The sequence below is a fragment of the Leopardus geoffroyi genome, chromosome B2, assembly GCF_018350155.1.
Source record: "Leopardus geoffroyi isolate Oge1 chromosome B2, O.geoffroyi_Oge1_pat1.0, whole genome shotgun sequence".
Lineage (NCBI taxonomy): Eukaryota > Metazoa > Chordata > Mammalia > Carnivora > Felidae > Leopardus > Leopardus geoffroyi.
This window is the reverse complement of record NC_059332.1, coordinates 2,492,952-2,563,307: the sequence shown is the minus strand read 5'-3', so window position 1 is coordinate 2,563,307 and position 70,356 is coordinate 2,492,952. Positions and strand designations below refer to the sequence as shown.

General features: G+C 40.7%; 5 protein-coding genes across 6 annotated transcripts; 1 reads left to right on the top strand and 4 right to left on the bottom strand.

The window, feature by feature from the left end:
- Positions 1-7,040: 7,040 nt before the first annotated feature.
- LOC123609440 (putative olfactory receptor 2B8) lies at positions 7,041-7,986 on the bottom strand. Its single transcript, XM_045500508.1, has one exon. It carries the CDS (start codon positions 7,977-7,979, stop codon positions 7,041-7,043), a length of 939 nt encoding a protein of 312 aa, XP_045356464.1. The 5' UTR covers positions 7,980-7,986.
- Positions 7,987-16,516: 8,530 nt separating this feature from the next.
- LOC123609432 (putative olfactory receptor 2B8) lies at positions 16,517-18,755 on the bottom strand. Of its 2 annotated transcripts, XM_045500495.1 has the most exons (2): positions 17,847-18,755; positions 16,517-16,921 (listed from the first exon to the last, which is right to left on the bottom strand). In XM_045500495.1, the coding sequence occupies exons 1-2, from the start codon at positions 18,753-18,755 to the stop codon at positions 16,841-16,843; spliced, it is 990 nt and encodes a 329-aa protein (XP_045356451.1). In that variant the 3' UTR covers positions 16,517-16,840. The 2 variants fall into 2 exon arrangements, with proteins under 2 accessions (XP_045356451.1, XP_045356452.1); XM_045500496.1 differs by lacking the exon at positions 16,517-16,921 and having other exon boundaries at positions 17,408-18,755.
- Positions 18,756-41,036: 22,281 nt separating this feature from the next.
- On the top strand, positions 41,037-41,981 carry LOC123609499 (putative olfactory receptor 2B8). The gene has a single exon (XM_045500579.1). The coding sequence runs from the start codon at positions 41,037-41,039 to the stop codon at positions 41,979-41,981; it is 945 nt and encodes a 314-aa protein (XP_045356535.1).
- An 8,352-nt stretch (positions 41,982-50,333) lies between these two features.
- On the bottom strand, positions 50,334-51,362 carry LOC123609437 (putative olfactory receptor 2B8). Its single transcript, XM_045500504.1, has one exon. It carries the CDS (start codon positions 51,360-51,362, stop codon positions 50,421-50,423), a length of 942 nt encoding a protein of 313 aa, XP_045356460.1. The 3' UTR covers positions 50,334-50,420.
- Positions 51,363-67,857: 16,495 nt separating this feature from the next.
- On the bottom strand, positions 67,858-68,796 carry LOC123609443 (putative olfactory receptor 2B8). Its single transcript, XM_045500511.1, has one exon. The coding sequence runs from the start codon at positions 68,794-68,796 to the stop codon at positions 67,858-67,860; it is 939 nt and encodes a 312-aa protein (XP_045356467.1).
- Between the last annotated feature and the right edge of the window lie 1,560 nt (positions 68,797-70,356).

The window sequence follows — 70,356 nt, the reverse complement described above, 5'->3', positions numbered from 1 at the left end:
AGCAATTTTCCCCAATTTGCAAAGTCTTGTTACATACATTATCTAATGGTCTATCTGGAGAATGCTCCTGGTGTGCTTGGTAAGAATATGCATTGTGTTGCTGTGGATGAAACTTCCATATATGTGTATGAAATGTTTTTAATTATGGCTCAAGTCCAATATTTCCTTGTTGGCTTTCAATCAGAATGATTTGTCCATTGTTAATATTAGAATATTGAAGTCCCTACTGTTATTATATAGTTGTCTATTTCTCTCTTCATAACTGTTAGCATTTGCCTAATGTATTTGGGTGCTCCCGTGTTGGTTCCCAGATATTTACCCTTTTATATCTTCTTGATGAATTTACCCCGTTGTATACTGAAGTTTTTATCATTTGTTTTCATTTTTAGCTTAAAGTCTATTTTGTCTGATACAAATATAGTTACCTCTTCCCTCATAAACATTTATAAAACAACTAGCACCAATCCTTCCCAAACTCTTCAAAGAAATTGAAGAGGCAAAACACTTCCAAACACATTACACAAGATTAGCATTAACCTTATGTAAAACATTAGCATTAACCTTATGTAAAACACAGATAAATCGTACAAAGAAAAAACTAGGAAACCTATAGACCAGTATCTCTGCAAAATATAGATGCAAAATTTTTCAACAAAATATTGATAAATCGAATTCAGCAGCACATTTAAAGTTTCAAACACCATGATCAGAGGGATGTAGTAGGGATACAGGACAAAGAAACATACACAAATCAGTCAATGCAATACATCACATGAGTAGAGTGGAATAAAAAACATATGTTTTTCTCAATAGAAACAGTAAGGCATTTGAGAAAATATGATATATTTTCATGGTAAACACTCTCAACAAATTAGTTGTAGATGGAATGTGCTTCAACATAAGAAAGGCCATATATGACAAACTCGTGGTAACATGCTCAGTGGCATAAGGTTGAAAGTTTTTCCTCTAAGATCAGAACAAGACAAGGATGCCCACCCTCATTACTCTTACAGAACATAGTATGGAAAGTCCAGTCATTTGCCGAAGAGACTCTCTTTTCTCTACTGGATGTCTTTCCTGGTAGGTTGAAGATTAATAGGCCATTGATTTGTGGGTCCATTTCTGGATTCTCGAGTCTGGTCCATTGATCTGTACGTCTGTGTTGGTGCCAGTACCTTACTGTCTTAATGATTACAGCGTTGTAATACAGCTTGAAGTTTGGAATCGTGCTGCCTCCAGCCAAATCTATTTTTTTCAACATTACTCTGGCTATTTGGGGTCCTTTCTGGTTTCACACATTTTGGAATTGTTTGTTCTGGCTCTGTGAAGAATGCTGGTGTAATTTTGATAGGGATAGCATTGAATGTGTAGATTGCTTTGGGTAGTATCTACAGTTTAACAATATTTGCTCTTGAAAGACACAAGTACGGAATGTTTTTCCATTTCTTTGTGGTTTCTTTAATTTCTTTCCTAAGCTTTCCATAAGTTTCAGTGGATTCAATAAAGCAGGAATGAATATCCAGTGGAAAAAACGACAGTCTCTTCAGCACATGGTGTTGGGAGAACTGGACAGTGACATGCAGAAGAATGAACCTAGACCACTTTCTTACACCATGCACAAAAATAAACTCAAAATGGATGAAAGACCTAAATGTGAGAAAGGAAACCATCAAAATGCTAGAGGAGAAAACAGATAACAACCTCTTTAACCTAGGCTGCAGCAACTTCTTACTAGACATGTCTCCAGAAACAAGGGAAACAAGGGAAACATGCACTATTGGGACCTCATCAAGATAACAAGCCTCTGCACAGTGAAGGAATAAAAAATCAACAAATCTAAAAGGCAACCAATGGAATGGGTGGAGGTATTTGTAAATAACATACCAGATAAAGGGTTAGTATCCAAAATCTATAAAGAACTTATCAAATTCAACACCTAAAAATCAAGTCATCCAGCTAAGAAATGGGCCAAAGACATGAACAGACACTTCTCAAAAAAAGACATCCAGATGGCTAAAAGACACATATAATATGCTCATCGTCAGGGAAATACAAATGAAAACCACAATGAGATACCACCTCACACCTGTCAGAGTGGCTAAAATGAACAAGTCAGGAAACAACAGATGTTGGCAAGGATGTGGAGAAAAGGGAACCCTCTTGCACTGCTGGTACAAATGCAAACTGGTGTAGCCACTCTGGAAAACAGTGTGGAGATTTCTCAAAAAATTAGAAATAGAATTACCGTATGACCCAGTAATAGCACTACTAGGAATTTATCCACAGGATGCAAGAGTGTTAATTTGTAGGGGCATATGTACCCCAATATTTATAGCAGTGCTATGAATAGCCAAATTATGGAAACAGCCCAAATGGCCATAAACATTTGCATGAAAAAAGAAGATGAATGAATGGATAAAGAAATTGTGGTGTTTACACCTGTCAGAATGGCTAACATTAACAACTCAGGCAACAACAGATGTTGGCCAGGATGCGGAGAAAGAGGATCTCCTTTGCATTGTTGGTGGCAATGAAAGCTGGTGCAGCCACTCTGGAAACCAGTATGGAGATTCCTTAAAAAATAAAACTAGACCTACCCTATGACCCAGAAATTGCGCTACTAGGCATTTATCCACGGGATACAGGTGTGCTGTTTCGAAGGGACACGTGCACCCCCAGGTTTAGAGCAGCACTATCAACAATAGCCAAAGTATGGAAAGGTCCCTAATGTCCATCGATGGATGAATGGGTAAAGAAAATATAGTATATATATATATACACACACATATATATGTATATATATATATACATATATACATATATATACACACACACAATGGAGTATTACTCAGCAATCAAAAGAAATGAAATGTTGCCATTTGCAACTACCTGGATGTAACTGGAGGGTATTATGCTAAGTGAAATTAATCAGTCATGAAAGACAAAAATCAGATGATTTCACTCATATGAAGACTTTAAGAGACAAAGCAGATGAACATAAGGGGAGGGAAAAAATAATATAAAAAGAGGAGGGGACAAAATAGATAAGACTCATAAATATGGAGAACAAACTGAGGGCTGCTGGAGGGGTTGTGGGAAGGGGAATGGGCTAAATGGGTAAGGGGTATTAAGGAATCCACTGAAATCATTGTTTCACTATATGCTACCCAGTTTGGATGTAAAGTTAAAAAAAGTTAAATTAATTTGAAAAAAAAAGCAACTGTGATACACACACACACACACACAATGGAATCAGCAATAAAAAGAATTAAGTCTTGCCATTTCCAAAAACATGAAAAGATTTTTTTTATCCCACATTCACAATAGCATCAAAAACGATAAAATATGTAGGATTAAATTTAACCAAGGAGGCAAAAATCTCTGCATTTAAAACTGCGTAAGTTGATGGAACAAATTGAAGAGAATTAAGATATCCTGTGTTCATGAATTGGGCATTGAGGAGGGCACTTGTTGGGATGAGCACTGGGTGTTGCAATGTAAGCGATGAATCATGGGAATCTACCCCTGAAACCAAGAGCACACTGTATACACTGTATGTTAGCCAACTTGACAAGAAATTATATTTAAAAATATTAAGATTGAAAAATTTTCACAGTACAAAATCATCTCTAGATTCAATGCAATCCCTATCAAAATTTGAATGGCATATTTCACAGATGGAATAAGAAACAATCCTGAAATGTGTATGGAGCCACAAAAGTCCCAATTGCCAAAGCCATTCCAACAAAGAAGAACAAAGCTGGAGGCAGCCTACTTCCTGATTCAAACCGTATTATAAATATCTAGGAATCAAAACAGCGTGTTACCAGATCAAGAAACGGACACATACACCAAAGGAACACAATTAAGAGCACAGAAATAAACCCATCCACATACAGACAACTAATATTTGAAAAAGAGTCAAGAATTTTCACGGTGACTTCTAAATTTCTTAGCTTATTGTGTCTATAGGGGTATAATTTGTTCCATGGAGCTCTTGAATGGTACCAGATTCTACCCACAGCCATTGCTCCCCCCACCTCCTGGAAAGAGTTTTTTTTTTCTCCATTCAATGTGACCTGCAGGGATAAACTGTTACCACATACACTAGGATGTATTTGTATTTCAGAACATATTGGAAATACATCATGTATGAGCCTGGCACTTCTAAGTAGGATAAGCTAAGGGAAACATATTTTCTTGTAGTAATCATCTTCACAAGAGGGTTCAGAGATTGGCCTACAGGAGATTGGACATAGAGCACATTTTGTGCACGAGCATGTCTGTGGGTGTGTGTGTCTAATAATATATGAATATATATGCTGCTTGCACCTAAATGCAAACGAAAATGTAACACGTTGTGGCAGACTATGAGGAGAATCATTCTGTGGGAATAGAGATGGTTTTTCTAAGAGGGAGGGTGAAACCTGGGAGAGGTTGATTTCAAGCTAGAAAGAAAACATTCTTAGTCAACATGCTTCCTTTAAATACATTAAAACTGAGTTCGCATTAGAGATAAGTTACTAAAGAAGCTCTCCAAAGAGAATCTTGCAAAACCATTTCATGTTTCCAAGTGCTTGAAATGATGACATACAAATGCGAGAAAGCATTATGTGTGACCTGCTACCACAGATTCGGGGGGACAGGGCCCTGTCAAAGGCTGTGACCACTGATCAAGACAGGCCATTGATCATGGAAATCCAAAATAACCCAGTCAGTAGAAACATTCACGATGCTTCTCTGAGACTCAACACACAGGTACAACAACTGAACAGCCTCATCCTGAAAAGAGGTTGAAACCATTCTCAGAAATGGTTTACAAATCAGAAGAACTTACACTTCTTAGAGACCTCCCAGATTTTATTCACTGCAGTGGTTAAAATAAATCCACCCAACAATGTAAATGAATAGAATTAAATTTTTTTTTTAAATTTTTTTTTCAACGTTTATTTATTTTTGGGACAGAGAGAGACAGAGCATGAACGGGGGAGGGGCAGAGAAAGAGGGAGACACAGAATCGGAAACAGGCTCCAGGCTCTGAGCCATCAGCCCAGAGCCCGACGCGGGGCTCGAACTCCCGGACCGCGAGATCGTGACCTGGCTGAAGTCGGACGCTTAACCGACTGCGCCACCCAGGCGCCCCTAGAATTAGATTTTTTAAACGGAGCAAGTGTGGGAACCTAGGGAGGCCCCCCAACGTGGACCTCAACAGCATATTGATCACTTTGAATAGAAGCTACTAGGGAAAGAGCAGGTGTGAGGACATCACACCCTCCTCTGTCGCCCTGGAAGCAGGAAATATCTCCTGAATGAAATGACTGTGAAATAAAAATGACCATTTGCCACCACAGGTGGGGATCTTAGAGCTGAGAAGACTGTAGCAATAAACCTGCTACTTCTTTACTAACCCACTACCTCAGCCCACATTCCACTTCGCATTCCCTGCTAACTGCAGCTCCAAACCCCAGTTTTCTTTCTCCTGTCAATTCCACGCTCATCTGTTGTCTCTCTATAAACGGGGCAAAAACCACCTACTTTGCTCATTTCTTTGGGTAATGTCCAGATTGGGCCTCCGTGTGGTGGTAATAAAACTTTGGGTGTTTTCTCCAGTTACTCTGTCTCATGTCAACTCAATTCCAAAACAGCGGGGAAAGAAGGAAATGTCTCCTCCCAGAAGCCAGTGTCCTGTGTCTAAGGCCACTTAGGGGAGCCCTTCCCTGGATGCCACTGATCTCCAGTCATTCATCCTCTCCTTTCTGCATCTACACGCAGCCCCCCTTTCCCCTGCGAACCACGAGTCCACACACAGTGGTTCCCAGTCTGCACCATCAGGGCTCAAACATGCCACACCACCACTGCGGTGAAAGAAGGCTCTCACCCGTATCAGAAAACAAGCATCCAAAAAGCAGTCACCTGTGAAGGGTGGAGTTGGCAGGGGTCTGTGACCTGTTCCTGCCTCCTCTGTGAGCCTGGTCAGAGCAGGACTCTGGCCAACAGTAGCTGCAAAATGTGCAGACTAGGAGGTACAGGAGGGACTTACAGGGTGACTGCGCTCTGATGACTGATCCAGGAGTGAGTTTAGCAGGATGCAGAGGGCGTGTTCAGAGTGCAGTCACCCTACACTGCACACCCTGCCATTATGCTAACGTGTGACAGCCCTAAGGCCAGGACAGGGCTACGAAGGTAGGGACGCATGAAACTGAGAATCTCCCTTCCCTTCTCTGGGCTCACTGGTGCCACAGGGGAGGGCCTGGGGGATGGGTTAAAAAGGTGAGGGAGATTAAACAGAGTACATATGATGATGGAAATGTGGAATCACTGTATTGTACACCGGAAAGAATATAAAACTGTAGGTTAACTCTAATGGAATGACCATAAAAATTTAATTAAACACTAAACTAATAAAAATGAACCTAAAGAAAAAATTTTTTGAAAACAAAGAAGTGTGTTTCAAAATGAAAACAGTATCACAATGGCAACATGATACCATGGCCTGATATCTGAACAGCTTTACCAGGATGGATGTTAGCAACTTTTGTCCGATCTAAAGTTTGTTTTTTCTACACTTGCCCTCCTACTTCTGGGAAAAAGTTGTGATCCAGTCAGGCTACAGCCATTGTCATAGAGCCGTGAGCTACTTGAGAGAATCAGCAATAGCCTCCAGCTTTTGTGAGAATATGTTACAGTATTAATATTTATTACAGTGTTCTAGTGGTTTTTATTCTTATTTTGCTATGTATTATGGTGTCTTGTAACCGTCCTTTGCAATCAGCAATGGAATAGTGTTCTCTAAAAGGGGGTGAAATGAGAAAATCCTGTGAAACTTTTTACAATATTAATATAATGCAGATGGTTTACAAACACTAACTCTTCATCTCTGGAGGCTGCAATGCGTCTATGAACTTAGAGTCTGAACACTCACTTGCATGAAAGAATGAATTAAGGAAGCTCCCTTCAGAGTTGTCAGGGGAAATGTTGAGGACACAGAAATCTTAAAGATTCTGGCATTCAAAGACTTCCATGAGAGGGTCTTTCCCCAGTCATCTGGAGTCATAGCCCCTACACAACACCTTCCTCATTGCCCCCATCACATCCTTATTCCGCAGGGTATATATGAAGGGGTTGGCCATGGGGGTGACGATGGTGTAGAAGAGAGAAATGAACTTGCCCTGATCCTGGGAGTAGTTGTTGCTGGGCTGGACGTAAGCATAGATGGCCGAGCCATAGAACAGGGAGACCACCGTGAGGTGGGACCCACATGTCCCAAACGCTTTCCTCTGTCCAGCAGCTGACTTTATTCTTAACACTGCCCTGACTATCTGACCATAGGAGACCGTGATTAATGCCACAGGTATGAGGAGAATGATCACACTGGCAAAGAAGATCTCATTCTCATTCCCAGTGGTGTCAACACAGGCAAGCTTGAGCAGTGGAGCGACATCACAAAAGAAGTGGTCTATTTTATTTCTCCCACAAAGTGGTACAAGAAAGATGAGCACCGTCTGCAACGAGGAGTTGGCAAAACCAGTGAACCATGACGCAGAAGCCATCAGGGCACAGAGACGGGGGTGCATGATCACTGTGTAGTGCAGGGGCCTGCAGACGGCTGCGTAGCGGTCAAATGCCATCACCCCTAACAGAATGCATTCTGTGGATCCCAACCCTAGAGCGATGAACAGCTGGGCTACACAGGCAGCGAAGGAGATAGACTTGTCTGCTCCCCTGAGATGAACCAGCAGCTGAGGAACAGTGCTGGTCGTGTAACACAGGTCCAGAAAGCTTAGGTTGGAGAGGAAAAAGTACATGGGAGTCTGCAGGTGTGGGTCCAGGCGGGACAACGCAATGATGCTTGTGTTTCCCAGCAGGGTGAGCAGATAGAAGATCAGAAGAACCACAAAGAGGACTCGCTCCAGCTGAGGCCGGTCAGAGAAACCCAGCAGGATAAAGCCCGTGAAAGAACTTCCATTTTTCGGGTCCATCCTTTCTTACCACATATATATCCTCTTAAGACCAAGTATTTAGCAATTTTTATGAGAAACCTTCAAAAAGAAAAAAAGGTGGCAGGGGGTTGAATTGATTGTATGAGAGGACAACGTCATGGACTTTATCAGTAATAATTTGAATAATGACATACTCATGGAAATTGACATAACTTATACCAATACAGTTCACATTATCATAATAAGTAAATCATTAGTATTTAATGTAAGAAATACCAAATAAGGACCTTGTGTTTGCATCAGTCATAGGAATAAGATCTTACAGTCCACACTTACTAGAACTTAAAGTACTATAAAAACGTATGTATGTTGCAGATTTAAGTTATGTAAAAATGTGTAAGGGAAAAGAAGAAGGGCTATCAGAAAGAATCAGAAATTCAGAGAGGAGAGATGTTATTATAAATATGTGTCTCATGATTCTACACAACTGGATTTGCACACACCACACATGCATTAAAATATAATATGGTGACACCTGAGTGGCTCAGTGGGTAAGCACCTGACTCTTGGTTTCAGCTGGGACCATGACCTCATGCGTCGTGGGTTCAAGCCCTGTGTTGGACTCTTCACTGACAGCACTGAGCCTTCATGGGATTCCGTGTCTCTCCCTCTCTCTCTGCACCTCCCCTACTCCCTCCCTGTCTCTCTCTCAAAATAAATAAATAAACATTTAAAAATACATATATATATGTATATATATATATGAGCACTTACTGTGGAAAAAGCATTCTGATATAGGAACTTATGACCTAGAATGTACTTATATGAAGAATTCAATTACATTCAAAATCTCACTGCTATTTCTGCATAAACAGTCGGCAGTATTGCCTAACTAATGTATTATATTTGGAAAGACACAGGTTTTGTTTTGTTTTGTTTTGTTTTGTTTTGTTTTGTTTTGGTAAGGTAGTAAAAAACTTAATCAGAGAAAACCGGAAAACCACCATTCAGTTAAAATTCTTAACTTTTGCCTGAAAAATGCGTCAAATTATCATACCAATTTAACAGGAACTCTGAAAATTCATTGACCGTGCAGAACCAGCTGGAATCAGAACTCTAAAATCCATTGACCAACACTTTCCTCTTCCTTCTGGAGATTTCCATCTCACACGTTACCAATTAAAGTTCATAAAATTCCTGAAAGAGGTAGGATTATTCCTTATTGACATCCTAATCAGAATAAACATTTTAAAAGTTTAGCCAACCATGTAAATATGTACAATCTGTAATGTTTTACATCACTCCTTATAATAAAATAAATAAAGAGATAAACACACAGAGATAAAGACAGATACATTCTCAAAGCAATGATGGGTCAAAGAACTATAAAGCAAAACTTAAAGTAGTATAAAGAAAGATATAAAGAAACCAATATTTTGGTGTTATACAAAATCTCAGACATCCGTCCACATTATGTCAATGATCACCTTTCTGGGAGCTACCTTTCAGAGTTAGTGACAATGGACCAAACACATTGCCAGATATGAGGTTGGGTGATGACCATTTTCATCCAATGCTTACTGTAACTGAAGAAGATGAATAGTTATACACTGACCAAAGAGGCATCAGAAACTGAGTCCTTCAGTTGTATCATATTCAAATGGTAGGGCATACTGTGCATTTTTAAATTTTTTTTTCAACATTTATTTATTTTTGGGACAGAGAGAGACAGAGCATGAACGGGGGAGGGGCAGAGAGAGAGGGAGACACAGAATCGGAAACAGGCTCCAGGCTCTGAGCCACCAGCCCAGAGCCCGACGCGGGGCTCGAACTCACGGACCGCGAGATCGTGACCTGGCTGAAGTCGGACGCTTAACCGACTGCGCCACCCAGGCGCCCCACGTGCATTTTTAATTCTTCTAAGACTTTTGCAACCTGAATCAGGTTTGGGGCAGGACCCATTGATGTGTAAAAGAAACAGGTACAAAACAGGCATCAAATATTCATAATATTTGGAGAGAGGATACGGTATTTCACACTATTTTATACCTCGTTTGATTTCATATAAACATATGATCAGTGGTGTCCACACAAAAAATCTATGCAGAAAATTTTTCTTAAAAGTAATAATTATACAGTTATTTGTGACAGTCTAAATGTGCAACAACAAAACGTGTCCTCTGACTAACATCTGCTCGGAGAACAAATAAAAACAAACCATGCTTGGGTCTCATAGGCACACACACAGAGATTGATACGTTTACTTGAAATAATTGCCCACAAACTTTTTAATGGGTCTGATAAAGGAAGCACTACCAAAGTGAAGAAGGGCAAAACTAAAATGTAAACTCATCCCAAGAAAACACCGATATGCTACTGCACCTTTAGAATAAACTAATGATACATGTTAACAATATCATGTCAATCAGGACAAAGAAGACAGTTGAGAAAAGGTAAAATCCTGGTGAGATGAACTTGTACATAGGATTTGCTGCTTTCCAGGATCGTGTATGTGCGTGTGTGTGTGTGTGTGTGTGTGTGTGTGCGCGCGCATGTGTGAAAGAATACATAATGGCTATCTATCTGACAGGTACAAAAATGATTATGATTTTCAGTTGAAAAATACAATATCAGACAAAGGAGTCTGCACTGAAGATGACAAGAATGTCCTCATCCCTGTGGTACAATTGCTCCCAGTGTCCTGAGGAGAGCACGCGGGGAGGGAACTACAGCACTCATATCATAGTCTATCATCTTCTGCTATTGTTGTTCTCATTACAATTCAGGAAAATCATTATCCTTTAGTAACACCAGACATGGGGCAGATCAGGCTGTGAAATGCGTTCTCCCATCAATTCTCAAGAGTATGTTCTGTTGAACTGGGTCACTCTGTTCCTTCCCCGTCCCCTTGCTTGTGCACCACACAGAGCAGTCTTCCAAGAGAAAGGACATGTGTCCACTGAGGATAATGGGAAATTGCATTTCATTTCCTTCTCACCACATTTAAAAAATGTTGATATTGGGGGCACCCGGGTGGCTCAGTCGGTTAAGCGCCCACGTCAGCTCAGGTCATGATCTTGCAGTTCGTGGGTTCAAACCCCATGTTGGGCTCCATGCTGACAGCTTAGAGACTGAAGCCTGCTTCAGATTCTGTGTCTCCTTCTCTCTCTGCCCCTCCCCTGCTTGCACTCAGTCTTTCTCTCAAAAACAAATAAATATTTAAAAAAATTTGAAGGATGGTGTAATTAGACAAAGAACCATCATCTATGTTTGGTAGCATGAAATAACTAAATGCAGTAAGATGGACTGATTCATCTGAGACAAACTATATAAATAAAACTGGCTGGAAATAGTGAACATGTCCTTCCCGGGCACAGGAGCAAAGTCTGTGTCCCTAGTAACTATCATAATATGACACGGTACAGGAAAGCCAGTGATAGATTACACCTATATTATTAATTTGCATATGAAAGATAAATACTTGAAAAAACCCAAAGATTATACATGGAGAGAAAGAAAAGTTATTGGTGAAAATAAAAATTAACAGAAGCTACAAAACAAAGACACTGCCAATCTATGTAATAATTCACATCAGAAAAGTATATAATTCAAACGGCATCTCAATGTTACAATAATAACTAAGATAATTGTTTCAAACGTGAGAGGTTAAATTCTTAGTACTGACGCACGTAAGGTGATGGAGCAGTAATTTCCATTACCATAATAGCTCAATGCTGACATACAGTTCTAAGTTTTAGTGCAAGAATACATAGTTTCACAAAGGTAGATGCTCAGTATGCAAACTACACATTTGAAAGAGAAGGTATCTTAAGAATATGTCTCTATTTAAGACATTTCAAATATATAACATTCACTGATATATTTGACATACACATGCTGCCCTATCCGGTTCCTGAATGAATCCTGAAAAAGTGTGGGCAAGATTTCCGCAGCCTCAGTGCTACGACTGAATCGCTGTTGCTTGCTTGATGCTTCTGTCTCATGGGTCTAAGTTGACCTCAGACATATGAGAACAGGCCCCCGATGACGAGGGAGGATGACCAAATGAGGGGAATGCAGCCATCACTACATAGGAAATGACAGATGTGATGAACACTGACAGGGCTGTAGGGCAGGTTTTGTGGAAGAAGAAGATGAAGTAGGATTTCCACTGCATGTTGTTTATTCAGGGAATGTTCTCGGGATAAATGGGGTGAGGGAAGGAAATTTTCTCATGAAGGGTTTGGATTGGAGCCCCAGCAGGTAAAAAGCGTCTGGGCAGGTCACCAACAGTGTTCATACAAGAGTCCACTCATGATTGTGTGTAAGGATAGAAGGACAGGACCTGGTCTACTTCACACATCACTTCAGTGCAATCACACACACACAGGAACACACACGGGAACACACACACACACACACACATATACATGGACACAAGTTGTCACTTGACAATGTGGTCTCGAGTGGCAATGATAAATGAATGAACATTCAACTATCTTCATAACTTTGTCTCTTTCATATTGGTATTTGTATTCCCATGAGTGATCATCATACCATGTAAACAATAAAGTCAACATAAAGATGCATTAAGATAATATTCACAATATGGAATTTCCCTGTTGTAATTTTCAACATACCTTTTAAAATCTCCAGGCATATTTTAGATATTGTGGTAACCCATAAAGGAGAAAATAAGCATTTAGAAAATATAAATACTGATAATGTGTTTTTGCATAGAGAACAAATATTATCCCATTTCACAGACAGTAAGGAAACAAAGAGAAAGCATGGGAATATGTGATCTAATACTTGTACACTTATGCAGAAAGGGCACATTTTATTATCACTAAACGTGAATATTTAATAATTTTCCACACGTGCATCCGGAGGTATAATGAATGTACTGAAATAGAATGAAAAGTCCCGGAATGACTTGGCAGCATTTCTAATGAACAATTAAATTTAGTTATATTATTTGACAACTTTCCATAGTCGGTTCCTTTAGACAACTGACCATACATGCAAACCATTTAGCTTTTTTGTTTCAAGAACATTTGCATCTGAAAATAACCCAATTTGCCAATTTCTAGAGCAACACAGAGACTTTGTTGCATTTTACTCACCTTCTCTCACCTTCTCTATTGGATCTAAGCTATTTCCCTACCTCATTCCAAGTTAGTGCCTAAATTCACTTCTGGGAATAGGAATGCAGACATGTAGAATGAGTGCCTGCAGGAAATGCAAAGGTTGACTCTACCAACACTGGGGCATCCGTACATTTTTCTGAAGCAAAAGGACACTTTCTCAGGATGACTTCACAGGTCCTCATGTGACACCAGAGATCTGCACGTTGGCTCTCAGAGGTAGAAGATGAAGGCAGTCACAGACTCTCAGTATGGTTTCCTGAGAACGGTGACCTGCCTGTGTATCTGTGAGACCCTTTCAACCAGGCGAGAGGGAGCTATGACTCTGAGCTGTGGCTGGGCTGGCACACAGAACCAAGTCCCTTCCCCTGCTGACGTCCCTGGGGAACGGATGCCCCACGCTCTTAATGAGCCCTTGTCACTGAGCTGCCCAGACGTGGCGATCCTCAGGGACAATGACTGTGGAGGACAATGCCAGACAGACCTAATCTGTCTCTTCTATTACTTCACGTATCTCTTAGAGGACAAGTAACTCCCTAGACCTCGCCAGCTACCTTAGCTCCCATCTGTGAATGACCTACATGTTTTATAGAACACTAAAGATTTTTTCCTCATAACTGACCAAAATACATACATGTAAATATGTAAGGAAGAATCCATTCCCTTACTTAATTTTAATTTTAAATACGTGAATAAATTCTTCATTCAATCTCATTCATAATGACCTTATATTGGATCACAGAGCTAATAATGAAGCACATTCTAATCTTTAGCATGAATATAAAAGAGGGCAACCAAATTCTACCAAACTTCCAATATAGTTATGGGGAAAAAGTCTAAAATCCTCTAAAACACTGTTCAGTTTGTACCCGAGGGTTTTAACGATTAACTGAAATAAATTTTTACAGTATCTATTTTTTTATTAAATTTTTTTTTTCAACGTTTATTTATTTTGGGGACAGAGAGAGACAGAGCATGAACGGGGGAGGGGCAGAGAGAGAGGGAGACACAGAATCGGAAACAGGCTCCAGGCTCTGAGCCATCAGCCCAGAGCCCGACGCGGGGCTCGAACTCACGGACCGCGAGATCGTGACCTGGCTGAAGTCGGCCGCTTAACCGACTGCGCCACCCAGGCGCCCCTACAGTATCTATTTTTTAAATACAACGTACATGGGTTTTTTGAAACTCAGCTAGTCTCTGCAATCAAATTCCAAATCTTTTTAATATAAATATATATATTTTAATTTACGTCCACATTGTGAGCCTATAGTGCAACAATGATTTCAGGAATCGAACCCAGTGATTCATCCCCTACACGTGACTCCCAGTGCTCCTCACAAGTGTCTTCCTTAATGCCCCTTGCCCATTTAGCCCATCCCCCCTCCCACAGCCTTTCAGCAACCTCAGTTTGTTCTCTGTATTTACCAGTCTCTTATGTTTTGCCCTCCTCCCTGTGTTTACATTACTTTTGCTTCCCTTCCTTTATGTTCATCTGTTTTGTATCTTAAACTCCTCATATCAGGGAAGTCATTTTGTCTTTCTCTGACTTATTTCACTTAGCATAATACCCTCATCCACGTTGCTGCACATGGCAAGATTTCATTCTTTTTGACTGTTGAGTAATACTCCATTGTATATATCTTCTTTATCCATTCATCTGTTGATGGATATTTGGGCTCTTTTTGGCTATTGTTGATGGTGCTGCCATAAACATTGGGGTGCATGTGCCCCTTCAACACACTACACCTGTGTCCCTTGGATAAATACCTAGTAGTGCAATTGTGGTATTTTAGGGCAGTTCTATTTTTAACTTTTTGTGGACCCTCCATACTATTTTCCAGAGAGGCTGCACCAGTTTGCATTCCCACCAGCAGTGCAAAAGAGATCCTCTTTCTCCAAATCCTTGCCAACATCTGTTGTTGCCTGAGATGTTGACTTTAGCCATTCTCGCAGTCATGAGGGGATATCTCATTGTGGTTTTACTTTCTATTTCCTTGATGATGGGTGATATTGAGCATTTTTTCATGTGTCTGTGGGCCATTTGGATGTCTTCTTTGGAAAAGTGTCTATTCATGTCTTTTTCCCATTTCTTCACTGGGTTATTTGTTTTTTTGGGTGTTACGTTTGATAAGTTCTTTATAGATTGTGGATGCTATCCCTTTATCTGATACATCATTTGCAAAAATATTCTCCCATTCCATTGGTTGCCTTTTAGTTTTGCTGATTGCTTCCTTCACTGTACAGAAGCTGTTTATCTCAAGTTCATTATGAATCAATAGTTGATTTTTGCTTTTGTTTCCTTTGCCTCCAGAGATGGCTCAGGTCTTGTTCTCGAGGTCCATGAGTCTGAGCCCCATGTCAGGCTCTATGGTGACAGCTCAGCTCCTGCAGCCTGTTTCAGAGTCTGTGTCACCCTATCTGTCTCTCTGCCCCTTCTCCCTCTCTAATAAATAAATATTTTAAAAACCTTTTTAAAAAGAAAAAAGAAGGAAACAGGCAAAAGTGCATGATCCAAGAATGTGAGAACTGATATTGGCAAGAGTACAAAGAGGAACCTTCCTGCACTGCTGGTGCGAATGCAAACTGGTGCGGTCACTCTGGAAATCGGTATGTAGGTTCCTGAAAAAATTAAAAACAGAAATACCCTATGACCCAGCAGTAGTGCTACCAGGTATTTATCCCAAGGATACAGAAGTGCTGATTCAAAGGGGCACATGCACCCCAATGTGGATAGCAGCACCATCAACAATAGCTAAACTATGGAAAGAGTGCAGATGTCCACTGAGAGACGAATGGATAAAGAAGATATGGAATATATATGTGATGGAATATTACTCGGCATTCAAAAAATGAAATCTTGCCATTTGCAACAACGTGGATTGAACTAGAGTATGTCATCCTAAGCAAAATTAGTCAAAGAAAAACAAATATCATATGACGTCACTCATATGTTCAATTTAAGACAGAAAACAGGTGACCATAAGGTAGGGAAGCAAAAATAATATGAAAATGGGGAGGGGGACAAAACGTAAGAGACTCTTATATACCAGAACAAACTGAGGTTGCTGCAGGGGTTTGGGTAGGGGAATAGGCTAATAAGGCAAGGGTCTTTAAGGAGGACACTTGCCGGCATGAGCATTGGGTGTTCCATTTATGGGATAAATTACTGGAATCTACTCCCGAAATCATTACTGCACCATACGTTAAGTAACTTGGATGCAATTTAAAAGATTAATAAAGTAAAAAATAAAAGGAAGACTACAACGTCACATTCACTTGTTATGGGATGTTTCTATTTCTTACTCATCACTCAGAATTGTATAACAGTTATTTCATACTAAGATGGCTACTTGTAAAGATAAGACATATGGAGATTTTTTTTTACAATTAACATACAATCCTATTGTGTTTAAGTTTCCTCCTGGGGAATCTGAGCAATCTGCACAGAACATGGGATTTTCTGGGAAGTAGTATTCATTTCCCATATTTTCATAGTATGTCGCCGCATTCAAATATATGGGGCCCTTGGAGGATGTGAGATATAAAAGCCTTGATCACTTGAAGCCTGGATAAAAGAATTTGAAAATGGTATGAAAAGAGGATCTAAATATCTTTTACCCTTTAAAACTTTTCCTGCATTACTATAGGTAAAACATGTAGCATATGAAATAGGACTTGGGTCATGTATTGTTCCTCCATGATAATGTCCCCAAAAGTCATTTCTAATGAACGGGTTGGATCACACACTGAATCTCACCAACGTGCACACCGCACATTGGTGCTTCTCCGACTTTGCACATAATGACACGTGAGCACCACCTGGCGTGTTACCAGCTCAAGTTCTCAGTGTCACTGGCAGGTATGCATCATGCCCTCCCCCTCCGTGACATGAAGGCTACATAAAACCATTGTCATACCTGTGAGGTCACACGAGGGCCTGCTATCTGAATGGGTTTATCAGGATTGATGTTAGTAGGTTTTTCTTTGACCTAAAAGTTTTTTACACTGTTGCCCCACCTACTTGTGTCAAAGATCTGTGATACAGTCAACTTATGGACCTTCTATCAGAGCCATGATCAAAATGCAAGAAAAAGGGATATGTCTCCAGCAATTGTTAGAAAATACTAAAATATTAATATTTCTGGTGTGCTTGGGTGGCTCAGTCAGTTAGGCATCCAAATCTTGATTTTGGCTTGGGTCATGTTGTCACAGTTTGTGAGTTCCAGCCCCTAATCATACTCTGGGCTAGCTGCTCAGATCCTCTTGGGATTGTCCCTCTCTTTGGCTCTCTCTGCCTCTCGCTCACTTCTATTCTCTGTCTCTCTCTCTCTCTCTCTCTCAAAATAAATAAACATTAAAACAAATTTAATACATAATTGTTTCTGACACTGTATTGGTGTTACATATTCTTATTGGCTGTGTTTTTATCATATGTGTGTAGATGTCTGTTTGCAATTAGGAAAGAAATAGTGCTCCCAAAAGGGAGTGAAATAACAAAATCTTGTGGAGGTTTTTGAAAAAATAATATGACGCAGATGCTCTAAATCAGAATCTCTGGAGGCTGCAATGAATCCATGAACTCAGAGTTTGAACACTCACTTGCACGAAAGAAGGAGATAAGAAAATCCCCTTGAGAGTTGTCAGGGGAAATGTTGGATGACACGTGCAGGACACAAAAGTAGAAAGACTCTGAACTCAAATTCTTCCATCAGAGGGTCTTGCCCCCCAGTCATCTGGAGTCATAGCCCCCACAGAACACCTTCCTCATTGCTCCTGTCACATCCCTGTTCCGCAGAGTATATATGAAGGGGTTGACCATGGGGGTGACAATGGTGTAGAAGAGAGAAATGAATTTGCCCTGATCTTGGGAGTAGTTGTTGCTGGGCTGCAGGTAAGCATAGATGGCCGTGCCATAGAACAGGGACACCACCGTGAGGTGGGACCCACATGTCCCAAACGCTTTCCTCTGTCCAGCAGCTGACTTTATTCTTAACACTGCCCTGACGATTCGACCATAGGACAACGTGATTAATGCCACAGGTATGAGAAGAATGATCACACTGACAAAGAAGAGCTCAGACTCATTCACAGTGGTGTCAACACAGGCAAGCTTGAGCAGTGGGGGGACCTCACAAAAGAAGTGGTCTATTTTATTTCTCCCACAAAGTGGTACAAAGAAGGTGAGCACCGTCTGCAACGAGGAGTTGGCAAAACCAATGAACCACGACGCAGAAGCCATCAGGGCACAGCGACGGGGGTGCATGATCACTGTGTAGTGCAGGGGCCTGCAGACAGCTGCGTAGCGGTCAAATGCCATCACCCCCAACAGAATGCATTCTGTGCATCCCAACCCTAGAGCGATGAACAGCTGAGCTATACAGCCAGCGAAGGAGATAGACTTGTCTGCTCCCCTGAGGTGAACCAGCAGCTGAGGAACAGTGCTGGTCGTGTAACACAGGTCCAGAAAGCTTAGGTTGGAGAGGAAAAAGTACATGGGAGTCTGCAGGTGTGGGTCCAGGCGGGACAACGCAATGATGCTTGTGTTTCCCAGCAGGGTGAGCAGATAGAAGATGAGAAGAACCACAAAGAGGACTCGCTCCAGCTGAGGCCGGTCAGAGAAACCCAGCAGGATAAAGCCCGTGAAAGAACTGCCATTTTTCGGGTCCATCCTTTCTTACCACGTGTTTCCTGTCAAGACCAAGCATTTAGCCATTTTTAAAAGCAATCTTCAAAAAGAAAACAACTTGGTAGGGGGTTGAAATGATCTTATGAAAAGACAAGGGCATGGAATTTATCAGCAATAACGTGAATAAATGCTGTACTCCCTGAAATTGACATAGCTTATACCTATATAGTTCCACATTATCGCCAAAAGTTAATTATTAATATTTAATATGAGAAAAGTGAAATAATGGGCATTTTGTTTGCATCAGTCAAAGGAATATAAGGTGTATCAGTCTGCACTTACTAGAACTTGAAGTACTGTAAAAATGTGTGTACATTCCAGACTTAAAGTTCTATAAAATGTATAAGGGAAAAGAGGAAGAGCTCAGAAAGAATCAGAAAGAGATGCAGAGAGAAGGAGAGATGTTAATACAAATATGTGTCTCCTGATTCTACACAACTGGATTTGCACACACCTCGCATGTAATGAAATATAATAATGGGGGCACGTAAGTGGCTCAGTGGGTTAAGCATTCGACTGTTGATTTCACCTGAGGCCATGATCTCATGCAGCATGGGTTTGATCCCCGTGTCAGGCTCTTTGATGACAGCACTGAGCCTGCTTGAGATTCCGTCTCTCTCCGTCTCTCTGCACCTTCCCTGCTCCCCCACTCTCTCTCTCCAAAATAAATAAATAAACATTAAGATAAAATAAATATTAATAAACATAAATAAACAAAATAAACATTAAAATACATAAAATAAAAATATATGTATATCTACATACATACGTATGTAGATATGTATGTATATATAACTTAATGTGTACAAGCATACCGACATAGGAACTTACAACGTAGGATGTACTTATACGAAGAATTCAATTACATTCAAAACCTCACCACTATTTCTGTATAAATATTTTGGCAGTATTGCCTGTCTAACTAAAGTATTATATTTGGGAAAGACACAGTTGTTTGTTTGTTTTGTGTGCGTTTTTTTTTTTTTTGTATTACTAAAACAATTAAACAATCAGAGAGAACCCGAAAAACCACCATTCAATTACAGTGCTCAACTTTTGCCTGAAAACTGCTTCAATGAACATACGAATTTAACAGGAACTCGGAAAATTCATTGGCCATGCAGAGCCAGCTGGAATCAGAACTCTAAAATCCATTGACCAACGCTTTCTTCTTCCTTCTGCAGATTTCCATTTCACATATTACCAATTACATTTCTAAAATTCCTGAAACAGATAGGATTATTCCTTACCGACATCTTAATCAGAATAAACATTTTAGAAAGTTATCCAACCATGTAATTATGTATAACCTGTCATGTTTTACATCAGTCCCTGTGATAAAATAAATAAAGAGATAAAGACACAGAGATAAAGACAGATACATTCTCAAAACAATGATGGGTCATAGAACTATAATGCAACACTTATAGTAGAATAAGAAAAGATATAAAGAAACCAATATTTTGGTATTATACAAAATCTCAGACATCTGTCCACATTATGTCAATCATCACCTTTCTGGGAACTACCTTGCAGAGTTAGTGACACTGGACCAAACACATTCCCAGGTACGAGCCTGGGTATTGACCATTTTCATCCAATGCTTACTATAACGGAAGAAGATGAATAGTTCTGACCTAAGAGGCATCAGAAAATGAGTCCTTCGGTTGTATCATATTCAAATGGTTGGGCATACCGTGCATTTTTAATTCTTATAAGACTTTAAAATCTGATTCAGGTTTGGGGGAGGACCCACTGATGTGTGAAAGAAACAGGTACAAAAAGGGCATAAAACATTCATAATATTTGGAGGGAGGATTTGGTATTTGACACTATATTATACCTTCTTTAATTTCGTATAAACATATGATCAGTGGTCTCCACACAAAAAATCTATGCAGAAAAATTTTCTTAAAAGTAATAATTATACAGTTATTTGAGACAGTCTAAATGTGCAACAACAAAACGTGTCCTCTGACTAACATCTGCTCAGAAGAACAAATACAAACAAACCATGCTTGAGTCTCATAGGCACACACACAGAGATTGATACATTTACTTGAAATAATTGCCCACAAACTTTTAATGTGCCTGATAAAGGAAACACTACCAAAGTGAAGAAGGCCAAAAATAAAATGTAAACTCATCCCAAGAAAACACCAATATGCTACTGCAGCTTTAGAATAAACTAATGATATATGTTAACAATATTATGTCAATCAGGACAAAGAAGACACTTGAGAAAAGATAAAATCCTGGTGAGATGAACATGTACATATGATTTGCCACTTTCCGGGATTGTGTGTGTGTGTGTGTGTGTGTGTGTGTGTGTGTGAAAGAATACATAATGGCTATCTATCAGACAGGTACAAAAATGATTATGATTTTCAGTTAAAAAATAAAATATCAGACAAAGGAGATGTGCACTGAAGCAGACACAAGAATGTCATCGTCCCTGTGGTACAATTGCTCCCAGTGTCGTGCGGAGAGCACGCGGGGAGGGAACTACAGCACTCATATCATAGTCTACCATTTTCTTCTATTCTTTTTCTCAATAAAATTCAGGAAAATTAATATCCTTTAGTAACTCCAGACATGGGGCAGATCAGGCTGAGAAATGCGTTCTCCCATCGATTCTCACGAGTATGTTCTGTTGATCTGGGTCACTCTGTTCCTTCCTCCTCCCCTTCTCCACATCCACCCCTCTTAAAGCTTGTGCACCACACAGAGCAATCTTCCAAGAGAAAGGACATGTGTCCACTGAGGTTAATGGAAAATTGCATTTCATTTCCTTCTTACCACATTTGAAGACTGGTGAAATTAGACTAAGAACCATCATCTATGTTTGGTACCATCAAATGACTGATTACAGTAAGAGGGACGGCTTCATCTGGAAAACTACGTAATTGAAACTGGCTGGAAATATTGAACACGTCCTTCCTGGGCACAGGAGCAAAGTATGGGTCCCTAGCAACTATCATAATATGACACGATACAGGAAAGTCCAGATATAGATATAGTCCAAATATAGACTACACCTATATTATGACTTTGCATATGAGAGATAAATACTTGGAAAAAGCACAGATCATATATGAAGAGAAAGAAATGTTATTATTGAAAATAAAATTACACAGAACTACAAAACAAAGACATTGCCATTCTATGTAATAATTCACATCAAAAAGTATATAATTTAAATGACATGTCAGAAGAACGCAATGTTCCAATAATAATTAAGAGAACTGAATCAAATGTGAGAGGTTAAATGCTTAGTACTAACACACATAAGGTGATAGAGTAGGAATTTCCAATTACCCTAATAGCTCAATGCTGACATAAAATTCTAAGTTTTAGTGGAAGAATACATATGTCCACAAGACTAGATACTAGTCTATGCACACTACATATCTTAAAGGATCACAGGATAATGTCTCTATTTAAGGCATTTCAAATATATAACATTCACTGATATATTTGACATGAACAAGCTGCCTTATCTGGTTCCTGAATGAATCCTGAAAAAGCGGGGGCAAGATTTCCGCAGCCTCAGTGCTACGACTGAATCGCCGTTGTTTTCTTGATGCTTCTGTCTCATGGGTCTGAGCTGACCTCAGATATATGAGAAGAGCCCCCGGATGATGATGGGGGACAAGCAAATGAGGGGAATGCAGCCATCACTACATAGGAAATGACAGATGTGATGAACACTGATAGGGCAGTAGGGCAAGGTTCTATGGAAGAAGACGATGAAGTAGGAATTCCACTGCATGTTGTTTATTCAGGGAATGCTCTTAGGATAAACAGTGTGAGGGATGGAAAACAGCAGAGAATGTTGCTAAGAAAGAATGTGGTCTCTAATGGAACAGAGCAGGAGCCTCATCCCATGAGAAGATGGCCAGAACTCTCCAGAAGAACCATCCATCTGTGATGGTAGAAATTCTCTGTCCTCACTGTCCAATACTATGCCCACTCTCTACCTGTCATACCTGAGCACTGAAAATGTCCTAGCTTAGAAATTGAATTTTACATTTTATTCAATTCTAATGAATTTAAATTTAAATAGCTTATGTGTCTACTTACTAAACTATTGGGCAGCACAGCTCTGGAGCATGGATTGCATCAGATTCAGTCCTGCCTTGGCATTAGCACCTTTTGTACCTCCCATAGTCTGTCACTGGCTGTGAGCTGCCCCCACCATGTCCCCCAGACTGCCTGGTACCATAGCTCCCTTCAGCTGAGGGCAATTCTCTCAAAAAGGGAATGGCTCTGAACCTTGGATCCCACACTCATAACAAATAGGGTTTGGATTGGAGCCCTAGTAGGTAAAGAGTGTCTGGGCAGGTCACCAACAGCATTCATACAAGAGTCTATTCATGATCGTGTGCAAGGATAGAAGGATGGGAACTAGTGTACTTTACACATCACCCTAGTGCAATCACACACACACATGCACACACACATACACACCACGTCATTTCTCTAATTCATCAATATGTAAACGTTTAGGTTTGTTATTACTTTTTTCTTCTCCAAATGGTGTTTTTAAAATTTATTTTCAGAGAGGGAGAGAGAGCACAAGTTGGGGAGGGGCAGAGAGAGAGGAATAGAGAGAATCTGAAGCAGGCTCTGCACTGTCAGCACAGAGACAGATGTGGGTCTCGAACCCACAAGCCATGAGATCATGGCCTGGCTGAAATCAAGAGTCAGATGCTTGACTGATTGAGCCACCCAACCACCCATTCAAATCGGTGCTTAAACTCATTTGAAGGATCACCACTTCTTGTTAAAATAAAGTCAAAATAATTTTCCCCGACACAATATACATAAAATGGAACTTTCCTGTTGTAATTTTCAACACAGATTTTTAAAATTCCATGAACACTTTAGATATTTGGGGAGAAAATACATATTAAATAATGATAGTGACTGACAATAAGTTTTAAGCATAGAGAAGAAATAGTATCTAAATTCACACACAATAAGGAAACAAAGGGAAAGTATGAAAGCCTATACTGTAATACTCTAGTATTCTAATACTGAAGGCCATATGTTATTCCCAGAAACCAGGCATATTTAATTATTTTCCACATGTACACAGAGCGGTGTGATGCATATACTACATTAATCAAAAGTCTAGGAATTACCTGGTGGCATCAGTAAAGAACAATTACACTCATTTCTTGTATTTCATGAACTTTCAGAGTCTGTTACTTTACACAATTCACCATGTAAGCATACAGATAAACCACTTTGTTTGTGAACAATTGCAACTGAAAATAAAGTAATCTATTCCTAGAGCAACACAGAGACTTAGTGCCATTTTACTCACCTTTATTCACCTTTTCAGTGGGATCTAAGCCACTTTCCTACCTCATTCCAAGTTACTGCCTAATTACAGCTCTGGGGATAGGAACACAGACACGTAGGATCCGTGTCTCCAGGAAATACAAAGGCTGACTCTACCAGAACTGGGTCATCCATGCATTTTTCTTAAGCAAAAGGACACTTTCTCAGGATGACTTCACAGATCCTCATGTCGCACCAGAGATCTGCCCTTTGCCTCTCGGAGGTAGAAGATGAAGGCAGTCACAAACTCTCAGTATCGTTTCCCGTGCATGGTGACCTGCCGGTGTGACAGTGAGACCCTTACGAGCAGGCGAGAGGGTGCCGTGACTCTGAGCTGGGGCCGGGCTGGCACACAGAACCAAGTCCCTTCCCCTGCTGACATCTCTGGGGAACAGGTGCCCCACACTCTTAATGAGCCCTGTCACTGAGCTGCCCAGACAGGGCAATCCTCAGGGACAATGACTATGGAGGACAATGACAGAGGAGACGTAATCTGTCTCTTCTATTGGTTCACAGATCTGACAGAGGACACGTAACCCCCTAGACCATCCCAGTTACACTAGCTTTCATCTGTGCTTACCTAGAGGTTTTACAAAACAGTTAAGATTGTCTTCACAATTGCCCAAGTATTTACATATACATCTATAAGGAGGAACCATTCAGTTACTTAATTTCAACGTTTATTTATTTTTGGGACAGAGAGACACAGAGCATGAACGGGAGAGGGGCAGAGAGAGAGGGAGACACAGAATCAGAAACAGGCTCCAGGCTCTGAGCCATCAGCCCAGAGCCTGACGCGGGGCTCGAACTCATGGACCGCGAGATCGTGACCTGGCTGAAGTCGGACGCCCAACCGACTGCGCCACCCAGGCGCCCCAGTTACTTAATTTCAAATGTGAATGAATTCTGGCTGGGGGATGGGACACTGACCTGGACTGGGCTGTGGAGCAGGATTCTTCCAGACATTAGAATCCCAGTGGAGCACCTGGGAGGTGCCGGATGGGCAGAGCGGGACACACGGGGGCATTCGCACCCCCGCGACACTGCGAGGATGGCCTCAACAGAGTGGCTTGTGATACCCGGTCTGGGGAGCAGAGACTGGGGTGGCACCACTGTTCTCCCCATTACCACATGGTGGGGCTTCAGGGATGGGACAGCAGGGCCACAGGGGATCGGGACCCCATTCCTCAAACCTTGACCGCACCCCACCTGCTAACTGCAGATCCACAGGAGTGGCATTGACACTGACTGAACCGACGGCCCCTCCCCCAGGTCCATGGCGCCATCAGATATGGGTCCAGCGCTTTTGCATTTTCATTTGATTGTTGGAAAATTCTTATTATACATATATTATTTTTTTCCTTTTCTTCCTCTTATTTCTTCCCTTCTTGATCCTAGTTGTTAGTTTCTTTAAGCAGACATTTTTAATCTATTATGTTTATATCTTTTGTGTCTCACGTTTTTATTCTCCTTTCTCTCTCTGGATTAAGGTATATAGTTTCTCTGATTCTCTCCTGGGTCAATTTTTTTTCCTTTTTTTCCTTTACATTTTCTCCTCTCCTGTCATTTCTCTCTTCTGTGGGATAAGGTTTCTACCACCACCACTCCCCCCCCCCCTTTTTTTAATTTTTCCAGGGTTACTTTAATGAACACATCAAAGCACACCTGGTGGAAGGTCCAAACCACCACTACAACTAGGGACATAAAGGAACCAGACTCACAACAACAGAGAGCAAGCAACACGCTCAAAAACACCCCCTGAAGTGCCAGACCCTGGACAGCATTCTGACCCCTTTATACAATAGTAGTGCTCACTGGTGCAGGACACATAACAAATTGTTCAAATACATAAAGGACAGAAAACTGGCCAGAATGACAAATGGATGAATTCTCCTCAAAAGAAATTCCAGGAAAAATGACACCTAGAGAATTGCACACAACAGATATAAACAATATATCTGATCAAGAGTTTAACATAATAATCATAAGATTACTCGCCAGGCTTGAAAAAAGCATAGGCGGGGCGCCTGGGTGGCGCAGTCGGTTAAGCGTCCGACTTCAGCCAGGTCACGATCTCATGGTCTGTGAGTTCGAGACCCGCGTCAGGCTCTGGGCTGATGGCTCAGAGCCTGGAGCCTGTTTCTGATTCTGTGTCTCCCTCTCTCTCTGCCCCTCCCCCGTTCATGCTCTGTCTCTCTCTGTCCCAAAAATAAATAAACGTTGAAAAAAAATTTTTTTTTTTAAATAAAAAAGAAAAAAGCATAGGAGACAGCAGAGAATCTATTGCTGCAGACATCAAGGAACTAAGAAAGAGTTATGATGAGTCAAGAAATGTTGTAAATGACTGTAAAATAAACGAGAGGCAGTGACAGCAAGGAAGGAGGAAGCAGAGGGGAAAATAAGTGAAACAGTAGTTAAAGTTATGGAAAAAGAGGAAGCTACAAAAAGAGTTGAGAAAATAGGAGCCCATGAGGGGATCATTAGAGAAATAAGCGATTCAAAGAAAGGTAGTAATAGTCCATATTATCAGAGTTCCAGAGGAAGAGGAAGAGATTGAGAAAGGGGCAGAAGGTTTACCTGAACAAATTATAGCTGAGAACTTCCCTCATCTGCTGAAGGAAGCAGATATCCACATCCAGGAGGCACAGAGAACTCCCTTCAGATTCAACACGAATAGGCCTTCTCCATGGCATATCATTATGAAAATGGCAAAACACAAAGAAAAAGAGAGCCTTCTGAAAGCAGCTAGGGACAAACGGGCCTTAGCCCACAAGGGTAGATGCATAAGGGTAGTACCCACATGACCCTGTCCACTGAAACTTGGCAGGCCAGAAGGGAGTGGCAGGAAGTATTCAATGCGCTGAATAGGAAAAACATGCAGCCAAGAATCCTTTTTCCAGCAAGACAGTCCATCACTCAGAATGGAAGGAGAGGTAAAGGCTTTCCCAGACAAACAAAAACTGAAGGAGTTCATGACCACTAAACAAACCCTGCAAGAGATCCTGAAGGGCATTCTGTGAGCAGAACACTGCAAAGACTACAAAGGACTAGAGACATCACCAGAAGCATGAAACCTACAGATAACACAATGACTAAATCCATAGCTTTCAATAATAACTCTGAATGTACACAGACTAAATGCCCCAATCAAAATGCATAGGATATCAGAATGGATAAAAAATGAGACCCATCTATATGTTGTCTACAAGAGGTCAATTTTAGACCTGAGGACACCTTCAGCTTGAAAGCCAGGGGATGGAGAACCATCTATTATGCTACTGGAAGTCAAAAGAATGCTGGGTAGCCATCCTTATCCGACAAACTAGGTTTTAAACCAAAGACTGAAACAAGAGGTGAAGATGGGCATTATATCATAATTACGGGGTCTATCCAAAAAGAAGAGCTAACATTTGTAAATGTTTATGCCCCCAATGTGAGAGTACCCGAATATATAAACCCATTAATCATAAACATACATGATCTTATTGGTAAGAATATGGTAATTACAAGAAATTTTAACACTCCACTTAAAACAATGGAGAGATCATGTAGGCAGAAACTCAATAAAGAAGCAATCAATGAAGAATTTAAAGACCCAATGGGCTGGACAGATATATTCAGAAATTTTCATCAAAGCAGCAGAACACATTCTTCTTGAGTACACATGGAACATTCTCCAAGATTGATCACATGCTGGCTCACAAAACAGCTCTCAATAAATATAAAAGAATTGAGATCATACCATAATCTCAAAGCTAGGAAACTTGAAATCAACCACAAGAAAAAATTTGGAAAGCCTCCAAATGTAGGGAGGTTAAAGCACATCCTACTAAAGAATGAATGGGTCAACCACGCAACTAAGGAAGAAATTTAAAAAATACATGGGAGCAAATGAAAATGAAAACATGACAGTCGTACCTCTTTGGATGCAGCAAAGCCTGTCCTAGAGGAAAATTCATTGCAATCCAGGCCTATCTCAAGAAACTAGAAAAATCCCAAATATAAAACCTAACTGCACACCTACAGGAAGTAGAAACAGAAGAGCAAAGAAATCCCATTGCATGCAGACGAAGAGAAATAATAAAGATGAGAGCAGAAATAAACAATATGGAATCCAAATAAACACAGTAGAACAGATCAATGAGTCTAAGAGTTGTTTTGGAAGAAATAAACAAAATTGATAAACCCCTAGCCAGAGTGCTCAAACTGAAAAGAGAGAGAACCCAAAGGGATAAAATCATGATTGAAAAAGGTAAGAACAAATCTAACACCACAGAAACGCAGACAATTATTAGAGAATACTATGAAAGTATATGCCAAAAAATTGGACAACCTGGAAGAAATGGACAAATTCTTAAGCACCCACACACTTCCAAAACTCCTACAGGAAGAAATAGAAAATTTGAACAGACCCATAATCAGTGAGGAAATTGACGCAGTTATGAAAAATCTCCCAACAAATAAGAGTCCTGGGCCAGATGGCTTTCCTGGGGAATTCTACCAGACATTTAAAGCATAGTTAATAACTATCCTTCTCAGCTGGTTCCAAAAAAATAGAAATAGAAGGAAAGCTCCCAGACTGACTCTATGAAACCAGCATGACCTTGATTCCCAAACCAGACAGAGACCCCACTAAAAAGGAGAATTACAGGGATGCAAAAATATTCAACAAGATACTAGCAAATCGAGTTCAACAGTATATTAAAAGAATTATTCACCATGATCAAGTGGGATTCATTCCTGGACTGCAGGGCTGGTTCAATACTTGCAAGTCATTCGGTGTGATACATCAGATCAATAGAAGCAAGGATAAGAAACACATGATCCTGTCAAATGATGCAGAAAAACCATTTGACAAAATACAGCATTCTTTCTTCATAAATACCCTCAAGAAAGTGGGGATAGAAGGAGCATAACTTAACATCATAAAAGCCATAAATGAAAAGCCCACAGCTAATATCATCCTCAGTGGGGGAAAATGAGAGCTTTCCCCATGAGATCAGGAACAATACAGGGATGTCCACTCTTTCCACTGTTGTTTAACATGGTGTTGGAAGTCCTAGCCTCAGGAATCAGACAACAAAAAGAAATAAATGTATCCAAATTAGCAAAGAAGATGTCAACCTGTCACTTTTTGCAGAGGACATGTTACTCTACATAAAAAACCTGAAAGACTCCATCAAAAACCTGCTGGAGCTGACCCATGAATTCAGCAAAATTTGAGGCTATAAAATCAATGTACAGATATCAGGTACATTTCTATGCACCAACAGTGAGGCAGCGGAAGGAGAAATCAAGAAATCAATCCCATTTACAATTGCAACAGGAACCATAAAATACCTAGGAATAAACTTAACCAAAGATGTAAAATACCTGTATGCTGAAAACTATAGAAAACGTATGAAAGAATATGAAGGATACATGAAGGAATGGAACAACATTCCATGCCCATGGATTGGGACAACAAATATTGTTAAAATGTCAGCACAACCCAAACCAATCTACACATTCAATGCAATCCCAATCAGAATTGCACCGGCATTCTTCTCAGGACAGGAACAAACAATCCTAAAATTTGTACGGAAACACAAAACACCCCGAATAGCCAAAGTTATGTTGAAAAAGAAAACCAACAGGGGAGGCATCACGATTCCTGACTTTACCTCTACTACAAAGCTGTAATCATCCAGACAGTAGGGTACTGGCACAAAAACAGACACATAGGCCAATGGCACAGAAGAGAGAACCCAGAATTGGACTCACAAATCTATGGCCAACTAATATCCACAAAGCAGGATAGAGCATCGTATGGAAAAAAGACAGCCTCTTTAGCAAATGGTGCTGGCAGAACTGGACAGCAACACGCAGAAGAATGAAACTAGAGCACTTTCTTACACCATCCAAAAAGTAAACTCAAAATGGATGAAAGACCTAACCGTGAGACAGGAAACAGTCAAAACCCTAGAGGAGAAAGTAGGCAACAACCTCTTTGACCTCAGCCACAGCAATTTCTTGCTCGACCTGTCTCCAAAAGCAAGAGAATTAAAAGCAAAAATGAACTACTGGGACCTCATGAAGATAAAAAGCTTCTGCACTGCAAAGAAAACAATCAACAAAACTACAAGACAAGCAACGGAATGGGAGAAGATGTTTGCAAATGACCTATCAGATAAACGGTTAGTATCCAAAACCTATAAAGAATTTTCAACACTCAACACCCCAAACACAAATAATCCAGTGAAGACATGGGCAAAACACATGAATAGACACTTTGACAAAGACATCCAGATGCCAACAGACGCATAACAAAAATGCTCAGCATCACCATCATCAGGGAAATACAAATCAAAACCACACTGAGATACAACCTCACACCAGTCAGAGTGGCTAAAATTAAGACCTCAGGCAAAAACAGGTGTTGGTGAGGATGTGGACAATGGGAACTCTTGCACTGTTGGTGGGAATGCAAACTGGTGCAGCCACTCTGGAAAGCAGTGTGGAGATTTCTCAAAAAATTAAAAACCGAACTACCCTACGACCCAACCGTAGCACTACCAGGTATTTATCCAAAGAACACAGGAGTGCTGATGCATAGGAACACATGCACCCACATGTTTATCGCAGTGCTTTCAACAAGAGCCAAATTATGGAAAGTGCCCAAATGTCCATCATGTGACAGATGGATAAGGAAGATGTGATTTATATATATGGTGGAATAATCTTGGCAATGAGAAAGAATGAAATCTTGCCATTTGCAATAACATGGATGGAATTGGAGGGCATTACGCTAAGTGAAAGAAGTCAGAGAAAGACATTAATTTTTTTTTAATTTTTAGGTAAGTTGATTTATTTATTTTCAGAGAGGGAGACCATGAGCATGGAATAGACAGAGAGAGGGAGAGAGAGGATCCCAAGCAGGATCTGTGCTGTCAGCACAGAGCCTGATATGGGGCATGAACCCACGAGCCATGGGATCATGACCACAGCAGAAGCCAAGAGTCGGATGCTCAACCAACTGAGCCACCCATGTGCCTCTAGATCTCATTCTTTTGTGAATCACAAGAATAAAAGGTACACTACAGAAATTATACTCACTGATATTGTAATCATGTTGTATGGTCACAGATGGCGGTTACAGTTGTGAGCACAGCACAGCATACAGGGTAGCTGAATCAATGATGTACACCTGAAACTAAGCACATTGCATATCAACTATATTTACATTAACAAACTCATTTTTAAGAAAGATGTCATTCCTTTTTACGGCTGAGTAATGTAGAACTAAGATTGTAACACAAGTGTCTGAATGTATCAGGATGGGTGTAAATGTCCTCACTTTTGAAATACAAATTTTATTTAAGGGGTTGTTAAAAGTCACAATAATAAGTAATATGAAGGCTGTGTGTATGCTGCTATGCGTTCATGGATCTTTGTACACGCACAAGCATTGTGGGGGTTGTGCATAGTTACAAGTGATTGTCACTTAGAAGTAAATTCAAAATCGTCTTGAGGTGCCTCAGTGGCTCAGTCTGTTAAACGTTGGAGTCTTGATTTGGGCTCAGGTCAGCATCTCACGGTTTGTGAGATTGAGCCTCATGTTGGGCTCTGGGCTGACAGTGAGGAGTTTGCTGGGATTGTCTCTCTCTGTCAACCTCTCTCTCTGCCACCTTCCCCGCTCATGTTCACTCTCTCTCAAGATAAATAAATAAACTTAAAAAAATTTTAAAGTGTCTTCTCACTATGATTCACCTTAAGAATAAGGGTTATACCCTGGGGAGACATTTAAATGCTACTTTTCCAATTAAAAACTTCAAGCAGACATTGCTAGACATAGCTTTGGAACAACACATAAGATAAAAGTTAACAAAAGCAAAATGAACTATTGAGACTTCATCAACATAAGAAGCTGCTGCACAGTGAAGGACACAATCAACACAACTCAGAGCAGCATATGAAATGGGAGAAGGTATTTGCAAATGGCATTCAGATAAAGGGTTACTATCCCAAACCCATAAAGAACTTATCAAAATCACTAGCCCCCCCCCACAACCCCGAATAATCCAGTGAAGAAATGGGCAGAAGACATGAATACTTTTCCAGAGAAGACATCCAGATGGCCAACAGACTCTTCAAAAAATAATCAATATCATTCATCATCAGGGAAATGCAAATCAAAACCACAATGAGATACGACCTCACACCTGTCACAGTGTCTGAAATGAACAAGTCAGGAAACAACAGATGTTGGCGAGGATGCAGAGAAAGGGGAAGCCTTTTGCACTGCTGGTGGGAATGCAAACTGATGCAGCCACTCTGCAAAACAGGATGGACTTTCCTCAAAAAATTAAATATAGAACTACCCTATGACCCAGCAATTGCACTACTGGTTATTTATTTAAAGAATACAAAAATGCTAACTCTAAGGGGCACATGAACCCCAATTTTGAAAGCAGTACTATCAATAATAGCCAAATTATGGAAAGAACACAATTGTCAATTGACTGATGAACAGAGAAAGAAGATGTGGTATATACACACACCGTGTCTGACAGCTTTTTAAAAAATAATTCTCAGGGTGCTGTGTGGCATCACCAGTTAAGCATCCATCTCTTAATTTAGGCTCAGGTCATGATCTCACAGCTGAGTCCCATGTTGGGCTCTGTGTTGACAGTATGGAGTCTGCTTGGGATTCTCTCCCTCTCCCTCTCTCTCTCCCCCTCCCCTACTTGTGTTCTCGGTCTCTCTCCAAACAAATAAATAAACTTAAAAAAAATATTCCCTTGTTGGAGTGCCTGGGTAGTTTACATGGTTGAGTGTACCACTCTTGATTTGAACTCAGGTCATGGGTCCCCAGGGTTCTTGGATCAAGCCCTGCATTGGGCTCCATTTTCATCATGGAACCTTCTTAAGATTCTCTCTCTCTCTTTCTCCTTCTGCCTTTCTCCCCCACTTGCACTCTGTCTCTTTCTAAAATAAAAATTAATAAATAAATAAAATGAATTAAAAACAATAATTTTCTTGTTTTTTAATTGAGATACAATTAGCATAACATTATATTAGTTTCACAGATACAATATGATTCGATAATTGTGTAGATTGCAAAATGATCACCACAATAAACATAATTAACATCCATCACCATAAACACCTAATAAATTATTTTTGTGATGAAAAATTTTCAAATTACTCTCTTAGCAACTTTCACATAGGCAACACAATATTATTAACTCTTGTCACCACGATGTACATTATACCTTTATGACATTGATTTTGTAACTGGAAGTTGATAGGTTTTGACCCCTTTTACCCATGATGCTCACCCCCACCCTCCTACCTGGCAAGGAGAAATCCATTAAATCTCTTCTCTGTATCTATCAGCAATGGTTTTTAAAACTTCCTTAGATATGTGAGAATATACACTATTTGTCTCTATTTCTCTGTTTGATTTATTTCACTTGGTGTAGTGCATTCAAGATTCACCGATCACGCAGCAGATGGCAAAATGTCCTTTTTTATGGCTAAATAATATCCCATTGTATATAGATACCACATCTTTGTTTCTTTTTAATTTAAATTTTAGTTAGTTAACTTACAGTGCAATATTAGTTTCAGGAGTAGAATTCGGTGATTCATCACTTACATAGAACACCCAGTACTCATCAGAACAAATGCTCTCCTGATACCCATCATCTCTCTAGCCCATCCCCACCCACCTTCCCTCCATCAATGCTCAGTTTGTTCTCTATGGTGAAGAGTCTCTTGTGGTTTGTCTCCCTTTATTCTCTTCCCACCCCTTCCCATATGTTCATCCATTTTCTCTCTTAAATTCCACTTCTGAGTGAAATCATATGGTACTTCTCTTTTTCCGATTTATTTCACTGAGCATAATACATTCTAGCTCCATCCACATCATTGCAAATGGCAAGATATCATTATTTCTGATGGCTGAGTGATATTCCATTGTATATATATATATACCACGTCTTCTTTATCCACTCACCTATCAATGGACACACCTGTTAGAATGGCTAGAATCAAAAAGACAAGAGATAAATAGTGGTGGCCAGGATGTGGAGAAAGGAACCCTTGGGCACTGTTGGTGGGAACATAAATTGGTGCAGCCCCTGTGGAAACAGTAGGCTGGGTCCTCAAAGAATTTAAAACAGAACTACCATATAATCCAGCAATCCCACTCCTGGGCTTTTATCCAAAGGAAATGACCCATTATCGGAAAGAGATGCCTGCACTCCCATATTCATAGCAGTATTATTCACTATCCCAAAGTATGGAAACAACCTAAGTGTCCACCGGGGAATGAATGCATAAAGAAATTGTGGTGTGTATATACAATGGAATATCATTCGCCTTTAACAAAGAGGAAATCCGGTCATTTATGACAACATGGATGTACCTGGAGGACATTAAGCTAAGAGAAATAAGCCAGACAGAGAAAGACAAATACCACGTGGTATCCTTCGCATGTAGGAGGGAAAAAGTACAACTCATAGAAACAGAATAATAAAAAAGTGTCTGTCAGGGGCTGGGGAATGGGAGGGGGGAATAAAGCGAAGTTGATAAAATGGTACAGACTTTCAGTTATAAGACGAAAAAGGTCTGGTGATCTAACATGTAGCATGGTGACTATCGTTGGTACCACTGTATTGTATAGAGAATAGAACTTAAATATTCTCACACAGAAGCAAAAAGATAAACATAAAGATGGATGTGTTAATTAACTAATGGGCAAATCCTTTCACAAGGTATATGTGTAACATGCCGTACACGTTAAAAATCTTAGTTTTATTTGTCAATTATGCCTCCTTAAAGGTGAGGGGGGAAAGACGAATGTTTTCGTTAACAAACAGCAGGTTTTAAACAGCACATTTAAGAACCATTATAGCAAAAGGTTATGTACTGGGGCTATGGAAATTTTTGCATAATAAAAACCACTTATTAAAAATAACACAGAAAAAGAATGTGATCCTTGAGCAACGTCTTGAATTAGTAATGGAACATGGTGTATGGGAAAATAGGACAAGAGAGTACCTTCAAATGAAGCAAAGCAATAGAATCATAAATGCATAATAGAACGCTGGCCCCAAGCTGATATGGTGTAACCAGTGGTTAACACATTGTGAGTTTCTTCCCACAACTAGAGGGTCCATAGAATAAATACTACTTCATATGTTAAAGTTGTGCCTTTTATTTAATCTTGGAGTCAATGGTTGCCATAACGATTTTTAAGCAAGGAATGATGTGGTTGTGTTGCTTTGAGGAAAAATAATTCAGATAATGCTGTAGAAGCTTAGAGTTGGTTTGGTTCGAAGATCGCTTAAGAAATAAATTAAATGGTTTGGGCAAGGATACAAAGATCTTACTGACACATGGATAACAACTGACAAATGTGTGCTGGAGAGTGAGTGTATTCTAAAAATATGTCAGAGAGAATGAACAAGGCTTAGGTTCAGTGTTAGGATGAAAATGGAGGGAAGAATCAAGAATACTTAAGGGGAGGGGTGCTTCAGTGGCTCAGGTGGTTAAGTGTCCGACTCTTTGTTTCGGCTCAGGTCATGATCCCATGGTTCATGAGATCAAGCCCTGCATTGGGTCCTGTGCTGACGGCATGGAGCCTACTTGGAATTCTCCTGCTCTCCCCCTCTTCCCCTTCCTAGCTAATGCTTTATCTCTTTCAATCAAAATAAATAATTTAATTAAAAAAATAATAGTTCAGGGGGTTCTCACTGAGGTTACTGAGGGTTTGGTATTGAGATTCTGAAATCCTAACCTGTAGAAAAGCATTGTTTTCAGTACATGAAACATCAGAAATTTTAGAGTTCACAAATAATTCACAAGTATATAGCCAAGATTCCATTTGCTTTACGATGGAACTCAAGAGGGGGTGTAAACTGTGGATGTGGATTGCAGATTTATTGACAAAGATTTCTAGATAGACGGTAGTTCAAGCCATGGAAATGGCAATGTATCTCAGGAACAGTGTAGAGACAGAAGAGAAGAAAGGATAGAACGTTAGGAAATCAAAATATTGAAGTTTGTGCCCAGGTAGAAAGAACTGAGAATCAAGGACCCACGAAATAACAGGAAAAGAGAGAGAAGCCAATGGACAGCACAGTTTCATGAAGGATGGGATGTGCTTAACGCCATATTACACCAAGTAAGACAACGGTGAGCTCATCTGCTTTGTGCAATGGAAGAACAGTAAAGGTTTTACAGAAAACCGCTTCAACAGAGTGGTAGGGGGAGAAGGAACAAAGAACATTTGAAAGTGATGACAGAAGGAGAAAGAGCATGAATACTTTGTGTCTGGTCACAAAAAGATGAAATTAATGGAAGAGGACAGCTAGAAGAAAATGGGGCAGAGAGACGGTCTTAAGTCCAATTTTATTTTTCTTATAGGATAGAGGAGCATATGTTTAGATGATGAACAAACAGATAGTGGGATATAAGAAGTTGAAGAACGAAGAGAGATCACAGGGTAAAAAGGTCTCATAAAGTTGGAAGGTAATAGAGTTGATTACACCATTGGAAAATAATTTTCTTCAGTGACTCAGTCACAAAGAAAGGATATGACTAACATGAGGGGGAAAGGCTCAGGAATTTCCTCTTCTAAGTAGGAAAAGATGACAGTTCTGAAAACAAGGGGGGACTCTAAAGACTGGCCCTGGGGATATAATGTACAGTATGGGAGCTACAGTAAATAACACTATCTTGTATACTTGGAAATTGCTAAGAGAAGAGATCTTAGGAGTTCTCCTCACAAGAAAAAAAGGCCACTATGCACAGGAACAGATGTTACCCAGACTTCTTGTGGTGATCATTCCACAATATATACCAGGGTCGAATCATTACGTTGTATGCCTCCAACTAAAAGTACGTTGTATGAAAATTGTACCTCGACTTGTACCTCAAAATTGTACCTAACAAAAAGTAGTCTAACCAATAGTATTAAATAGTATTGGTAAATGGAAGTTAAGAAGAGACAGTCGTTTCACTCCTAGTCAATTTGGTGGGAAAAGATTGACTACCTGCTCATCTCCAGAGCCTTCCTTCCTCTTTGGCTGCCTCTGGGGAGCCAAACCCTGTATACTTTGACTGAGGCTAATGAGTTACATTGGGCAGGACCCTCCTGGGGCCACTAAAAATTCACAAATCCTCAGTCCCTAGAGCACGTACTTTGACTTTGGTGGCTTACAAAAAAACATCCCTCAGATATAATATTAGCCCTTTCATTCATGGGCAGATTTCAAAGTGTGTTTAGCTGCAGGCCCCACTGTCCACGCTAAACTACACCTCCTCGCATGTGCCAAAACACTCTGCAATGAGTGGACAATCTTCCAGGTAAACCCTGGGATGAGAGAACCTATGCTAACAGTAATGATGGAGAGAAGCGTTACTACCTAAAACAGACCGTGAGCAGTGAGTAATTGTGTCTGCCCTTGCCTCTCAGAGTCACCATTTTCAAGGTTTGTCCTGTTGAAAGTTGCCATATTGTAAATTCACGAATCTGTTTTTATTCTAAGGGTTCTGTTCTACCTATTAGATCCCCTAACACTTTCCTACAGATCAATGACCACACACCACTGGGAAGTGTCTAAGTGTCCTAGCATTCACGGGGACAGTGGTCATATACTTTCATCTGCAGGACCTTCACTTTCCCATCCATATGCCAATCTCTTCACTTCATACAACTGTAGTGGTTCTTTAAAGACCAGTGGCTGCTTCCAAAAGTTAGGTGGATATCTGCAATCTTTGTTATTCTTCCTTGGAAAGAGAGGCCATACTCTTACTCTAACACTCATTCAAATGTTACTAAGAAGATGTGAGATTATTTCCTTTGCTGCTGATTCCTTACACCCAGGAAGTTGATGGTGCTGCCTGCAGAACTGGTGTCTGTGGGTGAGTTGCTCTTTCCTGACAGTAAGTTCTAGATGGAGGAGCAATGTGACCTCCAGGTTAGCTGATTACCACGTCACTGGAGAGTGAAAGACTGTCAGTATTTTCTCTTCCAGCTCAAACCAAATGCTCGGCGGCAGATCCCACAAGCATGGAATCTGTGTTTATGTTTCAGATCTGTGAGTGTAACAAACAGGTCTATAGGACAATTGCCTTCATTGGATATTCACGCCAGATACGGGGAGTCAGTGTTTCCTACTACTGTAGGCTTCTGCTCCAGGAATAAGAGAATACGAGAACTTGAAATCAGATAGAACTCATACCTGCATCTTGGTCTTACCACTGCATGCAGGTATTTATTTGTAATAAAGAACTGTTATCATTTCACAGGCATATGTATATTCTACTATTGCAATTCGGTTGAATTGTGACCCTTGCAAACCTCCCCTACCAGAAAAGTGGTTGAAACCCTAAACCTCAGTTCAGGTTAATGGGACTTTATGTGAAAACAATTTTCTGCAAACATATTCAAGTTCAGATGAGGTTACACTCAATCAGGGCATGCTCTAACACAAAGTGACTGGTATTTCTATAAGAAGGACAGAGTAGACAGGTGAAGGAGAATGCCATGCCTACAGAGGCAGTAGTTGAAATCCTGCAGCCACAACTCAAGGAAATCCCAAAACTGCCAGCAAACAAGCCACCAGAGACTTGAAAGGTCCAAAGATGTATATTCTCCCCGACAGGTTTCAGAGGTCCTGCCAATATCTTCGTGTTGGACTTGTGTCCTCCTGACATATGAGACAGTGCATTCCTGCTGTCCTGAGGATGGACCTGGTTAGTGGAGCTTGGTTATCAAGACTAGGAAAATAATACAGCATATGGAAATTCATGTGAAAATGTCTATGTCAACTTAATTCTTCCCTTCTAGGCACAATGCATTTTACACGCTTCTTAGCAGAATCTATGGTTTCTTGGTTCCGATCACTTTCTCTACATCCCTGAGAAGAACAAAATCATTGAGAATCAAGTTCTTGGCTGAGTGATGAGCTGTTTTGTTGATCTCCCAGAAATAGCAGCCTATTGTAAACCCTGTGGGAGCCTTCTTCTGGGCACCACGATGGCCTGCAGAAGCCCCTTCTCTCACCCTTACAGCACATGGAGAGAGGGAAGAAGCAGAGGTAAGCCCCAAAAACATGTGACAAATTCTACTGACTAGTGCCCTTTGTATGATTCTGGATATTTGGGACCAAGGCCTGATCATGTGGAAGATATAGACATTAAGAGCCATGCTGTTGCTACAGACAAGCAAGGACTGAGGAGGCTTCTTCAGTATGAGACAATGGATCCATTGGAACATAAATCTCCCAGGGTTCAACAAAGAGCTAAAATCATCATATCTCCTATTTCCTATTGAAAGCTAGAAACATCATGTCGTTTATTTGAAGGGGACAGTTGGGGTGGGAGAGTAGTCTTGAGAATCTCAAAGCTTATTACTGGTACACTTATACTTATGATCCTGGTATTCTAATTCTTACTTTACTGCATTTTTAAACTTATTTTCTCAAATTCATTATACCCTTCAGCAACACAGCAACAAGAGCCAAAGAAGAAATGAAAGGATTTAGGAATAAAAGGATAAATGGAACAAGAATCCTAAAGGAAGCATAATAGAGAGGTGACCGGAGCTCCTCTTGGCTCGTCATTGATTTTGCTACTAGAAAAGTTACTTTTAAAAATATAGAGTTCTGCAAGGTTCCATACAACATAGCATTTGGGGAAAAAATCCTAGAATTTGAATAATCAAGACTATCTACTTGTTGTTCAGGATTTCCTTTGCTTTGCTAAGGTCTCTGAGTGTCTATAAACCATAGACTCATTTTCAATAACGTGTTCAAGTTCATAATCTTCTTGACTATTCTGATTCATTCAACAAAGACTGTTTGTGACTCTAGTAAATGCCAGATTCTTTTCCATCACTTTATGAGTTACAACTCTTCTCCAGGTTGTATTTATTATTAAGCTTGCCTCACGGTGCAAAGGGTGAAGGGAGGTTATTTCTAAGAGCAAGCCCAATGATTTTGGTAAAAAACAGAATGATTCCTATGAGGTTGGCCTTTATAGGAAGTACAGACTGAGATGCTGATAAAATATTTCTCCACTATACTAAAAGAGTTTGAAAGGGAGTTGTAATGTGAGACAAAAGAAAATGAAACATTAGATTGATGATTTCCTGACATTTTACTGAAATTGCTGTCAGTGATAATTAGTCAGGATTAGTCATCCTGCAAAGTGAACACTGGGCCTGATGAATTCTTCAGTCATTTCCAAGATGCTTCTCAATCAATAACCACGATTTCAGGCTCCATCCCCAGCATTCATTAGTTTATGCATCAAAATGTATTGTTCCCCTTGTATAAAATTGGCAATGGTAAATTTCTCTATACACTTTCAGAAAACATATTTTTTTCTCCCTATAAATTAGAATTAGGGAAGCCAGATGCACGTATTACAATTCTTGATGGCAAACAAACATAGAGGGAAGGGACAGTGCAAATTTGCACCTTACTCAGAACGACTAGATTAATTTTTTTTGAGAAACTACAGTTACCTTCAGTGTTCATACATTCACGAAAAGACAGTGTCCCTGCTGGTCAAAAGCCCAGGTTGTGGAGTCAGTCTGAAGCCTGGTGAGTGCCCCTGGGAAACTTCCTGAACCTCCTTCACACTCACTTCGCTCATCTAGTCAACAGAGATCAGGAACGTGCCAACCTCAGACAGTCATTGGGAGAAAGTGCACCCACGTCTAGGGCAGTGCCTGAAACACAGAAGATGCTCCCGTTCAGGGGCTGTTTATCACCCCATCGCTCCCCAACAAGGAAGGGTGTGTGCAAACTCTCAGGCCTCCACCCAGACTCCACGCGCCCACTCTGGGAAAACAGGGCTGGACTGAAGCTGCAAGAGAAAACAGGGGAGTCCTGCTAACTGTGCAGACTGAGTGCCATGGAAAGAGCGAATGGCAGCACCTCCTCAGGATTCCTCCTCCTGGGCTTCTCCGACAGGCCAAAGCTGGAGACGCCTCTCTTTGTGGTCATCCTGATGGGCTACGTCCTGAGCTGTCTAGGCAATGGCACCATTATACTCCTGTCGCTGCGGGACCCTCGCCTGCACACCCCCATGTATTGCTTCCTCTCCAACCTCTCTTTCATGGACCTGTGTCTGACCACCTGCACCGTCCCTCAGACTCTGGCCAACCTCAAGGGGCGGGACAAGACTATCACCTATGGCGGCTGCGTGACCCAGCTCCTCATCGCCCTGGGGCTCGGGGGCGTGGAGTGTGTGCTCTTGTCGGTCATGGCCTATGACCGCTACGCCGCCGTGTGCCGCCCACTGCACTACCTGATCATCATGCACCCGCAGCTCTGCCTGCGCCTGGTGCTAACTGCTTGGCTCACAGGGTTCGGCAACTCGGTGCTACAGACGGCCCTGACCATGACCCTGCCCCTGTGCGGGAGAAACCAGGTGGACCATTTCTTCTGTGAAGTGCCCGTGATGCTAAAGCTGGCCTGCGCTGACACCTCCTTCAACGAGGCTGAACTCTTCGCGGTCAGTGTCTTCTTCCTCGTGGTGCCTCTGTCGCTCATCTTAGCGTCCTACGGCCACATCACCAGGGCCGTCCTGAAGATCAAGTCGGCCCAGGGCAGGCGGAAGGCCTTCGGAACCTGCGGTTCCCACCTGATGGTGGTGGTCATCTTCTTTGGCACACTCATCTCCATGTACCTCCAGCCTCCCTCCAGCTACTCGCAGGATGTCAACAAAAGCATTGCGCTCTTCTACACTCTGGTGACTCCCCTACTGAATCCCCTCATTTACACTCTGAGGAACAAGGAGGTCAAGGGGGCGCTGAGGAGACTGGTGAGAGGAACCACAGGCTCCAGAGGGAGCTAATACAGGGTTTGCAGATGCTGGGTGACTACAACCCGGTTGTCACTGAAGTCAACAAATCCTTATAAAGCACCTCCTCTGTCTAGGGTATTGTTCCACTGTCCTCAACTGTATCAGCAATCACAACACTCAGCCCTGTCTCCATGGAGCTCAACATTCTAGTGGGGAGAATATGGGTTCAATAAAAGAATGTAAAAGTAACTACGATGTATCCTCTATTGGAATGTATACAATAATGAGAATCAACAAATAATAGCTACGTACATCAGCATGAATGCCTCTTGCAAACACACTGCTGAGTGAAGGAAGCCAGCTACAAAACAGTTCATACTGTTCGAATTGAATGGTATAAAATTTACTTTTAATTCATGTGAAATTCAGAAGCAGGCACAATGAATCTGTGGTATTGGAAGCCAGAATGGTGGTTGCCCAGAAGAGTCACGACTGGAAGGAGATGTGGGGGAGGAGAATTCAGGGTTCTGCTTATATTCTGATGATGGGTCTGAGTGCGGTTGATAGAAGGTGTACAACATGGGAAATGTCATCAGACTTTACCCTGAAGCTACTTCCACTCTCGTGTGCATGATGTACTTCGAATCACTTAATTTTAATCAGTTTGAAGCAAGCCTGATATGATCAGAATACTATGATACTAAATAATCACATAAAGATTTGTGTTCCTTCCACACGTGATTGGCTTTGTATTGGAAATGAACTATGTTACTTCTTTCCAGTGTAGTGAACCAGTAGACTATACAGTGCTTATGACCTTAATAATATTTAGTCTAGTAGAATGAACCTTACCTAACTTTCCTTCGAAGACCTCAATCCAAGGTCATTTGTACAGTGAGTTCTGGTTCTCTTCTTCCTTCTAAGTTGATTTGCAATTGTTTTATGGTGTCCATTTCATTTATTTCAGCTCTGATCTTTGTGATTTCTTTCTTTCTGCCAACTTGGAGCTTATTTTGGTCTTTTCCTAGTTATTGGAGGAGTAAAGCTAAGTCGTTTATTTAAGAATATTTTGTCCTGGGGTGCCTGGGTGGCGCAGTCGGTTGAGCGTCCGATTTCAGCCAGGTCACGATCTCGCAGTCCGTGAGTTCGAGCCCCGCGTCGGGCTCTGGGGTGATGGCTCAGAGCCTGGAGCCTGTTTCCGAGTCTGTGTCTCCCTCTTTCTCTGCCCCTCCCCCGTTCATGCCCTGTCTCTCTCTGTCCCAAAAATTAAAAAAAATAAAACGTTGGAAAAAAAAAAAAAGAATATTTTGTCTTACTGTAGTCCTTTAAATGCTGTAAACTTTCCCTTTAGCATTGCTTTAGCAGCATCCTATAATTTAGCAAGTAGTGTTTTCTTTTCGTTTTTTCAAGATGTTTCTTGATTTCCCTTTGATGTCTTGTTTGACCCATTGGTTTCAGGGAGGTATGTTATTTAATTTTTACATCTTTGCAAAATTGAGCTTTCCTTTTTTTTTTTTTTTTTTTTTTTTTTTGGCTTTTCTTTGTTGTTGATGTTCATTTTCACCGGAGTGTGATCAAAAAAGACACTTGCAAGAGGGCAATTTTCCCCAATTTGCACAGACTTGTTATATAAATTATCTTATGGTCTATCCTGGAGAATGCTCCTGGTGTGCTTGGTAAGAATATGCATTGCGTTGCTGTTGGATGAAACTTCCATATATGTGTATTAAATGTTTTTAATTATGGCTCAAGTCCAATATTTCCTTGTTGGCTTTCAATCAGAATGATTTGTCCATTGTTAATATTAGAATATTGAAGTCCCTACTGTTATTATATTGTGGTCTATTTCTCTCTTCATAACTGTTAGCATTTGCCTAATACATTTGGGTGCTCCCATGTTGGTTCCCTTGTTATAACTTCTTGATGAATTGACCCCCTTATAAACTGAAGTTTTTATCCCTTGTTTTCATTTTTAGCTTAAAGTCTATTTTGTCTGATACAAATATAGTTACCTCTTCCCTCATAAATATTTATAAAACAGCTAGCACCAACCCTTCTCAAACTCTTCAAAGAAATTGAAGAGACAAAACACTCCCAAACACATTTCACAAGATTAGCATTAACCTTATGTAAAACACAGATAAATCATAGAAAGAAAAAAAGACGAAACCTATAGACCAGTATCTCTGCAAAATATAGATGCAAAATTTTTCAACAAAATATTGATAAATCGAATTCAGCAGCACATTTAAAATTTCAAACACCATGATCAAGAGGGATGTAGTAGGGATACAGGACAAACCAACATACACAAATCAGTCAATGCAATACATCACATGAGTAGATGGAATAAAAAACTTATGTTTTTCCAAATAGATGCAGTTAGGCATTTGAGAAAACATGATATATTTTCATGGTAAACACTCTCAACAAATTAGTTGTAGATGGAATGTGCTTCAACATAAGAAAGGCCATATATGACAAACTCGTGGTAACATACTCAGTGGCAAAAGGTTGAAAGCTTTTCCTCTAAGATCAGAACAAGACAAGGATGCCCACCCTCATTACTCTTACAGAAGATAGTATGGGAAGTCCAGTCATTTGCCGAAGAGACTCTCTTTTCTCTACTGGATGTCTTTCCTGCTAGGTTGAAGATTAATAGGCCATTGATTTGTGGGTCCATTTCTGGATTCTCGAGTCTGGTCCATTGATCTATACGTCTGTGTTGGTGCCAGTATCATACTGTCTTAATGATAACAGCGTTGTAATACAGCTTGAAGTTTGGAATCATGCTGCCTCCAGCTATAGGTATCTCTTTCAACATTACTTTGGCTATTTGGCATCTTTTCTGGTTTCACACATTTTGGAATTGTTTGTTCTAGCTCTGTCAAGAATGCTGGTGTAATTTTGATAGGGATAGCATTGAATGTGTAGATTGCTTTGGGTAGTAACCACAGTTTAACAGTATTTGTTCTAGTAATCCACAAGAATGGAATGTTTTTCCATTTCTTTGTGTCTTCTTTAATTTCTTTCCTAAGCTTTCCATAGGTTTCAGTGGATTCAATAAAGCAGGAATGAATATCCAGTGGAAAAAAAGACAGTCTCTTCAGCACATGGTGTTGGGAGAACTGGACAGTGACATGCAGAAGAATGAACCTGGACCACTTTCTTACACCATACACAAAAATAAACTCAAAATGGATGAAACACCTAAATGTGAGACAGGAAACCATCAAAATGCTAGAGGAGAAAACAGACAACAACCTCTTTAACCTAGGCCGCAGCAACTTCTTACCAGACATGTCTCCAGAAGCAAGGGAAATAAGGGAAACATGCACTATTGGGACCTCATCAAGATAAAAAGCCTCTGCACAGCGAAGGAAAAAAAAATCAACAAATCTAAAAGGCAACCATCGGAAATGGTGGAGGTATTTGCAAACAACATATGAGATAAAGGGTTAGTATCCAAAATCTATAAAGAACTTATCAAATTCAACACCTAAAAATCAAGTCATCCAGCTAAGAAATGGGCAAAAGACATGAACAGACATTTCTCAAACAAAAGACACAGATGGCTAAAAGACACATGTGATATGCTTATTGTCTGGGAAATACAAATGAAAACCACATGAGACACCACCTCACACCTGTCAGAGTGGCTAAAATGAACAAGTCAGGAAACAACAGATGTTGGCAAGGATGTGAAGAAAAGGGAACCCTCTTGCACTTCTGGTGCAAATGCAAACTGTTGTAGCCACTCTGGAAAACAGTGTGGAGATTTCTCAAAAAATTAGGAATAGAATTACCCTATGACCCAGTAATAGCACTACTAGGAATTTATCCACAGGATGCAAGTGTGTTAATTTGTAAGGGCATATGTACCCCAATGTTTATAGCAGTGCTATCAACAATAGCCAATTTATGGAAACAGCCCAAATGGCCATAAACATTTGCATGAAGTAAGAAGATGAATGAATGGATAAAGAAACTGTGGTGCTTACACCTGTCAGAATTGCTAACATTAACAACTCAGGCAACAACAGATGTTGGCCAGGAGGCGGAGAAAGAGGAACTCTTTTGCATTGTTGGTGGCAATGCAAGCTGGTGCAGCCACTCTGGAAAACAGTAAGGAGGTTCCAAAAAAAACTAAAAATAGAGCTACCCTATGACCCAGCAATTACACTACTAGGCATTTATCCACAGGATACAGGTGTGCTGTTTCGAAGGGACATGTGCACCCCCAGGTTTAGAGCAGCACTATCAACAATAGCCAAAGTATGGAAAGGTCCCTAATGTCCATCGATGGATGAATGGGTAAAGAAAATGTGGTATATATTACCACATACTCCATATACAATGGAGTATCGCTTGGCAATTGAAAGGAATGAAATATTGCCATTTGCAACTACGTGGATTTAACTGGAGGGTATTATGCTAAGTGAAATAAATCAGCCAAGGAAGACAAAAATCATATGATTTCACTCATATGAGGACTTTAAGAGACAAAGCAGATGAACATAAGGGAAGGTAAACAAAAATAATATAAAAATGGGGGGGACAAAATAGATAAGACTCATAAACATGGAGAACAAACTGAGGGTTGCTGGAGGGGTTGTGGGAGGGGGGATGGGCTAAATGGGTAAGGGGCATTAAGGAATCTACTCCTGAAATCATTGTTTCACTATATGCTAACTAGTTTGGAAATAAAGTTAAAAAAAATTAAATTAAGAAAAAAGCAACTGTGATACACACACACACACACACACACACACACACACACATAATGGAATAGTACTCAGCAATAAAAAGAATTAAGTCTTGCCATTTCCAAAAACATGAAAAGATTTTTTTTAACCCACATTCACAATAGCATCAAAAACGATAAAATACGTAGGATTAAATTTAACCAAGGAGGCAAAATATCTCTACATTTAAAACTGCGTAAGTTGATGGAACAAATTGAAGAGAATTAAGATATCCTGTGTTCATGAATTGGGCATTGAGGAGGGCACTTGTTGGGATGAGCACTGGGTGTTGCAATGTAAGCGATGAATCATGGGAATCTACCCCTGAAACCAAGAGCATACTGTATACACTGTATGTTAGCCAACTTGACAAGAAATTATATTTAAAAATATTAAGATTGAAAAATTTTCACAGTATTCAAAATCATCTCTAGATTCAATGCAATCCCTATCAAAATTTGAATGGCATATTTCACAGATGGAATAAGAAACAATCCTGAAATGTGTATGGAGCCACAAAAGTCCCAATTGCCAAAGCCATTCCAACAAAGAAGAACAAAGCTGGAGGCAGCCTACTTCCGGATTCAAACCGTATTATAAATATCTAGGAATCAAAACAGCGTGTTACCAGATCAAGAAACGGACACATACACCAAAGGAACACAATTAAGAGCACAGAAATAAACCCATCCACATACAGACAACTAATATTTGAAAAAGAGTCAAGAATTTTCACGGTGACTTCTAAATTTCTTAGCTTATTGTGTCTATAGGGGTATAATTTGTTCCATGGAGCTCTTGAATGGTACCAGATTCTACCAACAGCCATTGCTCCCTCCACCTCCTGGAAAAAGTTTTTTTTTTCTCCATTCAATGTGATCTGCAGGGATACTGTTACCACATACACTAGGATGTATTTGTATTTCAGAACATATTGGAAATACATTATGTATGAGCCTGGCACTTCTAAGTAGGATAAACTCAAGGAAACATATTTTCTTGTAGTAATCGTCTTCACAAAAGGGTTCAGAGATTGGCCGACTGGTGATTGGATATGGAGCACATTTTTGCACGAGCATGTCCATGGGTGTATGTGTTTAATAATATATTAATATATATGCTGCTTGCACCTAAATGCAAACGAAAATGTAACACGTTGTGGCAGACTATGAGGAGAATCATTCTGTGGGAAGAGAGATGGTTTTTCTAAGAGGGAGGGTGAAACCTGGGAGAGGTTGATTTCAAGCTAGAAAGAAAACATTCTTAGTCAATATGCTTGCTTTAAATACATTAAAACTGAGTTCGCATTAGAGATAAGTTACTAAAGAAGCTTTCCAAAGAGAATCTTGCAAAACTATTTCATGTTTCCAAGTGCTTGAAATGATGACATACAAATGCGAGAAAGCATTATGTGTGACCTGCTACCACAGATTCGGGGGGACAGGGCCCTGTCAAAGGCTGTGACCACTGATCAAGACAGGCCATTGATCATGGAAATCCAAAATAACCCAGTCAGTAGAAACATTCACGATGCTTCTCTGAGACTCAACACACAGGTACAACAACTGAACAGCCTCATCCTGAAAAGAGGTTGAAACCATTCTCAGAAATGGTTCACGAATCAGAAGAACTTACACTTCCTAGAGACCTCATACATCTCATTCACTCCAGTGGTTAAAATAAATCCACCCAACAATGTAAATCAATAGAATTAAATTTTTTAAACGGAGCAAGTGTGGGAACCCAGGGAGGACCCCCAACGTGGACCTCAACAGCGTATTGATCACCGTGAATAGAAGCTACTGGGGAAAGAGCAGGTGGGAGGACATCACACCCTCCTCTGTCCCCCTGGAAGCAGGAAATATCTCCCAAATGAAAGGCTCCTCCCAGGTCTAAGAAGGAAAAACAACCAGTTATCACCACAGGTAGGGACCTTAGAACTGAGAAGGCTGTAGAAATAAACCTGCTACTTTTTACTAACCCACTACCTCAGCCCACATTCCACTTCGCATTCCCTGCTAACTGCAGCTCCAAACACTGGTTTTCTTTCTCCTGTCAATTCCACGCTCATCTATTGTCTCTCTGTAAACAGGGTAAAAACCACCTGGTTGTTCATTTCTTTGGGTCTCACTGTCCAGATTGGGCCTCCGTGTGGTGGTAATAAAACTTTGGGTGTTTTCTCCAGTTACTCTGTCTCATGTCAACTCAATTCCAAAACAGCAGGAAGAGCCATGGGGAAAGAAGGAAATGTCTCCTCCCAGAAGACACTGTCCTGTCTCTGAGGCCACCTAGGGGAGCCCTTCCCCTGACCCCACTGCTCTCCAGGCGTTCACCCTCTCCTTTCTGCATTGACACCCAGCCCCCCTTGTCCCTGCAAACCACATGTCTACACACGGTGGTTCCCAGTCTGCACCATCATGGCTCAAACATGCCACAACACCACAGCAGTGAAAGAGAGCTCTCACCCATATCACAAAACAAGCATCCAAAAAACAGTCACCTGCAAAGGTAGGGTTGCCAGTGGTCCGTGACCTGTTCCTGCCTCCTCCATGAGCCTGGTCAGAGCGGGACTCTGGCAAACAGTAGTGGCAAGATATGCAGACTAGGAGGTACAGGAGGGACGTACAGGGTGACTGCGCTCTGATGACTGATGCAGGAGTGCAGTTTAGCAGGATGCAGAGGGCGTGTTCAGAGTGCAGTCACCTACACTGCACACCCTGCCGTTATGCTAACATGTGACAATTCTAAGGCCAGGACAGGGCTACGAAGGTAGGGATGCATGAACTGAGAATGTCCCTTCCCTTCTCTGGGCTCACTGGTGCCACAGTGGATGGCCTGGGGGGAGGGGTTAAAAAGGTGATGGAGATTAAAGAGAGCACCTGTGATGATGGAAATGTTGAATCACTATATTGCACAGGAAAGTACTATAAAGTACTTTATAAAGTACTGTTAAAGTATAAAGTAATATAATATAATGCTGTTAAGTTAACTCTAATGGAATGACAATAAAAATTAAATTATTTTTAAATTATTTTTATTTTTATAATAAATAAATTATATTTATTTTAATTATTAAATTATTAGAAATTAAATTATTTTTAATTAAAAATAAAATAATAAATATTAATTTCAAACAAGAACACTTGAAAAACAAAGAATTGTGTTCAAAACGAAAACAGTGTCAGAAGGCAACATTACACCACAGAATGATATGTGACCAGCTTTATCAGGATGGATGTTTGCCAGCTTTCTCTCAGCTAAAGTTTGTTTTTCCTACAGTTGCCCTCCTACTTCTGGGAAAAAGCTGTGACCCAGTGAGGCTCCAAATGTTGTAAGAGAGCCGTGATCAAACTGCAAGAATAAGCAATAGGCTCCAGCAATTGCTGGAGAATGCTACAATATTTATTATAGTGTTCTGGTGGTTTCTATTCTTATTTTGCTATGTTTTTAGGGTGTGCGTGTCATTGTCCTTTGCAATTAGAAATGTAATAGTGTTCCCAAATGAGGGTGAAATAGGAAAATCCTTTGAAACTTTTTAAAATATTAATACGATGCAGATGGCCTTGGAATACCAAATCAGCATCTCTGGAGGCTGTAATGCATGCATGAACTTAGAGTTTGAGCACCCACTTGCATAAAAGAATGAATTAAAGAATTTCCCTTGAGAGTTATCGGGGGAAATATGGAGGACACAAAAACCTGAAAGACCCTGGCATTCAAAGTCTTCTGTCAAATGGTCTTCCCCTCAGTCATCTAGGGTCACATCCCTACAGAACACTTTCTTCATTGCTCCAATCATATCCCTATTCTGCAGAGTATATATGACAGGGTTGACCATGGGGGTGACAATGGTGTAGAAGAGAGAAATGAACTTGCCCTGATCCTGGGAGTAGTTGCTGCTGGGCTGAAGGTAAATGTAGATGCCTGTGCCGTAGAACAGGGAGACCACTGTGAGGTGGGACCCACATGTCCCAAACGCTTTCCTCTGCCCTGAAGCTGACTTTATTCTTAACACTGCCGTGACGATTCGACCATAGGAGAATGTGATTAATGCCACAGGTATGAGGAGAATGATCACACTGACAGAGAAGACCTCAGACTCATTCACAGTGGTGTCAACACAGGCAAGCTTGAGCAGTGGGGGGATCTCACAAAAGAAGTGATCTATTTTATTTCTCCCACAAAGCGGTACAAGAAAGATGAGCACCGTCTGCAATGAGGAGTTGGCGAAACCAATGAACCACGATGCAGAAGCCATCAGGGCACAGCGACGGGGGTGCATGATCACTGTGTAGTGCAGGGGCCTGCAGACGGCTGCGTAGCGGTCAAATGCCATCACCCCTAACAGAATGCATTCTGTGCATCCCAACCCTAGAGAGACGAACAGCTGAGCTACACAGCCAGTGAAGGAGATAGACTTGCCTGCTCCCCTGAGATGAACCAGCAGCTGAGGAACAGTGCTGGTCGTGTAACACAGGTCCAGAAAGCTTAGGTTGGACAGGAAAAAGTACATGGGAGTCTGCAGGTGTGGGTCCAGGCGGGACAACGCAATGATGCTTGTGTTTCCCAGCAGGGTGAGCAGATAGAAGATCAGAAGAACCACAAAGAGGACTCGCTCCAGCTGAGGCCTGTCAGAGAAACCCAGCAGGATAAAGCCCGTGAAAGAACTTCCATTTTTCGGGTCCATCCTTTCTTAACACCTGTTTCCTGTCAACAGCAAGTATTTAGCCATTTTTAAGAGAAATCTTCAAAAAGGAAAAAAAGGTGGCAGGGGGTTGAATTGATCATATGAAAACACACGGTCATGGACTTTATCAGTAATAATTTGAATAATGATATACTCATGGAAATTGACATAGCTTATACCAATACAGTTCACATTATAATAAAAAGTAAATCATTACTATTTAATGTGAGAAAAATCAAATTATGGACCTTGTGTTTGCATCAGTCATCGGAATATAAGGGAATCAATCCACACTTACTATAACTTAAAGTACTATAAAAATATATGTATGTTGCAGATTTAAGTTATGTAAAAATGTATAAGGGCGAAGGAGAGAAGTTATTATAAACATGTGTCTCATGATTCTACACAACTGGATTTGCACACACCACACATGCATTAAAATATAATATGGTGACACCTGAGTGGCTCAGTGGGTAAGCACCTGACTCTTGGTTTCAGCTGGGACCATGACCTCATGCGTCGTGGGTTCAAGCCCTGTGTTGGACTCTTCACTGACAGCACTGAGCCTTCATGGGATTCTGTGTCTCTCCCTCTCACTCTGCACCTCCCCTGCTCCCTCATTGTCTCTCTCTCAAAATACATAAATACACATTTAAAAATACATGCATATATATGACCACTTACTGTGGAAAAAACATGCCGATATAGGAACTTATGACCTAAGATGTACTTATACGAAGAATTCAATTACATTCAAAATCTCACTACTATTTCTGCATAACCATTTTGGCAGTATTGCCTCTCTAATTAATGTATTATATTTGGGAAAGCCACATAGGGTTTTTTTTTGTACGTAGTAAAACAAACACTTAATCTGAGAGAACCCAAGAACAGTACCGTTCAACTACATTGCTTAACTGTGGCCTGAAACGTGCTTCAAATTATACCCATTTAACAGGAACTCTGAAAATTCATTGGCCATGCAGAGCCAGCTGGAATCTGAACTCTAAAATCCACTGACCAACACTTACTCTTCCTTCTGGAGATTTCCATCTCACACGTTACCCATTAAATTTCATAAAATTCCTGAAAGAGGTAGGATTATTCCTTATCGACATCCTAATCAGAATAAACATTTTAAAAATTTACCGAACCATGTAAGTATGTACAACCTGTAATGTTTTACATCACTCCCATGATAAAATAAATAAAGAGATAAACACACAGAGATAAAGACAGATACATTCTCAAAGCAATGATGGGTCAAAGAAGTATAATGCAACACTTATAGCAGTATAAGGAAAGATATAAAGAAACCAATATTTTGGTATTATACAAAATCTCAGACATCTGTCCACATTACGTCAATGATCACCTTTCTGGGAGCTACCTTGCAGAGTTAGTGACACTGGACCAAACACATTGCCAGGTTCGAGGCTGGGTGATGACCATTGTCTACCCATGCTTACTACTGAAGAAGATGAATAGTTATACACTGACCAAAGAGGCACCAGAAAGTGAGTCCTTCAGTTGTATCATATTCAAATGGTTGGGCATACCGTGCATTTTTAATTCTTCTAAGACTTTACAATCTGAATCAGGTTTGGGGGAGGACCCATTGATGTGTGAAAGAAACAGGTACAAAACGGGCATGAAATATTCATAATATTTGAAGAGACGATAGGGTATTTCACACTATTTTATACCTCCTTTGATTTCATATAAACATATGATCAGTGGTCTCCACACAAAAAATCTGTGCAGAAAAATTTTCTTAATAGAAATAATTATACAGTTATTTGTGACAGGCTAAGTGTGCAACAACAGGATGTGTTCTCTGACTAACACCTGCTCAGAAGAACAAATAAAAACAAATCCTGCTTCGGTCTCATGCACAAATGCACACATATCAATATATTTACCTGAAATAAATTGCCCACAAACTTTTTAATGTGCCTAATTAAGAAAGCACTACCAAGGTGAAGAAAGGCAAAACTAAAATGTAAATTCATCCCAAGAAAACACCGATATACTACTGCACCTTTAGAACAAAATTATGATATATGTTAACAATATTATGTCAATCAGGACAAAGAAGACAATTGAGAAAAGATAAAACCCTGGTGAGATGAACAGGTACATATGATTTGCTGCTTTCCAGGATCGTTTGTGTGTGTGTGTGTGTGTGTGTGTGTGTGTGTGTGTAAAAAAAAATATGTAATGGCTACGTGACAGGTACAAAAATGATTATGAAAAATAAAATATCAGACAAATGAGATGTGCACTGAAGCAGACACAAGAATGTCATCGTCCCTATATGGAACAATTGCCCCCAGTGTCGTGCGGAGAGCACGCGGGGAGGGAACTACAGGACTCATATCATAGTCTACCACCTTCTGCCATTGTTGTTCTCATCACAACTCAGGAAAATTATTCTCCTTTAGTGACACCAGACATAGGAAAGATCAGGCTGTGAAATGCGTTCTCCCATCGATTCTCACGAGTATGTTCTGCTGATCTGGGTCACTCTGTTCCTTCCTCGTCCCCTTCTTCACATCCACCCCTCTTAAAGCTTGTGCACCACACAGAGGCAATCTTCCAAGAGAAAGGACATGTGTCCACTGTGGTTAATGGAAAATTGCATTTCATTTCCTTCTCACCACGTTTAAAAAGATGTTGTAATTGGGGGCACCCAGGTGGCTAAGTCGGTTAAGCGCCCACGTCAACTCAAGTCATGATCTTTCAGTTCATGGGTTCAAACCCCATTTTGGGCTCCATGATGACAGCTTGGAGCCTGAAGCCTGCTTCAGATTCAGTGTCTCCTTCTCTCTCTGCCCCTCCCCTGCTCGCACTCAGTCTTTCTATCTCTCAAAACCAAATAAACATTTTTAAAATTTGAAGAATGCTGTAATTAGACAAAGAACCATCATTTTGTTTGGTAGCATGAAACAAATAAATGCAGTAAGATGCATTGATTCATCTGAGACAAACTATATAAATAAAACTGGCTGGAAATAGTGAACATGTCCTTCCTGGGCACAGGAGCAAAGTATGTGTCCCTAGCAACTATCATGATATGACACGGTACAGGAAAGCCCAGTGATAGATTACACCTATATTATTAATTTCCATATGAAAGATAAATACTTGAAAAAACTACACATTATAGATGGAGAGAAAGAAATGTTATTAGTGAAAAGAAAAATTAACAGAAGCTACAAAGACACTGCCAATCTATGTAATAATTAACATCATAAAAGTATATAATTCAAATGACATCTCAGAAGAACACAATGTTACAATAATAACTAAGAGAAATGCATCGAATGTGAGAGGTTAAATGCTTAGTGCTGACACACATACGGTGATGGAGTAGGAATTTCCAATTACCATAATAGCTCAATGCTGACATACAATTCTAAGTTTTAGTGGAAGAATACATATGTCCACAAGACTAGATACTAGTCTATGCACACTACACATCTTAAAGGAAAAGATCTCAGGATAATGTCTCTATTTAAGACATTTCAAATATATAACAGTCACTGATATATTTGACATACACACGCTGCCCTATCTGGTTCCTGAATGAATCCTGAAAAAGTGCGGGCAAGATTTCCGCAGCCTCAGTGCTACAAATGAATAGCTGTTGCTTTCTTGATGCTTCTGTCTCATGGGTCTGAGCTGACCTCAGACATATGAGAACAGGCCCCCAATGATGATGGGGGATGAGAAAATGAGGGGAATGCAGCCATCACTACATAGGAAATGACGGATGTGATGAACACGGACAGGGCTGTAGGAAAGGTTCTATAGAAGAAGACGATGAAGTACGATTTCCATGGCGTGTTGTTTATTCAGGGAATGCTCTCGGGATAAACGGGGTGAGGGAAGGAAAACAGCAGAGAATGTTCCTAAGCAAGGATGTGGTCTCCAGTGGAACAGAGCAGGAGCCTGATCCCATGAGATGTTGGACAGAACTCTCCAGTAGAATCATCCATCTGTGATGGTAGAAATACTCTGTCTTCACTGTCCAATACTATGCCCACTCTCCACCAGTCATAGTTGAGCATTTAAATGTCCTAGCTGAGACACTGAATTTTATATTTTATTTAATTTAATGAATTTATATGTAAGCAGCTAACGTGGCTACTTACTAAAGTATTGGACACCACAGCTCTGGAGCATGAATCGCAGTCCTGCCTTGGCATTGACACTTTCTATCCATCCCATAGTCTGTCACTGGCTATGAGCTGCCCCCACCAGTTCCCCAGACCACCTGGCAATGTGGCTCCCTTTCAGCTGAGGGAAATTTTCTCATGAAGGGAATGGCCGTGAACTCTGGAGCTCAAACTCATACCAAGTAGGGTTTGGATTAGAGCCCCTGTAGGTAAAGAGCGTCTGGGCAGATCACCAACAGTGTTCATACAAGAGTCCACTCATGATCGTGTCCAAGGATAGAAGGACAGGACCTGGTCTACTTTACACATCACCTCAGTGCTTTCACACACACACAGGAACACACACACCCACTCACACACACACATACACACAAACACGTGCACACAAGTTGTCATTTGACAATGTGGTCTCGAGTGGCAATGATAAATGAATGAACATTCAACTATCTTCATAACTTTGTCTCTTTCATATTGGTATTTGTATTCCCATGAGTGATCATCATACCATGTAAACAATAAAGTCAACATAAAGATGCATTAAGATAATATTCACAATATGGAATTTCCCTGTTGTAATTTTCAACATACCTTTTAAAATCTCCATGCATATTTTAGATATTGTGGTAACCCATAAGGGAGAAAATGAGCATTTAGAAAATATAAAGACTGATAATGAGTTTTTGCATAGGGAACAAATATTATCCCGTTTCAGAGATAGTAAGGAACCAAAGAGAAAGCATGGGAGCATGTAACCTAATACTTGTACACTTATGCAGAAAGGGCACATTTTATTATCACTAAACGTGAATATTTAATAATTTTCCACACGTGCATCCGGAGGTATAATGAATGTACTGAAATAGAATGAAAAGTCTAGGGATGACTTGGTGGCATTTCTAATGAACAATTAAATTTAGTTATATTATTTGACAACTTTCCATAGTCGGTTCCTTTAGACAACTGACCATACATGCAAACCATTTAGCTTTTTTGTTTCAAGAACATTTGCATCTGAAAATAACCCAATTTGCCAATTTCTAGAGCAACACAGAGACTTTGTTCCATTTTACTCACCTTCTCTCACCTTCTCTATTGGATCTAAGCTATTTCCCTACCTCATTCCAAGTTATTGCCTAAATTCACTTCTGGGAATAGGAACGCAGACATGTAGAATGAGTGCCTGCAGGAAACGCAAAGGTTGACTCTACCAGCACTGGGGCATCCGTACGTTTTTCTGAAGCAAAAGGACACTTTCTCAGGTGACTTCACAGATCCTCATGCGGTACCAAAGATCTGCACTTTGCCTCTCAGAGGTAGAAGGTTGAAGGCAGTCCCAAACTCTCAGTATGGTTTCCCGAATACAATGACCTGCCTGTGTGACTCTGAGACCCTTACGAGCAGGCGAGAGGGTGCCGTGACTCTGAGATGTGGCTGGGCTGGCACACAGAACCAAGTCCCTTCTTCCACTGATGTCTCCTGGGAAAGGATGCCCCACACTCTTAATGAGCCCTGTCACTGAGATGCCCAGCCATGGCAATCCTGAGGGACAATGACTGTGGGGGACAATGCCAGAGGAGACCAATCTGACTCTTTTTTTAGTTCACATATCTCACAGAGGACAAGTAACTCCCTAGACCTCCCAGCTACCTTAACTCCCATCTGTGAATGACCTACATGTTTCAGAACACTTCAGATGTTTTTCTCACCATTGCCCAAAATATTTACATATAAATATATAAGGAAGAATCCATTCAGTTACTTCATTTTAAATGTAAATATATGAATAAATTTTGTATTTAATTTCATTCATTGACAACTTGTATGGAATCACACAGCTAATAATTAGGCACATTTTAATCTTTAGCATGAATGTAAAGGAAAGCCACCAAATTCTACGAAACTTCTAATGCTGTTGTGGGGAAAAAACTCAATTTCTCTACACCACTGTTCCGTTTATATCTATAGGTTTTAATGATATTCTCAAAGAAGTTAAAAATCTATGTCTTTTTAATAAAATGGATGTGATATCCTTAAATTCAGCTAGTCTTGCTGTTAAGATCAAATTGATTTTGAATTATCAGGAGAGTTATAAATAATTACTGAGAAAAATGGAAGGAAGTTGATGGGTACTTTATGCCTGTTTCTCAAAGATCTATAACTTCCAGTTTCCTTTGTCATGTTCTGCCTAAAGAGATAAACCACCTCCTGCTAAAAACATTCTTACATTTAAGGGCGCCTGGGGGGGGTCAGTCGCTTAAGCTTCGGGCTTTGCCTCAGGTCATGATCTCCTGGCTCCTGGGTTCGAGCCCCTTGTCAGGCTCTGTGCTGACAGCTCAGAGCCTGGAGCCTGCTTCAGATTCTGTGTCTCCCTCTCTCTCTCTGCCCCTCCCTGCTCATGCTCTGTCTCTCTCTTGCTCTCTCAAAAATAAATAAACACACAAACAAACATTTTAAAAATCCATTCTTACATTTGAATTTTCTACGTTATTCCCATACCAGCTAGGTCCTATCCTGAGGGTTATGGGGAAAACTGGCAAAGACAATACCCCCCCCCCCACCCCCGCGGTGTCACACCTGCTATTATGCTTTTCATCCCAGGCCTCACTCACTGCTGCCAGTCGTGCATGCTCAAATCACTTTGATAACAGTGTGGCATTATCGAGTGATGCTGACCCACACTGACATTCCTAGATGCAATATGACCTAGGGGAATGCTCGGTCACCTGTCCGAAGACACGTGTATAAGAACGGTCAGGGGGCGCCTGGGTGGCGCAGTCGGTTAAGCGTCCGACTTCAGCCAGGTCACGATCTCGCGGTCCGTGAGTTCGAGCCCCGCGTCGGGCTCTGGGCTGATGGCTCAGAGCCTGGAGCCTGTTTCCGATTCTGTGTCTCCCTCTCTCTCTCTGCCCCTCCCCCGTTCATGCTCTGTCTCTCTCTGTCCCAAAAATAAATAAACGTTGAAAAAAAAAAGAAACATGCAAATTGTCACCAGTTTAATAAATTCTCAAACGGGCCATTTCTGGTCTCTGAATTGTCCCGGCCATCTGACCCTCTTCCTCACCATCATCCTCCATCTGAGGGAAGTAGCGGGAACAGTTCGACCTTCCTAAGGGAGACACGACCGTCCTGCACTGCTGCCCTGCGTTTGATTGCCGTGCTCACCACTGGATAAATGGGTAAAGAGCTTAAGTGGGGACAGTGAAGAGGGAAAGTGTCAAAAAGAGGGAAAGAGACAGAAGACAAATACAGACAGACAAATATCAGAAGCTGAGACAGGAAACACATACAGAGATTCGCATTAAACAGAGAACAGAAACCTCACTAAAAGTGAAAACAGAAGGAAAATGGCAGCGAAAACAATACATTGATGGGCAAGACAGTCTCAAAGTTCGAGAAGCTCAGAAAAGGTTGAAGTAATCACAAGTGTGGTAACAAAGGGCCAGACTGCAAAGCAGTCATCTGGTGCCATGGTTCCACACTGAGAAGGAGTTCGTTCCTGAAGGGACCGTCACCCCCAAAGACGTCTCACACAACAGGTGGGACGTGTGCACCCACATGTCCACCCAGAGTCAGCGGTAACGACACCTGGTGGCTTCCTGTCTGGCACACACACAGCCCCACACCCTCTCTTGCAGAAGGAGAGACTCTGGAGGCCCTGGGGAAGCAGTGCTCCCAGGCTGGCACTGGACACTCCATTGCTCCCGTGGGGTTCTGGGGGGCAGGTCCTCCCAAACCAGTTCATCTTCATGGGAATCTCCTGGAATCTAAACCAACTGGGTCCATGACACTAACAAGGAAGGAACTGTGAGCACCAGAGGCCCAGACATGTGGAAAGAAGCCATAGGTCACTTGCTACGTTGCTGTCATCCAGCACATCCCCTCCACACCCAAAACACACAGTCATGTCCACGCACACATCATGTGCATTGAGAAGATTCCAGCGTTTGGTTCACTATGTCTTAGAATATTTAACCAATGAACAAATTGCTGTTCAGGCTACCAAATATACAAGAAAAATTAAAACAGTATGAACCAATTTCTATCTTCGCATAGTAGAATTATTTTAACATTGGCCATTTGGGGACCAATGTTACAATTATTGTGTAATTAAACTCTGAACAAAATTAATAACTTCAAATGGATAATTATAAATATAATGCTTGTGATCACAGTTAGGAAATCTTAGTTCAGTAAGCTGACTAAATCATTAAGAACAGTTGATCACGGCCTTTTGGTAAGCTGTAGTCTTCACCTGGTAGGAGGGGTGGGCTTATTAAAAGCAATTTTCAAAAATACTCCATAGTGCCATGGAAAGAGCATATTTGGAAGTCTGTATGTGTAGGTTCACATCGTGGCCCCATCATTTAAAATTCTGTCATTTCAACTAAGAACTTAACCTCTCAGTTCCAGAGTGTGCTGGGCTGTAAAGTAAGGATAATATCTCTCGGTGCTATGGGACATAAATAAGAGTATATGAAAAGGCATGAAAAATTATAAAGTGCTGTGTAAATACAAAGAACTACTACCAGTTATGGATAAATTCACATCTAATCTCAGTCCATTTTCCCCATCACCGTCCATCGAACCTTGCTATCAGCCACTCTTTGCTAAAATGGCCTTCATGCAGCTTTTATGAAACTATTCAGCCTAATAGTCTCACATATCAGTGACCATTGCTTTCTCATTCTTCTACAGCCCAACGTCCTCTACCTTTAATCCTGTCTTTACCCATTTCCCCTTTAAAAATAATCACACTTCAACTGAACCACCAGAGATCATTGTGCCAGTGTATCAAGATCTTAGCCCTCTCTCCAAGGACAATCTCATACTTCCCAGGGCCCATCCTGATATATCTACTTGTATGTTTTCAGTAATATGGTCCCCACCCAGAGTAGCTGTACACATTCCTTGGGGTTTCCATGAAAAGTACCAATACTGGGGACTTAAAACAAGACACTTATTCTCTCATGGCTCTGGAGGCCAGTCCAAAATCAGGTGTCATCTGGGACACCCTCTCGTTGAAGCTTCTAAAGGATGATGTGTTCTATGCCTTTCTTAGAGCTTCGGATGTTGCCAGAAATCCTTGACATCCTTGGTGTAGACTGAACATTGTTCCAGCTCGGCTCTATGGTCACCTGCTCTTCTCCCTGTGCCTGTGTCTCTGTCTCTGTTTTCCCTTCTTATTCTCAAGAAATAGGCCAATCTGGATGAAAGCCACCTTATTCATGTATGGCCTCATCTGAATTTGATCACATCTGCAAAGACTCTATTTTCAAATAAAGTCACCTTCATATGCACCAGGTATTAGATTATGATCATATCTTGGCGGGGGGCGGGCACAATTCAACCCACACAGGAGTTTTTTCTCTTGATTCTCCACTCCTAGAAAGGGACCAACTGACCTCTCAGTCACCACCTCTGGCATCCTTGATCATGCCGTGGATTCCCTGATAATTCCCCTAGAGTCACTTATCATGTGCTGTCCTGTCTTATGCTGCCATCAAGCTCCATGACCTGATCCAGATTTAAAGGCAGAATTCGTGATATACTAAATTGTGTACTTGAAAATTGCCAAGAGAATAGATGTTAAAAGTTAAATACATGGCGGTTAAATAACATTCTACAAAGAATGAATGGGTCAGCCAGGAAATTAAAGAAGAAATTTAAACATTCATGGAAGCAAATGAAAATGAAATCACAACAGTCCAAATCCTTTGGGATGCAGCAAAGGCAGTCCTAAGGAGAAATACATTACAATCCAGGCTTATTTCAAGAAGCAAGAAAGCTCCCAAATGCAGAACCAAATATCACACTGAAAGGAGCTAGAAAAACATTAGCAAACAAAGTCCAAAGCCAGCAAGAGAAAAGAAATTATAAATATTAGAGCAGACATAAACAATATAGAATTTTAAAAAATGGTAGAAGAAATCAAGGAATCTAAGAGCTGGTCTGGTTTTTTTATTTCATTTTTTTTTGAAAGAATAAACAAAATTGAGAAACTTTTAGCCAAATATCTCAAAAAGAAAAGAGAGAGGACCCAAATTGATAAAATCATGAATGAAAAAGGAGAGATCACAATCAACCCCACAGAATACAATTATTAGAGAATACTATGAACAAATTTTGGCCAGCAAACAGGACAATCTGAAAGAAATCGACAAATTTCTAGACATTTACACATGCCAAAATTCAAACAGGGAGAAATAAAAAATTTGAACAGACCCATAATCCATGAAGAAATTGAATCGTTTATCAAAAATCTCCCAACAAATAAGAGTCCTGGGCCAGATGGGTTTCCTGGGGAATTCTACCAGACATTTAAAGCAGAGTTCATACCCATCCTTCTCAAGCTGTTCCAAAAAATAGAACTGGAAGAAAAGCTCCCAGACTCATTGGATGAGGCCACAATGACCTTGATTCCCAAAGCAGACAGACACGCCACTAAAAAGAAGAATTACAGGCCAATCTCCCTGATGAACGTGGATGCAAAAATTCTCAAGAAGATACTAGGCAGTTGAATTCAACAGTACATTAAAAGAATTATTCACCATGATCAAGTGGGATTTATTCCTGGGCTGCAGGGCTGGGTCAATATTCATGAATCAATCAACGTGATACTTCACATTAATAGAAGAAAGGATAAGAACCAGGTGATACTGTCAATAGATGCAGAAAAGGCATCTGACAAAATAGAAGATCTTTTCTAAAGAAAAAGCCTCAAGAAAGTCGAGATAGAAGGACCATACCTTAGTATCATAAAGCCATATATGAAAGGCCCACAGTTCATATCATCTTCAATGGGGAAAAACTAACAGCTTTCCCCCCTATGATCAGGAACATGACAGGGATGTCCACTCTCACCACTGTTGTTTAACATAGTGTCGGAAGTCTGAGCCTCAGCCGTCAGACAACAAAATGAAACAAAAGGAATACAAATTGACAAAGAAGGAATCAAACTTTTATTTTTCACAGATGACATGATAGTCTACATGGAAAACTTGAAAGCTCCACGAAAAACTGCAAGAACTGATCCATGAATTTATGAAGTCACAGGATGTGAAAACAATGTGCAGAAATTGGTTCCATTGCTATATTCCAATAATGAAGCAACAGAAAGAGATATCAAGGAATCGATCCCGTTTACAAATGCACCAAAACCCACAAAATACCTAGGAACAAACCTAACCAAAGAGGTAAAAGATATGTATGCTAAAAATTAGCAAAAGCTTATGAAAGCCATTGAAGAAGACACAGAGAAATGGAAAAACATTGAATGCTCATGAATTGGAAGAAGAGCTAATATTAACATGTCAATAATGTCCAAAGCAACCAACACAGGCAATGCAATCCCCATCAAAGCAGCACCAGCATTCTTCACAGAGCTAGAACAATCCTAAAATTTGTATGGAACCATAAAAGACACCAAATGGCCAAAGTAATGTTGAAAAAGAAAACCAAAGCAGGAGGCATCACAATCTGGGACCTAGTCTTTGTTACAGAGCTGTAATCATCAAGACAGTATGGTATTGGCATAAAACAGACACATACTCCAGTGGGATAGAATAGGTAACCCAGAAATGGACTCACAGATATACAGCCAAAATTTTTCAACAAGCAGGAAAGAGTATCCAATGGGAAAAAGACAGTCTCTTTAGCAAATGGCGCTGGAAGAACTGGACAGCAACATGCAGAAAAATGACATTGGGCCACTGTCTTAGACCATACACAAACATGAATTCAAAATGGATGAAAGGCCTAAATGTGAGACAGGAAACCATCAAAACCCCAGAGGAGAAAGCAGGCAGCAACTTCTTTGACCTTGGCCACAGCAACTTCTTACTTGACATGTCTCCAAAGGCAAGGGATATAAAAGCAAAAGAGAACTAGTGGGACTCATCAAGATAAAAAGTTTCAGCACGGCCAAGGAGACAATTAACAAAACTAAAAGGAATCCGATGAAATGGTAGAAGATATTTGCAAATGACATATCAGATAAAGGGTTGTATCCATAATCTATGAAGAAGAACTTGCCAAACTCAACACCAGAAAAACAAAGAGTCCAGTGAGGAAATGGAAACGAGATATGAATAGACACTTTTCCGAAGAAGACATCCAGATGGCCAACAGACAGGTGAAGAGATGTTCCCCATCAGGGAGCAAATCAAATACAAATCAAAACCATGGTGAGATAAACCACACCGGTCAGAATGGCTAAAATGAAGAACTCAGGAACCAACAGCTGTTGGCAAGGATGTGGAGAAAGGGAACCTTCTTGAACCATTGTTAGGAATTCATACAGTTCAGCCACTCTGGAAAACAGCGTGGAGGTTCCTCAAAAAATTAAAAATAGGTTTACCCTACAACCCAGCAATAAAGCTACTAGGAATTTACCCAAAGGATACAGGAGGGCTGATTTTAGGGGCACATGTACTCTGATGTTTATAGCAGTGCTATCAACAAAAGCCAAATTATGGAAAGAGCCTGAGTATCCATCAACTGATGAATGGATAAAGATGTGATAGAGGTACACAATGGAAGACATCCCAGCAAGAAAAACAGAATGGAATCTTTTCATTTGCAACAACGTGGATGGAACTGGAAGGTAGCATGCTAAGGAAAGCAAGTCAGTCAGAGAAAGACAGATGTCACATCATTTCGTGCCTATGTGGAATTTGAGAAACTTAGCACAAGACCACAGGGAAGGGAAGGAAAACTAAGTTATAAACAGAGAGGGAGGCAAACCATAAAAGACTCTTAAATACAGAGAGCAAATTGAGGTTGAGGGAGGTGGGAGGTTGAGGGGGAGGGGAAAATGGGTGATGAGCATTGAGGAGGGCACTTGGGATGACCACTGGGTTTTGTGTGAAAGGGATGAATTACAGGAATCTACTCCTGAAGCCAAGATTATACTGTATGTTAGCTAACTTGACAATAAACTTTTAAAAATCTAATACATGTTATGTGAAAATTGTATGTCATTTAAAAAATGAATCCGAAGACTACCCAAAATATGTTAGCCAATAATATGAAATAGCTTTGGTAAATGGAAGTTAAGAAGAGACAATTGTTTTACTCCTAGTCAATTTGGCAGGGAAAGATTGACTACCTGCTCATCTCACCCCTCCAGAGCCTTCCGTCCTCTTTGGCTGCCTCTGGGGAGCCAAACTCTGAATACTGGGACTGAGACAAATAGTTACATGGGGTAGGACCCTCCTGGGGCTCTAAAAATACACACATCCTCGGTCCCTAGAGCACATACTTTGACTTTGGCGCTTATAAAAATATCCCTCAGATATAACATTAGCCCTTTTATTCATGGGCAGATTCCATAGAATTCATAAATTCCAACTTCTGTTTACCTCCGGGCTCCATTGTCCACTCTAAACTACACCTCTTCGCTTGTGCCAAAACACTCTGCAATGAGTGGACAATCTTTCTGGGTAAACCCTGGGGATGACAGAACTTATGGTAACAGTAATGATAGAGAGAAGCATTATTACCTTGAACAGAGCCTGAACAAAGTCGTCCCTTGTGACTTCCCTTACCTTCAATTGTGACTTCCCTTGCCTTTCAGATTCACCATTTTCCAAGACTATCCTGTCCAAGGTTGCCATATTGTAAATACACGAATCTGTCTTTATTCTAAGGGTTTTGTTCTGTCTATTGGATCCCCTGACACTTTCCTACAGATCCACGACCACACACCACCGGGCAGTGTCTGAGTGTCCTAGCTTTCACAGGGACAACGGTCATGTACTTTCATCTGCAGGACCTTCACTTTCCCATCCATATGCCAATCTCTTCACTTCTTACAACTGTAGTGGTTCTTCAAAGACCAGTGGCTGCTTCCAAAAGTTAGGTGGATATCTGCAATCTTTGTTATTCTTCCTTGGAAGGAGAGGTATATTCTTACCTAAACATCCATTCAAATGTTCCTACAATGACATGACCTTGTTCCCTTTGCTCCTGATTGCTTAGACCCAAAAAGGTGTGGCACGACCTGCAGAACTTGTGTCTATGGATGAGGCTGCTCTTCTTTAGACCAAGTTCTAGAAGGAAGTGAAATCTGAACTCCCAATTAGCCAATTACCACTTCACTGGAGAAGGAAAGACTGTAAGTATTTTCTCTTCCAGCTCAAACCAAATGCTCAGGGGAAGGTCTTTCAAGCATGCAATCTGTGTTTGTCTTTTATCTGTAAGCATAACAAATGGGAGTCAGGAGAATAGCCTTTTTTGCCAATCAAGCCAGATAAGGGGAATCTGGTCTTTCTTATTGCCGAGGGTTTCTGCTATCTAGACAACAATAAAAATAAAAGAAATCCCAACATTCTCAATAAGAATCTTAGCAATTACCATGACCACAATGTACCTCATTTATGAACTTGGAACAGGATAGAAATAATACCTGCATCTTGGTCTTACTACTGCATGCAGGAATTTGTGTATAATAAAGAATTTTGAAATCTGCTCAGATAATCACATTAACTATTGCTATGGGGTTGAATGCTGCATGAAATCCTAATGCCAAGTTCAAGTTAATGAGAATTTATGTGAAAATAGGGTTTTGCTGGGGGAGGGAGGGTGTGCCTAGGTGGCTCATTTGGTTGAGCAACCGACTGTTGATTTCAGCTCAGGTCATGATCTCTCAGTTTGTGAGTTCGAGCCCTGCACTGGACTCTGTGATGACAGTGCAGAGCCTGCTTGGTATTCTCTCTCTCCCCCTCTCTATTGCCCCTGCCTGGCTCACACAAACATGCAATCTTCTTCTTTCTCAAAAACAAAAGAAAGCAGCAGGAGGAGTTAAGGTAATAGAAATGTAGGAGGACTCTGGGCTCTCCTCCCTAAAACACAGTTGTATTAATGCCTGATTGAAATAACCAGGAAATGGATCTCCATTTCAGCCTGCTTTGGTAATTTCTTTGGGTCTCAATTTCCAGATTGGGCCTCCCTGTGCACGTAATAAAACTCTGGGTGTTTTCTCCAGTTACTCTGTCTCATATCAATTTAATTCCAAAACAGGTGGAAAAGCCCTGGGGAAAAAGAAAATGTCTCCTCCCCAAAACCAGCGTCCTGTCTCTCAGGCCACCTCAGGAGCACCTGCCCCGATCCTCTGATCTCCAGTCATTCACCCTCTCCTTTCCACTTTGACACCCAGCCTCCCTTCCCAGGAAACCACAGGTCCATACATGGTGGTTCCCAGTCTACACCATCAGGGCTCAAACATGCCACAACACCATTGTGGTGAAAGAGAGCTCTCATTCGTGTCACAAAACAAGCATCCAAAAAGCAGTCACCTGCAAAGGAGGGGTTGCCAGGGGTCTGTGACCTGTTCCTGCCTCCTCTGTGAGCCCGGTCAGAGTGGGAATCTGGCAAACAGTAGCTGCAAAATGTGCAGACTAGGAGGTACAGGAGGGTCTCACAGGGGTGACAGTCCTAAGGCCAGGACAGGGCTAGGAATTAGGGATGCATGAACTGAGAATCTCCCTTCCCTTCTCTGGGCTCACTGGTGCCACAGTGGATGGCCTGGGGGGAGGGATTAAATAGGTGATGGAGATTAAAGAGAGTACATGTGATGATGAAATGTGGAATCACTGTATTGTACACCAGAAAGTAATATTAATACCGTAGTTAACTCTAATGGAATGACAATAAAAATTTAATTAAACACTAAAATCATAAAAATCAATTCTAATGAAAAATTTTTTTTGAAAAACAAAGAACTGTGTTTCAAGACAAAAACAGTATCACAAGGGCAACATTACACCACGGCTTGATAGCTGAATTGCTCTATCAGGATAGATGTTGGCGTATTTTCTCTCACCTAAGTTTGATTCCCCACAGTTGTCCTCCTACTCTGGGAAAAAGCTGTGATCCAGTCAGGCCACAGACGTTGTAATACAGCCATGATCTGACTGTGAGAAGAAGAAATAGCCTCCAGAAATTGCTAGAATTTTCTACAATATTGATATTTATTAGTGTTCTGGTCATTTTTATTCTTATATTGGTATGCTTTCATGGTGGTGTGTCACTGTCCTTTGCAATTAGAAATGGGATAGTGTTCCCAAATGGGGGTGAACTAAGAAAATCCTCTGAAACTTTTTACAATATTAATATGATGCAGTTGGTGTAGGTACACTACCTCAGCATCTCTGGAGGCTGCAATGCATCCATGAACTTAGAGTTTGGATACTCACTTGTATAAAGAATGAATTAAGAAAGTTCCCTTGAGAGTTGTCAGGGGAAATGTTGAGGACACAGAAATCATAAAGACTCTGTATTCAAAGCCTTTCATGAAAGGGTCTTCCCCTCAGTCATCTGGAGTCATAGCCCCTACACAACACCTTTCTCACTGCTCCCATCACATCCTTGTTCCGCAGGGTATATATGAAGGGGTTGACCATGGGGGTGACGATGGTGTAGAAGAGAGAAATAAACTTGCCCAGATCTTGGGAGTAGTTGTTGCTGGGCTGGAGGTAAGCATAGATGGCCGTGCCATAGAACAGGGAGACCACAGTGAGGTGGGACCCACATGTCCCAAACACTTTCCTCTGTCCTGAAGCTGACTTGATTCTTAACACTGCCCTGACGATTCGACCATAGGAGAACGTGATTAATGCCACAGGTATGAGAAGAATGATCACACCGACAAAGAAGAGCTCAGACTCATTCACGGTAGTGTCAACACAGGAAAGCTTCAGCAATGGGGGGACCTCACAAAAGAAGTGGTCTATTTTATTTCTCCCACAAAGTGGTACAAGGAAGGTGAGCACCGTCTGCAATGAGGAGTTGGCAAAACCAATGAACCACGACGCAGAAGCCATCAGGGCACAGCGACGGGGGTGCATGATCACTGTGTAGTGCAGGGGCCTGCAGACGGCTGCGTAGCGGTCAAATGCCATCACCCCCAACAGAATGCATTCTGTGCCTCCCAACCCTAGAGTGACGAACAGCTGAGCTACACAGCCAGTGAAGGAGATAGACTTGTCTGCTCCCCTGAGATGAACCAGCAGCTGAGGAACAGTGCTGGTCGTGTAACACAGGTCCAGAAAGCTTAGGTTGGAGAGGAAAAAGTACATGGGAGTCTGCAGGTGTGGGTCCAGGCGGGACAACGCAATGATGCTTGTGTTTCCCAGGAGAGTGAGCAGATAGAAGATCAGAAGAACCACAAAGAGGACTCGCTCCAGCTGAGGCCGGTCAGAGAAACCCAGCAGGATAAAGCCCGTGAAAGAACTGCCATTTTTCGGGTCCATTCTTTCTTACCACGTGTTTCCTGTCAACAGCAAGTACTTAGCCATTTTTAAGAGAAATCTTCAAAAAGAAAACAACTTGGTAGGGGGTTGAAATGATCTTATGAAAAGACAAGGGCATGGAATTTATCAGCAATAACGTGAATAAATGCTGTACTCCCTGAAATTGACATAGCTTATATCAATATAGTTCCACATTATCGCCAAAAGTTAATTATTAATATTTAATATGAGAAAAGTGAAATAATGGGCATTTTGTTTGCATCAGTCAAAGGAATATAAGGTGTATCAGTCTGCACTTACTAGAACTTGAAGTACTGTAAAAATGTGTGTACATTCCAGACTTAAAGTTCTATAAAATGTATAAGGGAAAAGAGGAAGAGCTCAGAAAGAATCAGAAAGAGATGCAGAGAGAAGGAGAGATGTTAATACAAATATGTGTCTCCTGATTCTACACAACTGGATTTGCACACACCTCGCATGTAATGAAATATAATAATGGGGGCACGTAAGTGGCTCAGTGGGTTAAGCATCTGACTCGATTTCACCTGGGGCCATGATCTCATGCGGCATGGAATTGATCCCTATGTCAGACTCTTTGATGACAGCACTGAGTCTGCTTGAGATTCCATCTCTCTCTGTCTCCCTGCACCTTCCCTGCTCCCCCACTCTCTCTCTCCCTCTAAAATATAATAAACATTAAGATAAAATAAACGTTAATAAACATTAAATAAAGAATAAAATAAACATTAAAATATATAAAATAAACATATATATGTATATCTACATACATATATGTGTATATATGTATGTATATATAACTTAATGTGTACAAGCATTCTGACATATGAAATTATTACCTAGGATGTACTTATATGAAGAATTCAATTACATTCAAAATCTCACCACTATTTCTGCATAAACATTTTGGCAGTATTGCCTCTCTAACTAATGTATTACATTTGGGAAAGACACAGTTTTGGGGGGATTTTTTTGTATTTGTAAAACAATAAACAATCAGAGAGAACCCAAAAAACCACTGTTCAATTACAGTGATCAACTTTTCCTGAAAAATGCTTCAAATGACCATACCAAGTTAACACGAACGTGGAAAATTCATTGGCCATGCAGAGCCAGCTGGAATCTGAACTCTAAAATCCAGTGACCAACACTTTCCTCTTCCTTCTGCAGATTTCCATTGCACATATTACCAATTAGAATTTGTAAAATTCCTGAAAGAGGTAAGATTATTCCTTATCGACATCCTAATCAGAATAAACATTTTAGAAAGTTATCCGACCATGTAATTATGTACAACCTGACATGTATTACATCACTACCTATGATAAAATAAAGAGATAAACACACGGAGATAGACAGTTATGTTCTCAAAGCAATGACGGGTCAAAGAGCTATAATGCAAAACTTAAAATACTATATGGAAAGGCATAAATAAACCAATATTTTGGTATTATACCTAATCTCAGACATCTGTCCACATTACGTCAATGATCACCTTTCTGGGAGCTACCTTGTGGAGTTAGTGACACTGGACCAAACACA

What these genes read in the sequence shown, in the direction of transcription:
- LOC123609443 (XM_045500511.1), bottom strand. Translation starts at nt 68,796, where the DNA reads ATGGACCCGAAAAATGGCAGTTCTTTCACGGGCTTTATCCTGCTGGGT.
- LOC123609432 (XM_045500495.1), bottom strand. Translation starts at nt 18,755, where the DNA reads ATGGACCCGAAAAATGGCAGTTCTTTCACGGGCTTTATCCTGCTGGGT. An exon ending in TGACAGGAGCAATGAGGAAG is followed by an intron (nt 16,922 to 17,846) that starts GTGTTCTGTGGG and finishes TGAGAACTTGAG; the next exon opens with CTGGTAACACGCCAGGTGGT.
- LOC123609440 (XM_045500508.1), bottom strand. Translation starts at nt 7,979, where the DNA reads ATGGACCCGAAAAATGGAAGTTCTTTCACGGGCTTTATCCTGCTGGGT.
- LOC123609437 (XM_045500504.1), bottom strand. Translation starts at nt 51,362, where the DNA reads ATGGACCCGAAAAATGGAAGTTCTTTCACGGGCTTTATCCTGCTGGGT.
- LOC123609499 (XM_045500579.1), top strand. Translation starts at nt 41,037, where the DNA reads ATGGAAAGAGCGAATGGCAGCACCTCCTCAGGATTCCTCCTCCTGGGC.